The sequence below is a fragment of the Peromyscus californicus genome, unplaced genomic scaffold, assembly GCF_007827085.1.
Source record: "Peromyscus californicus insignis strain IS unplaced genomic scaffold, ASM782708v3 Scaffold_3__1_contigs__length_106647218, whole genome shotgun sequence".
NCBI classification, from domain to species: Eukaryota; Metazoa; Chordata; class Mammalia; order Rodentia; family Cricetidae; genus Peromyscus; species Peromyscus californicus.
In genome coordinates, this window is record NW_026294551.1 from 37,799,239 (window position 1) to 37,869,935 (window position 70,697).

General features: G+C 48.1%; 2 protein-coding genes across 3 annotated transcripts in view; one reads left to right on the top strand and one right to left on the bottom strand.

Annotated features, from left to right (window-relative positions):
* Usp32 (ubiquitin specific peptidase 32) overlaps positions 1-14,407 on the top strand; it is a 162,635-nt gene extending 148,228 nt beyond the window's left edge. For both annotated transcript variants that reach the window (XM_052755777.1, XM_052755776.1), the window contains 5 exons: positions 3,073-3,264; positions 6,754-7,042; positions 9,904-10,328; positions 11,254-11,346; positions 12,312-14,407. In XM_052755777.1, coding sequence (XP_052611737.1) covers positions 3,073-3,264; positions 6,754-7,042; positions 9,904-10,328; positions 11,254-11,346; positions 12,312-12,485 — 1,173 coding nt within the window. In that variant the 3' untranslated portion in view covers positions 12,486-14,407. The remainder of the gene's footprint in view (positions 1-3,072; positions 3,265-6,753; positions 7,043-9,903; positions 10,329-11,253; positions 11,347-12,311) is intronic.
* Positions 14,408-41,390: 26,983 nt separating this feature from the next.
* Ca4 (carbonic anhydrase 4) lies at positions 41,391-49,604 on the bottom strand. Its single transcript, XM_052758422.1, has 8 exons — positions 49,433-49,604; positions 45,109-45,162; positions 44,043-44,198; positions 43,290-43,435; positions 43,089-43,175; positions 42,909-42,975; positions 42,633-42,796; positions 41,391-41,881 (listed from the first exon to the last, which is right to left on the bottom strand). The coding sequence occupies exons 1-8, from the start codon at positions 49,485-49,487 to the stop codon at positions 41,687-41,689; spliced, it is 924 nt and encodes a 307-aa protein (XP_052614382.1). The 5' UTR covers positions 49,488-49,604; the 3' UTR covers positions 41,391-41,686.
* Positions 49,605-70,697: the final 21,093 nt, after the last annotated feature.

The following is a 70,697-nucleotide window of genomic DNA, read 5'->3' on the forward strand; positions in this document are numbered from 1 at the left end:
TTCCAGGACAGCCAGGGCTACACAGAGAAACCCTGTCTTGTTTTTAAAAAAAAACAAAACAAAACAAAACTAACTTTGATTGTCTAATGAACTCTAACCTTGATAGTTTATTGGCACATTTGACAGCCTGTGACTCAGCTACCTCCTTTGTAGGGAAAAAGTTTCACTTGGAAACCTGCAGTAAATGAAATAGGCTGAAATGTGCCAAGCAGTCCAGTGTTCCCAAGAGTTTCAAGTAAAGCTAATAGATAGTTCCTCAGGTGAAGATAAGCAGTTCACCTGTGGAGGAGGGGTAGCAAGTGGAGTAGTGAACACTGGGATCTTTGAAGAAGCAAGAATTGTGGGGACTGTAGTCCAGGCTCTGCCTGGAAAGAAAAATGTCAGTATTCATATATGAAGTCTCAGGTGGCCTCCATATCTCTGATAGCATGCCTTCCCTACCTTCTCATACATAGTAGAGACAGTCAAGTCTCATCTCCATGGTTATTGATTGCTTGTTGGGTTGTAGGTATGAGTATGAGATTGGGGGAGAAAATCTTTCACTATTGCTTTCTTGGCCCTTCCTTCTTTCATTCTCCTCTGACCTACTACACCCCTTCCCACTCCCTTTATGCTCTTTTTGTTTGTGCTTGGTTTTTTCTTTATGATGCTGGAGATTGAAGCCAGAGACTCAGAACACCCTAGGCAAACACTCTACTGCTGATTTACATTCGCAGCCTTTGCTCTCTCTATTCTCATCCTTAACTCCTTCTTGTTCCAACGTTTACCATACTAGTTACCTGGACCCCATTGTTTTGGCCAGAAATTAGAGATTGTATCAACAAATATATGCTCTTTTAAAGCTTGCTCTTCATTTTGTTGCCATCACAGATAGAAGTACTTCCATTTAACTGAGGCAACTCAGTGGTAGAGTACTTGCCTAGCCTGCATAAGGGATTTAATCCACTTTACCCTCCTATACCCTCCTCCAAAACACAGAGTCATGAAACATATAATGATGACATCTAGTACTCTGATAAGTCTGTTACATATGTTGATATGCAAATGAGTTACAATATTAGGGTTTAATGCCTAGCATATTGTATTCTTTTTTTAGGGGAGGAGAGGTTGAGACTGTTTCTCTGTATAGCCCTGGCTGTCCTACTCACTCTGTAGACCAGGCTGGCCTGGAACTCACAAAGATCTGCCTACCTCTGCCTCCTGAGTGCTGGGATTAAAGGTGTGCACCACCAACCCTGGGCTGTATTGTTTTCTTTTTTTTTTTGGTTTTCTTTTTTTTTTTTTTCAGGGTTTCTCTGTGTAGCTTTGCGCCTTTCCTGGGACTCACTTGGTAGCCCAGGCTGGCCTCGAACTCACAGAGATCCGCCTGGCTCTGCCTCCCGAGTGCTGGGATTAAAGGCGTGCGCCACCACCGCCCGGCTGTATTGTTTTCTTATGATGAGCTTTTCTGGATCTTTTCTTATTTCATCCACCTGTTTCCATATTATTTCTCCTAACTCTGTCATGTGCAGTATTCTAATGCTGTCTTTCTGCCTAAAGTAGAAATTACTTACTACTCTTTCGTTGAAGGCTAGTTCACATTTAAACTGTCCTAAAGATTTCAAAATTGTGAAATAGACAAGCAATTTAACTATTGTTTTTTTGTTTTGTCATTTCAAAGGATTTGGGAAAAAAAATTTAAGAGAAAGTATGGTCAGGGACTGGGGCCGCAGCTCAGTTGATAGAGTGCTCACCTGACGTGCACAGAGCCCTGGGTTCCTTCCTCAGCACAGCTTAAAGTCACGTGCGGTGGCACACGCCTGTTTTCTCCAGGGTTATACAGCACGCACCCACACCTACTCACCTCAGAAAAAGAACTCAGTACAGACCAAAGTAACAGTTACATCAGAGTCCAACTTGGTGGACCACTGGGTTTTTATTGGGGTTACTAACAGAAGTATGGGTGAGGGGTTACTCACAGAAACAAGTATTGAATTATACAGCTATATCAGGGCTAGAGAGTGAATAAGAGTGTAGCTCTTTTCCAGAGGACCCTGGTTCAGGTCCCCAGTATCCACATGGTGACTCCAGATGATCTGACTTCTCCTGACTTGTGGAGCTTGCTGCACATCTGCAGGCAGCTGGATAGGTCAAGAACTCTCAGCATTCTGCCTGGCCAGGGTCTTCTCAGACAGTTGTTTGTTGGTTGTACACAGTTTTGGAGGCTGAAGACCTTGCAGGTTTCAGCGTTATGTAAAGTTTGTTGGCCTCCTGATTGTCTTGAACCTCCTGCCCACCTCCTGGAGGAAATTGTGTGAGGAAGTTTTGCCTGCATGTATGTCTATGTGCACGTATACAATGCCTGCAGAGGCCAGAAGAGGGCTTGAGATCCCCTGGACCTAGAATTCTAGATATTTGCTGTAGATCATGTGTTACTGGAACTTGAACCCAGTTCTTCTGGAAGAGCAGCCAGTGCTCTTAAGAGCTGAGCTATCTCTTCAGCTCCATGGAGAGAATGTTTCAGTTCTGGGCAGATTTCTATTTAGTTAAACAGGAGGATCAGTTCAAGGTTATTCTTAGTTACATAGTGAATTCAAGGCCAGCCTGAACTACATGAGGCACATCTCTAAAGGGAAAATCTAGTTTGTATAAATAAACATTTAATCAAGGATGTTATTGATAGGATGTTTGTGAATGTGTGTGTGTGTGCATATGTACATTTTGTTGCTCAACGGCTCCTAGTTTGGGTTATATCCCCCCAACATATATATACTATGTAAGAACGAGTGAATGACTGATAAAATGGTACATATCTGGGCTGGAGAGATGGCTCAGAGGTTAAGAGCACTGGCTGCTCTCTACCAGAGGTCCTGAGTTCAATTCCCAGCAACCACATGGTGGCTCACAACCATCTATAATGAGACCTGGTGCCCTCTCCTGGTGTGCAAACACTGTATACATAGTAAATAAACGAATCTTTCTGAAAAAGATTTAAAAAAAGAAAGAAAGAAAGAAAAAAGATGGTACATATCCAGTGTTTATTGTAAATGCCCTCCTCACAATTCTGCTTTGTTCTATTTCCTCCTCTTGTAGGTTGTAGAGGAGCATGAAAGCGTGGAGCAGAGTCGGCGAGCACAGGCTGAGCCCATCAACCTGGACAGCTGTCTCCGTGCCTTCACAAGTGAAGAGGAACTGGGGGAAAATGAGATGTACTACTGCTCCAAGTGTAAAACTCACTGTTTGGCAACTAAGAAGCTGGACCTCTGGAGGCTTCCTCCAATTCTGGTATGTTAATAGCCTTGCCTCTATGAGAGCAGTCTAGTGTAAATGAGAGAAGTCATTAATGGGATTTGGGGGCTATTCTTTTGAGGATAAGGTACTTCTGTAGCGGTGTTTAAAACCTTTTTATACCTGGATATGGTGGCGCACACCTGTAATCCCAGAATTTAGGAGGCTGAGACAGGAAGATCACCGAAAACTTAAGGCAAACTTAGGCAGCATAGTGAGTTCAAAGCCAACCCAGACTACAAAGTAAGACCTAGACTCAAAGGAAAAAAAAAAGAGGAAAAAAAGGGGGCATTGGGAGTTGGAGAGATGGCTCAGTGGACCTCAGTTTGGTTCCCAGCCCCAGGGTGATCTAACACCTCTAGCCTCCTCAGATACCTGCACTCTTGTACACATATACACACAGAGATGCACAAACACATTAACTAAAAACAACAATCTTTTCTTTAAAAAAGAATGGATGAACTTTTCTGTGCAAGATTTTTATGTTGAACAGAGAAATTAATTGTTCTAAAAATATGTGCTACATCCTATAACTGAGCTTAGAGCCTTGAAGGAGAAAAAGTGATGCAGGCCAGTAACTACAATCTAGTGCAACATGAGAAATACTGTGAATGGATTGTAACCTGGTAAATTTGAATTCCAAAAGAGAATGAAAGCCCTTCTAGCCCTATAAAAGAGGAACGCTTAGGCTAGCCCATACTTAGACTGTAGGAAAGCAGCCAGCTCAGGAGCTTCCATGTCCAGTGAAGAGTTGAGTGGCTTTGCACACGGCTGTGTGCTATGTGTGCAAGTATACCAGGGCACAGGGCTGTACTCTCTCAGATTTGGTTGACTTTCCTGCCTCTGGTTGCCATCAGCAGAGTTTATAAAGACAGATTAACTATGAAAGCATTTATGTCTGTAATGTCAGCACTTGGGAGGCTGAGATAGGATGGTTACCATTTGTTCCAGGTCAGCATGAGCTACAGAATGAAACCCTGTCTCAGAAATAAGTAAATAAATAAAAAATAAGTGATGTGGAGATGGCTCAGTTGAGTAAAAGCACTTGCAACACAGCCTGAGAATCTTAAGTTCAGATCCCCAAAAGCTTCAGAAAGGCCAGACACAATAACTCCCCTATGAGAAGATGGGAGAATCACTGGAAACTCATGTGCCAGCTAGCCTGGTGTGTTCAGCAGTGAAAACAGGAGAGAGAGACTGTCATCTGACCTCCCCCTTCATGCATTTACAAGTACTACAGACACCCTACAGAGAAGGGAAGGAGGGAGGGAAAAGTGCACTGTTCTACCCCAGCAGTACTAGGATGTGTGTGTTTATGTGTGTGCATGTGCATGTGTGTTTGTATATGCGTGTTTGCATGCTTATGCCTGTCTTCAGGGACTCCAGCCCTGCTACACAGTGTTAAGCCTCAGGTGCTGTCCATAAACCCCTTCATGCCTTCAAAACTAGTACCACTCAGGTGACCCTTACACTTCCAAGTTTGGATGGCATCCTGAGAGGTAGCCTCAGTCCCCTCTGGACCACAGCTTCTGTATGCTGACCCTGAGAAAATACTCTCAGATTTACAATCCTCGATGATGCTGGTCTCTTTTTAAATACAGCTGATTTCTCAGCTCCAGCTAACCAGCATTGTCACTGCAGAGCAAAGATTTTACTTCAATGGTCCATAATTCAGATATCACACAAACATCCCTAATAGAATCTTTCCGTCCCTCTGAAACCTCACAAGCCAAGGCTCCCATCATCTGCACTGGCTTGCAGCATTATCTCCCATAACAGCTCATTAAACTCTGAGCACTCAATGAACCCAAGGTTCCAAAATTTTCCAGTCTTCCCCAAAACACATGGTCACAGCAATATTCCATTCTTGGTACCAGTTTACACCTTAGGATTTCTACTGCTGTGACAAAACACCATGACCAGAAGCAACTTGGGGAGGAAGGGGTTTATTTTGCTTATACTTCCATATCACAGTCCATCATCCAGGGAAGTCAGGGCAGGAACTCTGAGACTGTGGAGGAGTACTGTTTACTGGCTTGCCTATAGCCAGATTTTCTGGCAGTTTTCTCAATTGAGAATCTGTCTTTCCAAATGACTCTTAAGCTTGTATCATACTTTCATAAAACTAGCTAGCATAGCACACACGAATTACGGCATGGAGGTCAGAAGGTGACTTTGTGAAGTTGGGTCTCTCTTTTCACCTTTATTTGAGTTCTAGGAATCAAACTCAGATTATTGGGCCTTACAGCAAGTCCTTTTACCCACCAGCACGCCACCTTGTTTTTTGAAACATGGTCTCTCACCCAACGTGAAACTTATCCATTTGGCTAAGCTGGCTAGTCAGTGAGCTCAGGGATCTGCTTGTCTCCACCCTGTCACCCGCCCTGACTCCACACCATGTCCAGCTTTTTACATGGTCCTGGGGATCTGAACTTAGGCCCTCATGTTTACATAACACACATTTTAGTGACTAAGCCATCTCCACAACTCAGTGCTGGGATTCTTTTCTTTTGAGACAGGGTCTTACTATGTAACCCTGACTAGCTGAAACGTGCTATATAGACCAGGCTGGCCTCAAATTCACAGAGATCCATTTGCTCTGCCCCCCTCGTGCTGGGATCAAAGGTGTGCACCACCACACTTGGCTCCAGGATTAGGATACTTTTTTTATGTATGGGTGTTTTTGCCTGCCTGTATGTATGTGCACCACATGCATCATGTGCATGCAGTGCCCCCCAGAGGCCAGAAGAGGGTATTAGATCCTCTGAAAATGGGTTTACAGAGCTTAACTTCCATGGGGACACTGGGAACCAAACCTGGATCTTTTTCAAGAGCAGCCAGTGCTCTTAACCTCTGAGCCATCTCTCCAGCCCCGGGACTAGGATGTTCTAAACAGACTCTGGTTTATGTCATAACCCTACTATTCTGTGAAAATAAATGTAGATTTTTCTTTCCTTGAGCATAATAGCTTCCCAAGGATGGATATACAAGAAATTGATAACATTCATTCAGCTAACTCCAGAAATGAAACTGAAGGGAAAGAAGAAGTGGGCCCGGGTGGACTTGGGGATCTGGTGGGTAAGGAAGAGGGAATTTTTTTAAATGTAAGATATGATTAATATGCAGTTAAATGCATAGATTTTTGAATATCAGATTTGATGACTCTGCCAATTGCATATATGCATATAACCATCATATAAAACAAAGAATAAAAGCATTTATTTAAAGCTTACATTTGCCCAGGCATAGTGGCACTTATCTTTAATCCCAGTACTCTGCAGGTAGAAGCAGGTAGATGTCTGAGTTCGAGGCCAGCCTCATCTACAGAGTAGCCCAGGATAGCCAGGGCTACACAGAGAAACCCTATCTCGAAAACCAAAAAAAAAAAAAAAAAAAACAACTTATATTTGAGATTGTTAACAATGTGCAAATGTTACATGTTCTTCAGAACCCTTGAATGCAATTGTTCTGCCTTTTCTTCTTCAGATTATTCACCTTAAACGATTTCAGTTTGTAAATGGACGGTGGATAAAATCACAGAAAATTGTTAAGTTTCCTCGTGAAAGTTTTGACCCTAGTGCTTTTTTAGTACCAAGAGACCCAGCTCTTTGCCAGCATAAACCACTCACACCCCAGGGGGATGACAGCTCTGAGCTAAGGATTTCAGGAGGAGATGTGAAGAAAGTGGATGTCCAGAGCTCAGCAGGGGAGGAGGATGTGCTCCTGAGCAAGAGCCCATCTTCACTCAGTGCAAATATCACCAGTAGCCCAAAAGGTAAGGGAACGGGGCTTGCCCTACCTCCCTCTCCCCCTTTCCTCCTTCCTTCCTTTCTTTTTCCTTCCTTTTTTTGTCCTTCCTTTCCTCCCTCCCTCCCTCCTTTCTTCCTTCCTTCCTTTTTCTTTCTTTCTTTCTCCTTCCTTCCTTCCTTCCTTCCTTCCTTCCTTCCTTCCTTTCTTCCTTCCTTCCTTCCTTTGTCTTGGTCTTGCTTTGTAGCTCCCACGGCCTTCTATTCTGGACCAGTAATTTGTATTTCAGCTTTGTGACTTTTAGCACAAGATAATACCCTCCTTAAATCTCGATTCTCCTTTGTCATTTGTAAAATGGAGAGAATACCAAGTTAGGGCAAAAGGATTTGAAATGCCAGCAGTAGTAGTGTATAGTTAGTGGTTATATCTATCCATAGTCACGAAGCAGAGAGACATCAATGCTGGTGTGTAGCTATTTTCTTCTTCCATTTTTGTTTTAAGTTCAGGACCCCAGACAACAAGGTGGTAAAGCCTACAGTCATGGTGGATCTTTCTTCCCTAATTAGACCTTCCTGGAAATACCCTCAAGCACACTCAGAGGTGTCTCTCCTAGATGATTCTAAACCCACTCAATTCTAAGCTGACCCTGTAACCATCACAGATACCAAAAACCATGGATGTTCAAGTCCTGTACATAAAATGGTGTGATATTTGCACATAACCTATTCATATCTTCTCTGACATTTTAAATCATCTCTATATTTTTTATAGTAATACAAGAAAGAGGTGTGAGATAACACACACCTATATAATCTCAGGTCTTAGAAAACTAAGGCAGGAGAATTCTAAGTTAGGTTGTTTTTGTTTTATTTTATGTGCATTGGTATGAGGGTATTAGATACCCTGGAACTGGAGTTATAGACAGTTGTGGGCTGCCATGTGGGTGCTGGGAACTGAACCTGAATCCTCTGGAAGAGCACCCTGTGCTCTTAACTGCTGAGCCAAGCCATCTCTCCAGCTCCAGAATTCTAAGTTTTAAACCCAGCCTAGGTTACATACATTCTGTCTTCAAAAATATAAACAAGAGCCAGCAAAATGGCTCAGTGGATAAAGATGCTTAAATTCAGTCCCTAAACCCACATGGTAGGAGAGAGCTGTCCTCTGATCACACATAAACATCATGGTATGTGTACCCACAAGTATATGCACATATAAATGTAAATATACATATATGAAAATAGCTACTACACTGTTATGTAAATAGCTGTTGTTACAATATTCATGAAATCATACAAAAGAAATTTGTATGCTTCAGCACAAATGCAGGTTTTTTAGTAAGTTTGATCTGTAATTATTTGGATCTTGGGGGATCCACAGGGAAAGAACACTAAGTATATAGGATTATTTTTACCATGTTCCCACCAACTAAAGCTCCAGCCCTGTGTGTGAGCTTGACTTTTGTTCTCTGAAAAATGTACAGTGGAGTCAGGGAAAATTTCATGTAGTTAAATTAACCTTTTACCAGTGAAATAGATGGTTGAGTTGTGTAGTTTTAATTCCCAGAGTTTTTATGTATTTTCCCCCTTCATTTTGCTAGGTATTGAACACAGGATTTCACACATGCTAGACAGTGCTTTACAGATTTAATACATACATCTCTAGCCCTTTTTTTTTTTATCTTTATTTGAGGTAGCATCTCACTAAGTTTCCCATACTGAGCTTTACCTGAATGTTGCCCAGACTGGCCTTAAACTTTTTTTTTTTTTTTTTTTTTTTTTTTTGAGATAGGGTCTCACTATGTAGCTCTGGCTGTCCTGGAACTTGCTCTGTAGACCAGGCTGGCCTTGAACTCAAAACCCTTCTGCTTTAGTTTGTTGAGTAACAAGACCACACCCAGCCTGAGAATGTATTACTAAAATTCATGGTTTGGAGCTGATTATGACATAGACCACCTTCCCAGGATTCTATATCCCTGCAGTGTGCTGTTGCCTGTTTTATTAGTTGTGTGGTAGGGTTTCTCTAGAGGAGCAGAACCAACAGAATGAATACATACACACAAAATAGATGGGATTTATTCGAGTGGTGTACAGAGTGTGGTCCAGCTAGTTAGTCCACTAATGGCTGTCTACCAAGGAAAGGTCTAAGAATCAGTAGTTATCCAGTCCACTAGTCTGGATGTCTCAGCTGGTTTTCAGCATACACCAGAATCCCAGAGAAGCAGACTCTAATAACCAGTGAAGGAATGAATTTGCCACCCAGAGCAAGTGTCTGCAGGCAGAGTGATAGCTTTCTTCTTCCATGGCCTTTATATAGGCTGCCGCCAGAGGGTGTGGCCCAGATTAGGTGGATTTTACTACATCAAACTATCAGGATTTTGGGGCAGTGATGATGGTGCACACCTTTAATCCCAGCACTCAGGAGGCAGAGGCAGGCAGATCTCTGTGAGTTCGGGGCCAGCCTGGTCTACAGAGCAAGTTCCAGGATAGCCAAGGCTACACAGAGAAACCCTGTCTCTGAAAAACTTAAAAAAAAAAAGACAAAAACAAAAAAAAACTACACACACACAAAATAAAACCTTGAAAATCTGGATTAAAGGTTTATCTTCCCACCTCTCAAAAGATCCAAATTAGAAATGGGTCTTCCCACTTCAAATGACTTAATTAAGAAAAATCTTCACAGGTGTACTCAGCTGCTTGGGTTTTAGTTAATTCCAGATGTAGTCAAGTGGACAGTCAAGAATAGCCATCACAAGCTATGGAATAAGGAGTGAGAGTAGGCAGTCAGCATTTCTGTGTACATTTGGGAAGCTAGCTTCAGAGTTACCATTTGGTATCGAACTTAACTTGTGGCAGTTGAACTTAAAAATCTTTCCCTCTGTCTTTCTCACAGGTTCACCTTCTTCTTCAAGAAAGGGTGGAGCCAGCTGTCCCTCCAGCAAAAACAGTAGCCCTAACAGCAGCCCACGGACTTTGGGGAGGAGCAAAGGGAGGCTCCGGCTTCCTCAAATTGGCAGCAAAAATAAGTTGTCGAGTAGTAAGGAAAATTTGGATGCTAGCAAAGAGAATGGGGCTGGACAGACATATGAACTGGCTGACACCTTAAGCCAAGGACATGTGTTGGGAGGCAGCCAGCCTGAGCTGGTCACTCCTCTGGATCATGAGAGCACTTTGGCTAATGGATTCCTTTATGAGCATGAGGCATGTGGCAATGGTTATAGTAATGGTCAGCTTGGAAACCACAGTGAAGAGGACAGCACTGATGACCAAAGAGAAGATACTCACAGTAAACCTATTTATAATCTATATGCAATTTCGGTAAGTGACGCGCTACATAGATTTCCAAAAAATAGTCTACACTGGGCATGGTGGCGCACTCGGGAGGCAGAGGCAGGCAGATCTCTGAGTTCAAGGCCAACCTGATGTACAGAGCGAGTTCCAGGAAAAAGCTGGGACTACACAAAGAAACCTTGTCTTGGAAGGACAAAAAAGTCTTAATTTTTCAATGGTTTGTTCAGTTGTCTTCATTCATTCATCACCTAGCATTTTTTCAGAACTTACTTACTTGCTGAGCATTAAGTTTGGTAATAGACAAAGTTAACCAAGAGCTGGGCCTCCTGGATAGACTCCAAGCTCACAGTGTGATTTAGAAGATGGCCGTGTAATTAGTATAATTTGATCCAGAGGTTCAATTAGTGCTTCTCTAAGGAAATTTTGCTTTCTAAATAACTGTTACAGGGCCAGACTAGGTGGCACGTGGCTCTAATCTTAGCATTTGAGACCTAAAGCAAGAGGATCTCAAGTTTGAAGCCAACCTAAGATATGTAGCAAGACACTGTCTATCCTTTTTTTATTTTTTATTTTTTTCGAAACAGGGTTTCTCTTGGTAGCTGTGGCTGTTCTGTAATTCGCTTTGTAGACCAACCTGGCCTTGAACTCAAAGATCTGACTGGCTCTCCTTCTAGAGTGCTGGGATTAAAGGCATGTGCCACTGCCACCCGGCTGACACTGTCTTTAAACACACACATATGTGCAGTGTGTGTGTGTGTGTGTGTGTGTGTGTGTGTGTGTGTGTGTGTATGTGTGTATGTAAGATTTTGTTTTTTGAAAAAAATTAGGTGATTGCACACATTTTTTTCCCTTACTACCTATGTGATCAGTGTTCTCTTGCTCAGATCTTAGCATTGTGCCCTGGCTAAGTACTGTTAATTACTAACATACCGCCATTCTCTTCTCTCTTTAGTGCCATTCAGGAATTCTGGGTGGGGGCCATTATGTCACTTATGCCAAAAACCCAAACTGCAAGTGGTACTGTTACAATGACAGCAGCTGTAAGGTAAATGTTCTCATCCTTTAAGTGAAAGTTAGGAACAGAATGCTGACAAATTTGAAATAGCCTTTCTGCTGACCGAGAAATGATGTGTCTATATGAATCTGCATAAATGCTGTCGAGGGTTAGGAAGACAGGTGATGGGAAGACTGGAGAGGAACTGGAAATACGGATAGTGAGTAAGAAGAAGGTGCTAGTTGGTGAGGGATTCCGTCTTGGGGGTTCCAGTTGACCATGTCCTGTCCTCTGTGTGTGTCTCTCCATCCCCTCCCCACACAGAACATCAACCCCAGAGTGGCACACATATTAGGAAAGACTTATACTAAAGACCTGGCCTCTCCAATGCTGATTGTTTTGAACTATTAGAATTTGGTGGGGTTTGTTGGATATGGTGGCCACACCTTTGATGGAGGTAGAGGCAGGCTCAGGAGTTTAAGGTCATGCTCCTTCTGAAATTAGTTTAAAGCCAGTCTGGGCTACATGAGACTCTGTCCCAAAAGAAAACTCTCTCTCACCCACCAAATAATAATAATTTGATGAGGGTTTGGGCATTCATTTGCCTATGGTTAGAATACTCCCCAAAAACAAAGATTGAAAATAATGAGACTCATTTCAGTGCGGGTGTGAGGTAGTTGATTCAAGCAGTCAGAGTCAGTTCAGAGACTTAGAGAGAGTTGGTTTTCCTGGCAGGGACTAAGAGGCAACACAGCAGTGGCTTTTTTTTTTTTTTTTTTTTTTTTAATTAAAGGCTTTTCTTTTTTTTTTTTTTTTTTTTTAAAGATTTATTTATTTATTATGTATACAGCATATGTGACTGCAGGCCAGAAGAGGGCACCAGATCTCATTACAGGTGGTTGTGAGCCACCATGTGGTTGCTGGGAATTGAACTCAGGACCTCTGGAAGAGCAGTCAGTGCTCTTAACCTCTGAGCCATCTCTCCAGCCCCCTAAAGGCTTTTCTTATCCCTCTAGGAACTTCACCCTGATGAAATGGACACCGACTCTGCCTACATCCTTTTCTATGAGCAACAGGGGATAGACTGTGCACAATTTCTGCCAAAGATTGATGGCAAAAAAATGGCAGACACGAGCAGCATGGATGAAGACTTTGAATCCGATTACAAGAAGTACTGTGTGTTACAGTAAAGCTACCGCTCTAGCTGCTAGATGGGCTGGTGGTAAGGAAGGTGAATCCTTGTAGGTGACATTGGCAGAATCGTCACTGAAAAGCAGGCTAAATGTAGTTATTTTATCCTGTGACCTGAAGCACAAAATAAAAATCCTAACTAAAATAGCAGTCAACTTTAAGAATAGTAATAATTTTGTTTTGAAGTCTCTCACAAGCTGTCCAATGGAGGACTTTCAGGCAGACCCCACCATTAGCCTGTAAACAAGAGGGTTTGGCACCAATCACCTGGGACCAATTAAGAATTTAATGTGCTTGTCCAGATAATGAACAAACTTGTAGTGAGTATAGAATTTACCAATAATCATAACAGGATACTAAGGATTTCCTTGGAATCAAAGTAAAAAAAACAAAAGTTGAAATGTTGTCTGGGGACGACATGATATGCTACCTCCTTTTCCCTGAAGTTTCATTCCATTGTATTGACAAATGGAGAAAGCAAGATCATGCAGGGCTGCAGATGATTCTTACAGTGTGGACACAGAGTTTTCAATTTTTGAACCATTTTCCTGTTCTTTCTATGTCTTTTTTTGCTTTTTGTTCTTGTTGAGTTTGTGTTTGAAACAGTGATTGGTGGCAGAAGCTATGGTGGTTGGTCTGAACCCAAGTGTCCCTAAGACCACGTGCCTTTTACCCAGTCTCAGCACAGAGACCCAGGAGAAGGCCAGCCCAGGTGGCCCTCCTGTGGAGGCTTCTCTAGGATACTTGAAGTGTCCCCACTGGGGCACTGCTGGGTGTGGCAGCTGCCAGGGTTTGCACCATAGTCCCATGCATATGTTGCACAAAGAGTTTCTAGGAAGGTATGCAAAAGCCAGACGTGTTTCCTGTTAGTGGTGGGTTTTTGTTCTTTGCTTCTCGTTTTTTGCACTTTAAAAGAGAGAACACATGCAAACAATTGTGCTTGTTCTTTAATGGCTCTAAGGGCTATCTATACATGAACTCCACCAGAGTGTAAATTTCAAAACAAGACTACATCCGACATTGATAGTTTGTAGTATTGCTAACGAAGCTGCGGGGTTAGGAAGCAGCTCCAGTTGTTTGCATGTCCACTCCTCCAAAAATTACATTTCTTTGCTCACTTTTTTCTAATTATTCAAAACTGGAACAAAAGTACAAATGTCATTTATTTCTGGCAGCATTTTTCCTGTGTTATGTTTTAATATGTAGTCAAGGGAATTCTCACTTTATTTTTGGTCTTTTTTTAAAAAACCACGGAGACCCTGGAAGTTGATTCTCATTTGTTGTCAGATCCTGTTACCCTCCCTTCCCCATGACAGTAAATACCAGTGCAGTTAGTGTTTGTGTTCTGAGAACTGAGACCAGTGAGCAAGCGCCTAGTTTCAGTATACTTGAAAAAGTTGTCTAAAGCAGCTGCCTAGGCTGACATCCTTTCAGAAGAGTGAGTGTACTTAAAAGGAAGGAATGGCCTGAGAGGAGTGATGTAATGAAGTCACAAAACGCATACTTCGTAGAGTCAAGGTTTTCATGTATGAAATTGTCCACTCCTACCTGGACAAGTCCCCTGAAAAAGTGGAAGATTTTCAATAATTTCCTTACAGATGTTTTAGTTGAGCAGGTAGCACAATCTACTAATGTTGTTTGATCTGTGTTTGTTATATTGGTTGTAATTAATTTTTTAAATTCAAGAACTAGCAGAAAATTTATTAAATTAACTATTAACTACATTCACCTTGTAAATTTCTGTATAAAACTTGTTGACAATGCACTGACTTTAGGAGGACGTTGATGTACATAGAGTGTAAATAAGATAGTGTTGATGTACTGAATATGAGCTGTATAAAAAAGTATTGGTCATTGTATATGGCGTGTACCTGTTTATCTGTAACTATTACCCAAACAAATTAAATACTGCAGATGTCCACATGTGGTTTTTCCTTGTACAAGTAAACACAAAGAGCCTGTTTCTTCAGCCTTTCTCTCTGTGATCCTGTTTAATTCTTCTGTGTGCATACTACCAATCCCACTTACAGAGAGGATGTCTCACCTGTTGAGGTAGAAGGAGGCACCTGCAGTGACCAGGTAAATTTTACTTAAATATGGCTCACCTTCACAGGGTCGAGAGCTGGTATGAATTGAACATTGCTGAGAAAAGCCCAGTGATGGTTTTCCATATTGACTAGGAGATAAGATGAAGAAACTTTCCATTTATAAAATACCTTGGAATGGACCTAGTTGTGGGAACAAGGGGTGGGGGAACTACTAGGGATGTCCTGGGTTGTCTTTTTTTCCTTAAGATTTATTTTATTACCAGGCAGTGGTGGCACACACCTTTAATCCCAGCACTTGGGAGGCAGAGGCAGGCGGATCTCTGTGAGTTTGAGGCCAGGCTGGTCTACAGAGCTAGTTCTAGGATAGCCAGGGCTACACAGAGAAACTCTTTGTCTCAAACAAACAGAAATTTATTTTATTTCATTTTTGTTTTTGTGTGTCTGTTTGTGATGTCTGTCGTTGTCCAAGGAGCCAGAAAAGGTTGTTGACTTCCCTGGAGCTGGCATTTAAGAGCCCCTGACAGAAATGCTGGAAACCAAACCCCAGGTCCTCTAAAAGAATAGCAAGTGCTTTTAACCACGGTGTCATCACTCCAGCCTCGTAAGGTTTATTTTATTTTCAATTGTATGTGTATATACGAGTATGTGCATGTTTGAGTGCAGGTGCCCACAGAGTCTAGAAGAGGGCATTAGATCCCCTGAAGCTGGAGTTACAGGGGGTTGTGAGCCACCTGATGTGGATGCTGGGAACCAAATGTGAGTCCTGCAAGAGCAGCAAGGATGCTTAACCACTGAGCCATCTCTACAGCCTCCCTGCTGTCTTTCTGACAGGCCTCCAAGGATGCCGTTGCACTATTAAGAACAAATGAAGATCTAAAGCTGTCATTCACCCTATAGTAAATTTTGCTCCTACAGTAATTTTATTTACCTGTAAAATTCAAATACCTAATAATACTCAAGCTTACATGAAATGAACTGCGTAAGTTTCATGGTAGGTACTCAGTATGAAAGTCTGTCCCCATGAGATTCAGTCCTGTTTTGCAGAAAGATTTTTTTAAAAACAAACAGACCTTAACCACTGGCACTGAGAAGATTTCATGGCTCTCTGCTCACACTCTTCAGAAACAGGCACGCACATTAAACAGATACTATGAGCTGTTGTGTCAGTGGTGGTACCAGCTTGTTTAAGGAGCAAACAGGAAATGGACGCCCAGAAGCCTTAAAAACGGAGCATAGTTTCTCAAGTACCGCTGCATTCCCAGCTTTAAAGACCCTTGAAAGGGCCAGTGAGTGGAGCAAGCTTTAGTTTCTAGCTTTTGAGTGATCCTTATTTAGAGGTCCTCCAGCCTAGAGAGGTCTCTCCACCAAGGGTGGCATTGTTTCCTGTGGATTTTTGTTTTGGGTTGTTTTGTTGTTTTTTTCGAGACAGGGTTTCTCCATGTATGTTTTGTTTTGTTGGTTTTTTCGAGACAGGGTTTCTCTGTGTAGCTTTGGTGCCTGTCCTGGACCTGGCTCTGTAGACCAGGCTGGCCTTGAACTCAGAGATCCGCCTGGCTCTGCCTCCCGAGTGCTGGGACTAAAGGTATGAGCCACCACCGCCCAGCTTGTTTTTGGTTTGTTTTCTTTTCTTTTCTTCCTTGCAGCCTCCTTGAATTGCAGCAAGTTGTTGATTCCTGGCTACTTTGTTATCATTATTGTTGGTGTGGGATGTGCACATGGGGAGATCAGAGTATACTTGGCAGGAGTTGGGTTTTTTCCTTCCACCTTGTGGGTCCAAGAGGGATTGAACTCAGTAAAGCTTGGTGGCAAGTGCCTTTACTGAGCCATCTTGCCAGTCTCTACCCACTGTCTGTCCTACTCCTGGGCAGCTATTTTAAAGATTAAACATAGAGCTGGGCAGTGGTGGCACATGCCTTTAATCCCAGCACTCAGGAGGCAGAGGCAGGAGGATCTCTGTGAGTTTGAGGCCAGCCTGGTCTACAGAGTGAGTTCCAGGACATCCAGGACTACACAGAGAGGAAACCCTGTCTCAAAAAACAAACAAACCAAAAAAACAAAACAAAACATGGAAGCTCCTTGGAATGAGCCGGAATGTACACAATTTGAGAAACAGGGATCCCAGTTTTACTGTACCAGTAGGTTCCTTAATGTACAAATGGTAAGTCAAAAATGTCAGTCCTCTATGGTCAGAGACCTGTCCGTGACAAATCAACTAAAAGAAGCCATCTTTAGGTTTGCTGACCAGTGGGAGACAAGATGGCAGATGTGCAGGAGAAATAAAATCAGACCTGTAGAAGGCAGGTTGGAAATCTTTTTTTTTTTTTTCAGACAGGGTCTCTCTGTGTAGCTTTGTGCCTTTCCTGGAAATCACTTGGTAGCCCAGGATGCCTCGAACTCAGAGATCCGCCTGGCTCTGCCTCCCAAGTGCTGGGATTAAAGGCGTGCGCCACCACTGCTCGGCTCAGATTGGAAATCTTAAGAGTGGGTCCGGCCATAGGTGAGATGAAAAGCAGTGGAATTAAAATTCTGGATACACGTGTGTGACATTCCATCAGATTGTTGTTGAAGGATACGAGTCCTGGTGTTAAATCTTTCTTTCCCTAAAAAACATGAGAAATCCAGACATGAATTCAAGATACTCCATTTAAAATGAAAGGATAGGTGTGGTAGCTAGCCAGCACTTAGAAGGCAGAAGCAGGAGGATCACAAGTTTGAGGCCAACCTGGGCTACATACAGCAAGTTCCATGACAGCCTGGGCTACACAGAGAGAACCAAGTACTTGCCAGCACTTGGGAGGCCAAGGCAAGCAGAGCTCTGAGTTTAAGGCAAGTCTGGTCTACACAAGTACCAGAGCTACAAAGTGAGACCGCATCTCAAAAACTCAAAAGTAAAACTTTCAGCCGCGCGGTGGTGGCCCACACCTTTAATCCCAGCACTCTGGAGGCAGAGCCAGGCGGATCTCTGTGAGTTTGAGGCCAACCTGGGCTACAGAGCCAGTTCCACGACAGCCAGGGCTACTCTGAGAAACCCTGTCTCAAAAAAACAAATAAATAAATAAAACTTACTTGAAAACTGAGTGTGGTGACTCTAGTCTCAGTACTTGGAAAGTTGAAATGGAGAGGATCTTTTGAGCCTTGGAGTTCAAGACCCTAATCTTGAAGGTATTTTAGTGAAAGCCAGGTCCAAGCCACCAGTCCACACCTTCTGGTAATTAGAAAGGGCATCAACTTTATTCTTTTAATGGGGGTTTGATGAGATCGGGTCTCTCTACATAGCCCTGACTGTCCTGGAACTTGCTATATAGACTGGCCTCAACCTCATAAAGATCCGCCTGTTCCTGCCTCCTGAGTGCTGGGATAAAGGTGTGCACCACCACACCAGGCCAGTTTATCAACTTTAATCCAGTTAGGGAAGAGTTCCAGTTCTAGCTGTGCTGTTAGAATGCCTGTAAACTAAAACAAGTTCTTTATTATAGACTCTGGGTCAAGTGCCCATGAGAATATGACTTTAGGGCTAGAGAGATGGCTCTGGTTAAGAATGCTGTGAAATCATGAAGACCCGAGTTTAGATACAGCATCCACATAATACCTGTGACTCCACTGTAAACACAAGGAAAAACCCTTGAATAGGAGTATATGACTGGGTGAAGTATGGTGGGACATGCTTTTTTTTTTTGAGACAGGGTTTCTCTGTGTAGCTTTCCGCCTTTCCTGGAACTGGTTTTGTAGACCAGGCTGGCCTCGAACTCACAGAGATTGCCTGCCTCTGCCTCCCGAGTGCTGGGATTAAAGGCGTGCGCCACCACCGCCCGGCCGTGGGACGTGCTTTTAATCCCAGCACTTGGGAGGCAGAGGCATGCAAATCCCTGAGTTCGAGGCCACCCTAGTCTACAAAGTGAGTTCCAGGACAGTCAGGGCTACACAGAAAAATCCTGTCTTGAGAAATGACAGTAAGTATGCAACTGGTTCTTACTAATACATAAAGGGCTGGACAGAAATCCCTATTGGCTTCTGCATTTTCACAGCCCAACTTAAATACGTTTCACAGAGACAAAAATTCCAAAGTTTAGCTGTTAGGACAGTGGGGAGATTTACAATGTAAAACTGTTGTCCTAGTACAGACTAGGACTGCTCTCGCCAGCAGCTGGCACTCAGGGGCCAGGGTCATCCTGCCCACCTGGAAGAACTGAGTTCTTCCTGCTGAGAGAACTGGGACTTATTGGTGGCCGGGACCCAGTGCTGCACCACTGAACTGGGTGTTACAGAGGCATGTTCTGGTCCTTGACAGGCAATAGGCCTAATGGCCTACTGTGAACAAGGTGTTATTTCCTTTTACTGTGGGCGTGGAGCCTAATTGGTGGCAATCTTAGTGAACAGATCTTTTTTGTTGTTTTTAAGACAGGGTCTCTGTGTAGTCCTGGCTGTTTTAGAACTCACTGTCCTCTTGCCTTTGCCTCCCAGGGCTGGGATTAACAGTGTGCCCCACCATGCACAGCGTTCAGAGAGCAAATCTTAACAGAAACACATTATCAACAAACCTAGACCTTTAAGTTAGAGACAGATTTCCCCTGCCTATGGTTTCTTTCTTTTTTTTAATATATTTTATTTATTTTTATTTTATGTGCACATTTGTCTGTGTGAGGGTGCCAGATCCCCTGGAGCTGGAGTTACAGACAGTTGTGAGCTGCCATGTGGGTTCTTGGACTTGAATCTGCCTCCTCTGGAAGATCAGCCAGTGCTCTTAACTAACGAGCCATCTCTCTAACCCACTGCCCATGGTTTCTAACAAGTCTGGCTAGTATACTAACTCATCCTGGAGTGCTCCTTTAAATTCTACTTTGTGTAACTGTTTCCTAAGCAAGTTTAGTAGATCCTCTATAATATCAATTTATTAGTCCCACTTTATTATATCACAGTCATATAGAAACATATACACATGTGCTGTGGGATGTTCTGTATTGCAATGTGTTGCTCTGATTGGTTGGTAAATAAATCACTGATTGGCCCGTGGCCAGGCAGGAAGTATAGGCGGGACAAGGAGGAGAATAAAGCTGGGAAGTGAAAAGCTGAGTCAGAGAGACACTGCCAGCCACCACGATGAGAAACAGCATGTGAAGATGCCGGTAAGCCACGTGCCACGTGGCAAGGTATAGATTAATGGAAATGGATTAATTTAAGCTGTAAGAACAGTTAGCAAGAAGCCTGCCACGGCCTTACAGTTTGTAACCAATATAAGTCTCTGTGTTTACTTGGTCAGGTCTGAGTGGCTGTGGGACTGGCAGGTGAGAGAGTTTGTCCTGACTGTGGGCCAGGCAGGAAAACTCTAGCAACACACATGTAAATAAAATTATTTTTTAAGAATCACTTCATTTATAAAAGTTTATTGAAAAGAATAAATCATGTTTAAACAGAACAAATATATCCTTCACCCACTTAGGGAAACAACACTGGCATCATGTGATAGTTGTCAAGTTTATCACCAATTGGGAGGCACGTGCTAGACAACATGTGAGTACCTATTTATAGAGCTTGGTGCTGGGTTCATGGGGTACAGAGGTTCCCAGTCTGCCAATGCGTCAGCATCATGAGAGTCAACTAGGAGCTTGTTAAATCCACTGACCCAAGTCCCCATCCACCACTGTCACATCCCTTCAGTGTTCAGGGCATCTTTACACACAACCTTACAAGGATCTGTACCTTAAATACACTCTCCAGGGGGAGAATCTTTTGCAACCAGTTTGCAACAGTCTACAAATCGGTCATTTATGGAAACCACTGCCCCGGGAAATGAGTCATTACTTCCAGTATACCTTGGGAAAGATGACAGATAGTACAGGTGCATACGTAAGGAGGGTTGACAGTAACTAACCAAGACAAAATAGCTGTAATGAAATATTGACTCAGAACAGCAGACTGTTGACAGTGTGTGGGAGCCCAGCTCCCACCTTTTGAAGGGTTCTTAGGTGGAGGAGAGAGGAAATATCAGATAGAAAGATAGACCTAGATGACAAGGAGAAAGACAGAGACACAGTATAGCTTTGGGAGGGCCTGGGTCAATACCCAACCACCCGGAGCTTTATTCAAAATGGCTTTTTATAATATGCCAAGGGGAGAGGCAAAAGACCTCCCCCTTGCAAGATCAAAGCACACCATACAGCCAAGTGTAGACCCTTCCAAACACCTGGTAAACACGCCTGTGGTCAAATCATCCCATAATGTAGCCCTGCTGGATAAAGCAAGCCAGATTCTCTGACCCTGAGTAAGTTCTCTATGGGTCTCCACAACAGTGTACTTAGGGGACAACTAAGTGGAAAAGAAAAGCAAGCTGTACTGTGAGGGAGGGTCAGGATTATGTTGTCGGGATTACAGAGAGCACTTCAGGCAGTGGTGAGACAGTTGGAGTGCAGTGGAGGCTGTTGGAGCTGAGTTGACGGTACCTGAGTGTAAATCACTAGGCAGGGGCTCTGATCTGAAGGCCTTTAAGGGTTAGACCTGTTGTGGGATATTTTTACACCGTGTGAAGATGTGTCACTGTGATTGGTTTAATAAAGAGGTGAATGGTCCATAGCTAGGCAGGAGAGTTAAGTGGGATTTCCGAGGAGAGAGAGGAAGAGGAGTCCAAGGCTCGGGACATGGAGGGAGTCAGACATACAGAATGAAGGGAAGGTAAAAAGCCACATGGTAAAGTGTAGATTAATAGAAGTAGGTTAATTTAAGTTATAAGATCTAGTGGGACAAGCCTACGCTAAGGCCAAGCTTTCATAATTAATAAGTCTCCATGTTTATTTGTGAGCTGGTGGTCCCAAGAAAAATCTCACTACACAGACCAGTTCAAATGAAGGTGATTCATGTTGCTGAGTATTTTGGTGTGGCCAGGACATATTTTCGTATTTCATATAATTTGCATAATGTCAGGCTACTTGGTTATAAATTTTGTTTGCTGTAGTTTTCTTTCTCATGTACAGTCTGCTTTTGCTGGTTTCTCTCTGTCTGTCCGTCCCTGCCTCTGTCTCTATCTCTCCCTTTCTCTCCCTCCTTCCCTCCTCCTCCGTCCTGTACTGGAACTGGAACCCGAGGCTTCGCACATGCTACACAAGCGCTCTAACCACTAAGCCACACCTCCAGCCTTAGAAATTTCTCTCGATAATGAGCTTTTCATCTTCCTACAAGACCAAGAGGAACTCGTGACTGAACACCAGGCTTGCAGTACTCCAAGAAAGTCTGGAGTAAGTAAAGGCAAAAGGAAAGTGGGTCACACAAGAGGAAGGAAGAGCTGGAAAGGGTGAAGGTATGTCAAGGAGAGGAGCCTGAGCACAGCAAGTGTGGCCCAGAAGAAGGGTGTCTGGCTAGTGGGAGTGTCCATGCTTCTCACTGTCCGTCTGTGATGGCTCTTCCAGTGCCGGTCATTAGGTCTCCGTAGTAGTGGCCCTTGCTGGATTGCTAAACTGCTGGGTCCACTAAAATTGCAAATTAGGCAAGGAGAAGAGGACTCTCATATTGGAGATCGGCAAAGGAGCTTTCTGGAATGGAGTAGGAAATACACTTGTCCTCAGAGGCTGCTGAAGCCCCAGGTTCAGTACTGACTTCTGTGAAAAGCAGTGGTATAGAACTCCAGGCCATGCTCTGCACCTTAGGGAACTGTATGAGAGGCACAGGCCACTTCCCTCTGCAGCTCGTATCCCCTTGTGAATAATGATGGTGTTGTCATAGGTCTCCCATCTTTCATTTTGAAACAGTGTCAGGGTTGGCTCCTTCTCTTCCGTATCATAACAGCTAAGGCAGATGAAGTTGGAATTGTTCAGGCTGTTGTGCAAGTGGGAAGTAGGCCCTGCCCGAGCACAAGATCAAACGCCATTAAAGCACCCTTCACCCCCTGGGCGGGAACGCAGGTGCAGGGCTCCGGAAGCCCCCAAGGAGCTGGCTCCCAGAGCTAGACTGACCCCCAGCAAGACAACTCGGGCAGCTCTCAAAATAGGCCTGGTAAACACCTCGGCAATGCAGTGGCCTTTGCAGAAGCCATTTTGCTACTCCAATTAGTTGTGGGTGAGAGAGGAAGAAAGCCGAGCAACCAGGATGAAACCATGGCTGCATGTGGTAATACAAGGTCCTTTGCAACTAGCCACAGTTGTGCAAATGCATAAAGCTTTTGCTTCAGGTCAGGCAAATCCCTCACTACGCCGATGCAGGTAGTGCCTGGAGCAGCCAGCCTGGGGATTGGGCACCTGTAACCAGCCCATCGCCTATGACCTTTAACTGTACCAGCTGGAGAAAGGCCCTACTGCCACTCCTTGTTTGCAGAGCTCTCTGTAGCTGGGAGCTGCAAATAAACATCGCCTCATCTTTTTAAGAGATAGGGAAAGGACTGTAGCTGAGCTTATCACTCATTCATCAAATGTTTATTGGGTACCTACTTTGGACTTTAAAGGTAGTCCTGAGCCTAGAACTGGGAGGAAGTGCGGGTTAGTTTTTTGTCAGCTTGACACTAGCTAGAATCATCTGGGAAGAGGAAAACTCGGGTGAGAACATGCCTCTGTCAGACTAGCTTGAGGCAAGTCTAATGTTGGCGTAGAAGGACCCAGTCCACTGCGAGCAGTGCCAACTCCTGGGCAGATGGTCCTGGGTTATACAAAAGCAAAATGTGTGAGCCTTGGAAAGCAAGCCAGTGAGCCATAGTCCTCCGTGATCTAGAGTTCCTGCCCTGACTTCCTTTGGTGACGGACTGACTCTACAGTGTAGGCTGAAATAAACCCTTTCTTCCCCCCATGCTGGTTTCAGTTAGCGTTGTATCACAACAGAGACTAAGACAGGAACAAAAGATGGAAGGGCACTGAGACGTCAAATGATATTTTTGTTGTTGTTTGTTTGTTTGTTTGTTTTGAGATCAAGTCACCTGTATCCCAAGGCGCCTTCAAACTAGCTATGTAGCCAAGGATATCCTTGAACTCCTGATCTTTCTGCCTCCACCTGAGGATGGTTGCGATTACAAGCTGGTACCACCATGTCTGGCTTATGCAGTGCAGAAGGTCAACCCCAGGGCTCCTGCATGCTAGGTGGCGCTCTACCCACTGAGTGACATCCCCAGGCCGTATTTAGAAGTTCTGTTTGCCTGTGACCTCTGTTCATTACTAAACAGCACTCGCCATGAGGGATGAGCCTCATCCATTTTTCTCATTGAACTTGAAACTAGGTGAGATTAAATCACCTGCCCAGGTTGTTGGTGTCCCATGAATGGAGTATTTCTGAGCTGGATTCAAACCAAGACTGGGGGAAGGGACAGAGTGGACTCAAACCCATTTGTTGCTTTACCACCCCATTCCTGGAAGAATGGTTAACCCACCCTGAGTCTTGGTGACTTCCTCTTTGACAAGGTCATCATGACCCTGACTACTTCACGCTGGAGTGGGGAGTGGTAACACTGAACATGAGCAACCTTTATAATTGTGACACTTGTGTACGTGCAGCATTTTGGCATCAGGAGAGGAAGTGTGGGTTTTCTCTCTCTCTCTCTCTCTCTCTCTTGGTTTTTCAAGACAGAGTTTCTCTATGTAACATCCCTAGCTGTCCTGGAACTCACTCTGTAGACCAGTCTGGCCTTGAACTCACAGATATCCACCTGCCTCTGCCTCCCAAATGCTGGGATTAAAGGCGTGCACCACAACCACCCAGCATAAGAAGTGGATATCTTAGTAGCTGTGCCTCCCCCGGTTCCTGGACAATGATGAGGCCTCAGACCCAGGGAGTCTGCAGTGGCTCCTGAGGGACACTGACATCCTCGGTTTGTTCCTTGCCTGTGGTGGCCCAGGGCCCTCAGGAGGTAACTGGAAGAAGAAAGTGGGGAATACATGGGGAGGGACCTGGAGGACCGGTGGCTGGGGTAAAGGTCACTCGTTCCCTGTGGCACTCTAGAACACCTGATAGTATCTTATCAAAGATTTACAGCAGTCTCAGAGGCAGCTGGGGAAAGACAGAGGTTGGAGTGAACCTTGAGGGATAGCTTAGTGCCTATGAAAGCATCCTCACTGGCCCCCGGCAGCCAGGCTACCTGGTGATACTTTTCCCAGGAGACAATAGCTTCTCCTCCAACTGGGGCCCTTTCCTTCCTGGCCCTTCCTGAGAAGGGAGGGAGAACAATTGAGTTGGACCCCTTGTCCCCAGATGTTTGATCCCCAACAGCTTTAACACAAATACCATATGTCCATCCGGCTATCGCGGCAGGCCAGCATACACCAGGCTAATTCCCCAGCTGCCTGCATGGATTCAGTGTTAACTACTGAGTTCCCGAGTTAACTGCTGCGATGCCACATGGTTATTGAACCCAACTTTGACTTTCTCCTCTTTCCCACTTTTTTTGGTTTTGGTTTTTGGTTTTTGGTTTTTTGAGAGACAGGGTTTCTCTGTGTAGCCCTGGCTATCCTGGAACTCACTATGTAGACCAGGCTGGCTTTGAACTCACAGAGATCCACCTGTCTCTGCCTCCCAAGTGCCGGGATTAAAGGACTGCGCTACCGCACCTGGCCCTTGCCTTTCCCTCTTGATGATGGTAGAAATGGTAGACCTCAATCCAAAACTGACCCCTATCAGGAGACAAAGCAGATAGATGGGCTGGAAAGATGGCTCAGCTGTTAAGAGTACTGGTTGTTCTTGAAGAAAACCCAAGTTTGGTTCTCAGGACAGGAGTCATATGGTGGTTCACAACCATCTGCAACTCCAGTTCCAGGGGGTTCTTTTTGTTTGTTTGTTTGTTTGTTTGAAACAGGGTTTCTCTGTGTAACAGCTCTGGCTGTCCTGAAACTCGATTTGTAGACCAGGCTGGCTTTGAACTCATAGAGATCTGCCTGCCTCTGCCTCCCAAGTGCTGGGATCAAAGGCATATGCCACTGCCACCCGGCTAGAATCTTTTTTTTTTTAATTGTTATTATTTAAAACAGAAAATGACCAATCATATCTAATTTGGTCTCTAGGGAAGTAGCCAGTGTCAATTTGAAGAAAAATCCAAACTCCTTCTGTGACTTGGGAAGAAACGTTAGCGTTCAGGGCCTGCTGCACTGCAGGACCAGCATCCCTAGCCCCCTCTAGAAGGGCAGCACGGGCTTTGTGCCTGCAGAGGCCTGAGGCATCTCATCTACAGTTTGGTTTGTACTGATGATGTGCTCATCTGGAGCACTCCCACTCCCTAAAGTCTCCCCAAACTCCAAACATTTGGCATTGCTCTGACTCTCCCTCTCGGCTGCAGATTTCATTCCAGCCTCCGTGAATCCCACCCACGTCCTCTGCAAACTCCCCTCTGTAGTTGGACTTGCTTTGGACCACCAGCTGCCAGATAATGACATGGAGACTTCTTATTAATTGAAAGCTTAACCTTAGCTTAGGCTCGTTCCCAAATAGCTCTTAAAACTTAAATTAACCCACTTATATTAATCTATGTTCTGCCCCATGGCTCTCCTCAATTCTCTATGTCTCACTTCCTCCATAACTCATTGGCGAATCCCCTGCACCTCTGTTTCTTCCCAGAGTTCCTATCTCTGCCAGGAACTTCCTCCTATCCTCTCCTGCTTAGCTATTGACCATTCAGCTCTTTATTAAACCAATCAGAAGGTGCCTTAGGCAGGCAAGGAAGAACAGGGACACATCTTCACACAGTGTGTTCAATATTCCCCAACACTCCTCTAAGCATTGATGCCCTAAGGAGTATCTCAAACACATTATTTTTTTAAATACTTATTTTTATTATTTTATGTGTATGAGTGTTTTGCGTGCATGTATACCTGTATGCCACATGTGTGCCTTGTGCCCAAGTGGGTGCTTGGAATTGAACCTGGGTCCTTTGCAAGAACAACAAGGGCTCTTAACCTCTGAGCCATCTCTCCAGCCCCTCAAACACTCTTAAAGTAGTTCTATCAGCAGCCTCGTGGCATCCACTGCACAGGACTACTTGATCTTCAGGGTGCTCCCGACCCAACAGCACCATTGCTGCCCCCTCGCTGCCTCACAGACTGGGAACCTCCTACTCCCTTGCGCTGTCCCCAAAGCAAAGCTGCTGTTCTCATGTTGTTGTCTTAGGGAAGTCCCTGTTTGACTCTTGCTACTGTAATGAAATGCCTGAGTCAAATTACATGAAAAAGAAGGAGTTTGCTGGGCGGTGGTGGTGCACGTCTTTAATCCCAGCACTAGGGAGGCAGAGGCAGGTGCATCTCTGTGAGTTTGAGGCCAGCCTGGGCTACACAGAGAAACCCTGTCTCAAAAACAACAAACAAAAACAAAAAACAAAAGAAGAGGTTTATTTAGACTAGTGATTCTGGAGAGACAAGGTTGAAGGGATGTACCTGGTGATGGCAGAGCTTCAAGGTATGTATACGCGCGCGCGCACGTGTGTGTGTGTGTGTGTGTGTGTGTGTGTGTGTGTGTGTGTGTGTGTGTACATGTTTGTGTGTGTTCTGGTCTTGGATTCCCTCTTTTCTCTTACAAATCTCTCAGTATTTAGTCATTGGGAGGTTTTACTCTATGACCTTATCTAATACTAATCATCTTCCAAAAGTCCCAGTTTTTAAATATGTGTTGTGTGTGTTTTGAGAGGGTGCATGTGGATACACATAAATATGTGTACATGGGGAAACCAAAGGATAACCTCAGCTGTCTGTTGTTGTTTTTATTTATTTATTTTTCTGTTTTTGGTCTTTCAAGACATGTGCCACCACCGCAGAACCTAGGTGTCATTTTAACATACAGGGGCTCTCATTGACCTGGAGCTCACCAATTAGATTAGAATAGCTGGCCAATGAGCCTCAGGGATCCTCCTGTCCCCACCTCCCAGACCCAGGATTACAGAAGCACATCACTGTGACTGGCATTTATTATGCCGGTTCTGGGGATTGAACTCAGGTCCTCACGCTAGCATGGTGATCCCTATACTAACTGAACGGTCTTTCCAGTCCCCCCGAAGCTCTACTTCATACTTAATTTTTTAGCAGGTGAGGGAGGGACTACACACCACAGCCTACGTGTGGAGGGGAGGGGATGGCTTTCAGGGTTCAGTTCTCACCTCTGTCCTGTTGATGTGGGGCATCTCTTGGTCTGTCTGCTGCTTCACAGAACACCATTCTGTCTCTACTTCTGATTTCACCACAGGGCCCTGGGGTTAGAGATGCATGCCACTGCATCCAGCCTTTTACATGAGTTCCGGGGATTGAACTCAGGTTGTCAGGCTAGCACAGCACCCCGATACCTCCTCAACCCCAAAAGCCCCACTTCTCAACACAGAGCCAGACTAGATTCCTGTGTGCTGTGGGAGGTCCTGGAGGCTGTGACTATATGTTGCTATGATTGATTGACAAATAAAACGCTGACTGGCCAGTAGCCAGGCAGGAAGGATAGTGTAGGCAGGATGAGGAGAGAGGAGAATGCTGGGTGGAAGAAGGCTGAGTGAGGAGAAGCATGATGTAAGATACAGGTAAGCCACGAGCCATGTGGCAACTTATAGATTCATAAAAATGGGTTAATTTAATATATAAGAACAGATAGCAAGAAGCCTGCCATGGCCATACAGTTTACAAGTAATGTAAGTCTCTGTGTGTTTACTTGGGGGATGTGAGTGGGAGAGATGTGTCCCAACAGCCCACAGGCCGGGACACAGAAAAACTTCAGATCCACCTGTGCTCTTGGTCCCTCTCTCTTTCTTTTCTTTTTGGTCTTTTGAGACAGGGTGTTGCTGTGGGATGTTCTGTATGTCAAATGTGTTGCTGATTAGTCAATAATTAAAACACTGATTGGCCATTGGCTAGGCAGGAAGTGTGGGCGGGACAAGGAGAAGAATAAAGCTGGAAGTGGAAGGCTGAGTCAGAGAGACACTGCCAGCCGCCACCAGGACAAGCAGCATGTGAAGATGCCGGTAAGCCACGAGCCATGTGGCAAGGTATAGATTTATAAAAATGGATTAATTTAAGCTGAAAGAACAGTTAGCAAGAAGCCTGCCATGGCCATACAGTTTGAAAACAATACAAGTCTCTGTGTTTACTTGGTCGGGTGTGATGGCTGTGGGACTGGCAGGTGAGAGAGATTTGCCCTGACTGTGGGCCAGGCAGGAAAACTTCAGCTACAGGGTGTGGTGTTTTGAAAGGAAATAATGGCCCCCAGAGGGAGTGGCACTATTAGGGGGCGTGGCCTTGTTAGAGTAGGTATAATCTTGTTGGAGGAGTTGTGTCACTGTGGCTTTGAGGCAGGCTTTGAGGTCTTATATGTGCTCAAGCCATGCCCAGTAAGACAGTTCACTTGCTGTTGCCTATGCAAGATGTAGAACTCAAGTATCTCTCCAGTACCATGTCTGCCTGCATGACGCCATGTCCTATCATGATGATAATGGACTGAACCTCTGAACTATAAGCCACCCAATTAAATGCTTTCTTTTATAAGAGTTGCTATGCTCATGGTGTCTCTGCACAGCAATAGAAACCCTAAGACATAAGTTGGTACCAGGAGTGGGGTAATGTGATAGGCCTGACCATGCTTTTGTTTGGAGGATTTGGACTTTGGTACTTTGGGTTAGGAAAGCAGTGGAATGTTTTAAGCACTGCTTAATGGGCCACACTAGTAGGATCATGGAAGAGAACGGTGCTGAGAATGATTTGAATTGTGAGAGTCTGGCTCAAGAGGTTTCAAAGAAAAACTTTAGTATGTTGCCTAGAGATCATTCTTGTGATATTTTGGTAAAGAAGTGGCTGCTTTTTTGTTTTTGTCTGAATAGTCTGCCTGAAGCTAAAGTGAAGAGATTTGGATTAATTCTATTGGCAAAGGAATTCTCAAAGTGACCTAGTATAGATTCTGTTGTGTGGTGACTAGTGTTTATGCTTATAAGATTCATAATGAAAAGGAGCAAGTTGAGGAGAAAAAGAGCACCAGGAAGTGGAATGGAGCTAAATCCTGTGTGTAAGGAGATAAAGAGATTAAGAAATGGACTAACTTTAATCCCAGCATTGGGGAGGCAGAAGCAGGCAGGTCTCTGTGAGTTCGAGGCCAGCCTGATCTACAAAGCAAGTTCCAGGACAGCCAAAGCTACATAGTGAAACCCTGTCTCAAAAAAAAAAAAAAGAAAGAAAGAAAGAAAGAAAAGAAGGAAAGAAAGAGAAAGAAAGAAGGAAATGGACTAAAGGGAGTGGTGACCTCAGGGCAAGATCCCACCCAGCTAATTTTCCAATTTGTGAAAAGGAATTAAAGAAAAGCTTAGAATTAGGTGTGGTGGTGCATGCCTTTAATCCCAGCACTCAGAAGGCAGAGGCTGGTAGATCTCTGAGTTTGAGGCCAGCCTGGTCTACAAAGTAAGTTCAAAGACAGTTAAGCTTAGGCAGCGAAGGTAGCCATCAAAAACAGAAAGCTGGAGAAGATGTAATTGAACAAGGGGGCCATGTTCCATTCTCAGAAAGCAGGAGAACTTGGCAGCTTTGGTGGCATGGTTCTGGTTTTAGAGTTAAGGATAGAATAAAGGGGCATGGAATCTGCCTCCGTGACTAAGGAAAGCCGCTGAGTCCAGGCACGTGTCAGGGATGTGCCTGAACGGAGGCCCAGAGAGGTCATTGTGTGAAGCTGTGAAGGTAAAGCCTGGATTGCCTTGGAGCCCCCAAGATGTTGGAGATGCCAGAGCCGTGGGATACCTGCCGCCAAGGAGAGCTGCTAACAGGGAGTGGAACCAGCTCAAGAGAAAGAAGTGTGTTGCAGTCAACAAACCTGAAAGGATTTGGAGATCTGAAGAGCGTTTTGATATCAGACATAAAGATTTGGAGTTTGCAGAGCTGGTGTTCAATCTTACTTTGGTCCGGTATTTCCTCACTGTGCTCCCTTCCCTACATTTTGGAATGGTAATGTATATCCTGTGCCTTTTTTGTTGGAAGTATGTGATCTGCTTTTTGATTTTGATTTTATGGGGGATTACAGTTAAGAGATTACATGAATCTCAGAAGAGACTTTGAACTTTACTTTTAAATAAGTTTGAGACTGTTATAGACTATGGGACTTTTGAAGTTGGACTGAATGCATTTTTGCATTATGATATGCTGTGGGTGTCTTTCTGTACACTGTGAATATGTGTTGCTCTGATTGGTTGATAAATAAAGCTGTTTGGACTATGGCAAGTCAGGTTAGATCTAGGCGGGAAATTGAAGAGAGAAGAAGAATGGAGAGGGGAGGGAGACCCCAGCACCTCCAGGAGAAGCAAGATGTGAAAGTACTGGTAAACCACGGCCACATGGCAACTTCTAAATAAATAGAAATGGGTTAAGTTGTAAGAGCTAGCTGGTGAGAAGCCTGAGCCATTAGGCCATACAGTTTGTAAGTAATATACGCCTCTGTGTGTTTACTTGGGTCTGAGCAGCTGTGAGACCGGGCAGGACACAAGAAAATTTCCGACTACAATGATAAGCCTTTAGGGACCAGGGAGTGGAATGTGGTGGTTTGAAATAAAATGACCCCCAAAGGGGATGACACTATTAGGAGGTGTGGCCTTGTTAGAGTAGGTATAATCTTGTTGGAGGAGTTGTGTCACTGTGGCTTTGAGGTTTCATGTGTGCTCAAGCCATGCCCAGCAAGACAGTTCCCTTGCTGTTGCCTATGCAATGTAGAACTCAAGTATCTCTCCAGCACCTGTCTGCCTGCATGCCGCCATGTGCCACCATGGACTGAACCTCTGAACTATAAGCCACCCAATTAAATGTTTTCCTTTATAAGAGTTGCTCTGATCATATTGTCTCTTCACAGCAACAGAAACCCCAACTAAGCCTGCATGGGACCTAACTAAGACCTCTACATGTGGGCGACAGCTTTGTAGCCTAGTCTGTTTGTGGGACCCCCTGGCAGTGGGACCAGGATCTATCTCAGGTGCATGAGCTGGCTTTGAAGCCCATTCCATATGGTGGGATGCCTTGCTCAGCCTTGAAGCTGGGGGCATGGGGAGGGTTGGCCCCATCTCAACTGAACATGCCAGGCCTTGTTGGCTCCCCATGGTCTTATCTTTTCTGAGGAGTGGATGGGGGTGGGTGAGGGGAGGGGAGGGGTGGGGAGTGGGAGAAGGGGAAGGAGGGGGAACTGTGGTTGGTATGTAAAATGAATGGAAAAATAATAAAATAAATAAATAAATGAACCCTAAGACACAGAGTTTCTCTGTGTAACAGCTCTGGCTGTCCTGAAACTCACTTTGTAGACCAGGATGACCTTGAACTCACAGAGATCCACCTGCCTCTACCTCCTGAGTGGTGCTGGATTAAAGGCATGTGCCACTATGCCCAATAGGTTCCTTATCTCTCTCTCTCTCTCTCTCTCTCTCTCTCTCTCTCTCTCTCTCTCTCTCTCTTTCTCTCTTTGGTTTTTTGGGACAGGGTTTCTCTGTTTCTCTGTGTAGTTTTGGTGCCTGTCCTGGATCTCACTCTGTAGACCAGGCTGGCCTTGAACTCACAGAGATCCGCCTGCCTCAGCCTCCCAAGTGCTGGGATTAAACGCGTGTGCCACGACTGCCTGGCACTTCCTGCTCTCTTACTGCCTCACAATGGGAATTAAACTCACAGGAACCCTTACAGGACACACTATCCAAACCCCAGCCTTCCATGCTATTTCTGTTTGCCTTAGAACTCCAGTGTGAATCGAAGAGACAACAGGACTCCACACCTCCCCTCTGCAGTTCTGAAGCTTGCCTCAGACTCCACTGTCACATCCAAACCAATCCTTCAGGAGAGTGTCCCAGCAGGCCAGAAGCAGTCTCAAGCAAGTCCATCTTAGCCCACACCGGTCCTCATGCCAGATGTAGAGGATCAGCTTAAGCTACACTGAAATTCCAGTTTGACCTGCAGCCAAACAAGGAACACAGAACACAGTACCAAAGCCTCCTGGGGCACAAGGATCACCTAGCAGATTCCCTGAGGACACACAGAGGGGAGGCACTGAGGAGCAAACACCTCCTATGCCCAGGCCCCACATGTGGAAACAGGTGTTCAAACTGCAGTCCGACCAGGTCCATTGTCTTCACCACTGACGGCAAGACGGCATAAACAGAGATGAGAAAGCCAGGCTTACCCCAGGCTTTATGATGAGTAAGGTCAATATTTGGTCCCAGCCCCAGAAAGATGCCTGGTAATCCTATTCCCTGCTATCATTTTCCCCTCTTATTCATTCATCCTACAAACCTCTGCCATGCCGGCCCTGCTCTGTGTGCCAGGTGTTGGCCTGGGCAGTGATAAGAGTATCATCGATGATGGTTGAGAGTGATCCTCGAGCTGGGAGGAGCAGAGAACAGAAGGCATCAGGAAATGGAGCTTATGCTGGGTCTGGGCTGGTGTGCAGCCCTGACTGCTAGAATCACAACACAGGAGAGGGACAGGGTAGAGCGGTCATCTCAGAGTAGGGTGGGGGCACCACACACTGACCTGTGTCCGGGCCTGCTGGTTCCTACGTCCCAGCTTCTCGCTAAGTGGGGACTCCCAGGAGGAACTTTCAGGTCAGCAGCAGTTTGAAGGAAGCAGCAGAGACTGTGCTCTTTGCAGATCTCTGCTGAGCTACCATTATTCATCATCCAGCAAAGGAGATGTCCTTTGCTTCTCCAAGAGTATGCTTCCTCTGAATAGTAGCAAAGCAGCTACAGCTCAGGTCTGCAGCATCTCCCACAGGCTCAGGTCGTGAATGATCAATCCCCAGCTTGCAGGAGTAGATCAGGGCTCCAGGAGCCTTTCAGAGGTGGGGCATGGCTGGTAGAAGCCAGCCACTGGGAGCCCAGTCTTTGAAGGCTATACTCAACCCTGGTTCCAAGTAGCTCTTGGTTCCCAGTCAGTCCCACCCACGACCACGCAGAGAAGCTGCTGTGGACAGAACCTCTGGCCACATCTCTGAATTTATGATGTGTTGTAGAATATTAATTTAAGATGTGTTAATTTGTTTATGCTGTGGAACATTTGTTTAATGATGCAAAGATATGTTACATTCTTTTATGTTGCATTTGTTTAACTCTGTGAAGCTGTGTTACTGTGCCTGTCTAAAACACCTGATGGTCTAATAAAGAGCTGAATGGTCAATAGCTGGGCAGGAGAAGGGTCGGTGGGGCTGACAGACAGAATAAATAGGAGGAGAAATCTGGAGAAGGAGAAGAAGAGGATCTAGGAGCAAGAAAAGGAGGAGAGGAAGACATTGGGGGCAGCCACCCAGCTACACAGCCAGCAACGGAGTAAGAAAGAAAGAGATACAGAAACAGAAAAGGTGAAAAGCCCAGAGGCAAAAGGTAGACGGGATAATTTAAGTTTAAAAAAGCTGGCTAGAAATAAGCCAAGCTAAGGCCCGGCATTCATAAGAGAGAATAAGACTCCGTGTGGTTTATTTGGGAGCTGAGTGGCAGGCCCCCCAAAGAGTAAAGAGCCCAAAGAGTAAAAACCACCACCAACACTGTAAGCCAAATAGACCTTTCTCCCGGACATTGTCTCTGTCCAGTGTTGCCGTCACAGTGACACAGAGGTAACCAACACACCTGGTGACTGGAGAAAGCACACTTGGAGCACACACAGACCTTCCTGGGCACTTGTGGCTATGTGCGCTGCGCATCTATCACCTCCACTGACAATGAGGAAGGCAAGGCCCAGCCCTCCACTGTTGTGCTTAGGCTGCGGCACAAGCACCTTTCATGGGAGCACTTACTAGCTGCTGTTACCGGCTCCCCAACTTTCTTCCGGGCCCCTGTATTTTTAGAACCTGCCATGTGTTTTGTGTTATTCTGGGACAACTGGGCCACGGCTGCTGGGGCATTTATTAGGGAGTGCCTCTTGGACTCATGTCTGTGGAAGGGAAGGGAGAAAGTGGAACTAGGAAGGGGTGAGATTGACACGTCGGGCCGACTGTGACCTTGACTGCCCCGTGGAGAGCTCCAGGGCTGCAATGGGCCTTTGGAATCATCTTGAATCAAGCCACACATCCATCAGATGTCGGCCACCCCAGAGTGAAGGTGATCTTGAGCAAAGAGGCTGGAGTTTAACGGCATCTGCACCCTGATGCCACTCATAGCAACTGGGACCATCCCTCCCTCAAGGGGACTGCAGGTCACAGTGCCCACCATGAGTGGTAAGCGTGGGGTGGGTGACACCTGCCTTGGGAAGAGGCTGTTCAGGAAGTCTCTGCTCTAAAGGTTGCTGTCCAGCTCAGTCCGATAACAGCTAAGAAGTACCTTGCAAAGGGCCCAGCGTAAGATAGTGGATGTATAATAGTGATAGCCCGAGGCAATAAACTTGATTAAGATTACAAGGTGAAAGGTGTTGGAAGTAGAACTTTGAATTTGGACAGGAGGTGCTCAGCTCCCTCCTGGTGCCTTGATGACATCCTTCCTGGATGTGATGTGAACACACAGCTGAGTGTCTCTTTGCTTTGTAAATGAACCCCTGGCATGAAGCCCCTCCTCATGCTACCCAGGAGGGCAGCTAGGTGCCACCTGAAAGCTCTATTACACAAGAGGACCGCCGTGAGGATGGGCGCTGGGCCGCCAGAAGGCGCCCGGGAAGCCTCAGCACAGCCAGGCTGGAGTCAGGCCAAGGCCAAAGGCTAAGAAAGAGATTCCCCTGGTCCTGCCCCTCCCCAGTTACTAGGAAACTACAGGAGGAAATCCACAGGCCGGTGGACCTGCTCCTGTGCCCTGTGCAACATAGCCAGCTGCCCTCTCCACAGGGAGTCTCCTTCTAGAACTGCTCTGGAGGGAAAAACCCTTGGGCCCAGCTGCCCTCCGCCTGCTCCTGAAGGCTTGGCAGTCAGAAGCCGCCTGGACAGGAGGCGGTGGGAGGGGTCTCAGCTGGTGCTGCCGCCGCTGCCCTCTTCTCCATATCTCAGCTTCCCTGGGGTAGGTAGAAACGGGGGTGGGACCCCCAGACCTAAAATATCAAAGTGACTATAAAGGAGTCATCACAGCCACCCTCTTGTGTAATAGAATTCCCAGGTAGCACCTCCTGGGTAGGGTGAGGGGGGGGGGGGGGTTGATGCCTGGGGTTCATTTACAAACCAAAGAGACACTCAGCTGTGTGTTCACATCACAGCCTGGAGTCCAGGAAGGACGTCATCCAGGCAGCAGGAGGGGGCTTCTGGAGAGATGGCCCAATTGTTATGAGGACTTAACCGCTCTTCAGAGAACCAGAGCGTGGTTCCAGCACCCACGGTAGGCAGCTCACAGTCCCCTGTAATTCCAGTTCTGGGAGATCCAACACCCTCTTCTGGCCTCCAAGGTCACCCATACGCAGATGGCATACAGGCACACAGACAAACATACATACACATTCATAAAAATAAATAAATATTTATTTATTTATCCCTAGTCGAAGTTAAATCTCAGATAAACAAGAAACAATGTTTTGGTGTAAGTATTTCCTTTGCTCTATTGAGGGATACACTGAAACAATTCTTAGTTGTTTCTCCGAGATTCAAAGGCAACGGGGCTTCCTTTGTTTACATAGATGGACCCAGGCCTGGGCTGCCAGGCTGAGCCGCAGACGGTGTAGGAGACAGCGCCAGGATGGAGAGGAGGCTATGCCGAGAGAGGCCCCTGTGGCTCCTCAAGAAGGCAGAAAGGAAGAGGGAAGTGAGCCTCAGTCTGGCCAATCCCACAGCAAGAAAACAGGTTGGGCCCCAGGTAGGGAATGCTTTCCTTTGTAGGCTCAGTCATACTCCATCCCTGACCCCCACCCGAAAATTGAGGGACTCCCTGGGCCTCCATGGGGCCCCACCTCTCCCCAATGCACGGGGTGAACTCTGTGCTGAGACACTTGCTTGTCCCTGGCTTGAGTGGAGAGTAGCTTCACAAGGGCCTTGTTGTATCCCCCCATGAATGGGAGCAGAGTACCAGCCAGCAACCACCTGCTGCTTCCTGTCACTCCCCAGAAGCCCAGGCTGTAGGTGCTGCCTACCCTTCAGCAGGCTCTCTAGAAAGAATGGTAATAATTGTCAATACTGAACACGTTCTCTTGCTCAGGTATTATGTTCTATCTTTGCAGCAAACTCTAAGGTAAATGCAGTCAGAATTCCACTAGTGTATATATATGGGGAGCTAAGCGTGGTGGTGACGCCTTGGCTTGTTTGTTTTGTTGTTTTGTTTTTCAAGACAGGGTTTCTCTGTGTAGCCCTGGCTGTCCTGGAACTCGCCCACTCTGTAGAACAGCTGGCCTCAAACTCAGAGATCCACCTGTCTCTGCCCCCCACCGCTGGGATTAAAGGCACCTGTGAGTTAAAGGCCAGCCTGGTCTGCATAGTGACTCACTATATATTTAGTGAGGCCCTGCCAATGAATTTTTTAGAATATGAGATTGGGGATCTAGCTTAATGGCCCACTGCTTTGAAGAAAATAAAGACAAAAATTGTGTGGGTATATGCATATTTGTGTGTATGCACATGTGCTTACACATGGGGGTGCTGAGTGTACATGTGGTACATGTGAGGGAGTGCACAGGTGTTGTGAATGTGTCTGTGGAAGCCAGAGATCAAATGGTCATCTGCCTTGCTGGGTTTTTTGTTTGGGTTTGGTTTGGTTTGGTTTTTTTGTTTGTTTGTTTGTTTGGTTTTTTTTGGTTTTTCGAGACAGGGTTTCTCTGTGTAGCTTTGCGCCTTTCCTGGAACTCACTTGGTAGCCCAGGCTGGCCTCGAACTCACAGAGATCTGCCTGGCTCTGCCTCCCGAGTGCTGGGATTAAAGGCGCCCGGCGGTTTTTTTTTTTGTTTTGTTTTGTTTTTTTTTTTTTTTAGGCAGAATTTGAGACAGCTTTCCTGGAGCTCGCTCTGTAGACCAGGCTGGCCTCGAACTCAGAGATCTACCTTCCTCTGCCTTCCCAGCACTGGGATTAAAGGCATGTGCCACCACCCCTCAGTGTCCACCTTACTTTTTTTGAGAGGGTTTTCACACTGAACCTGGAGCCGCCACCGACTAGACTAGGCTGGGCTAGGCCAGCCAACAAGCTCCAGGGATCTCCAGCCTCTGTCTCCCCAGCACTGGGATCACAGGGACACCCTGCTGTGCCTGGCCTTGTATTGGGTGCTAGAGATTGCACTCAGCAACCCAACTGAGCCACCTCACGAGCCCCCACCTTCTTTTAGAGGGCTCTTCTGATTAGGAGAGGCTGGCTCTCTGCCTCCCCAGCTCTGGGATTACAAGTGAAGGTTAGCACAGCCTGGCTTTTTGACGTGGGTGCTAAGGATCTCATCAGGTCTTCACGCATGTACAGCAGGCACCGTACTATCTCCATGGCTCCCTTCACCCCCATTTTACAGACAAGGAAGCTGAGATTCTGAGGACCTAAATTACCTGGCTAGTTTTCAGTAGATAAGGATTCTACCCCAGGTCCGTGTGTCTCTGAGCCTAGACTCCAGGGTATCTACAACCTGTTCCCGGCCTATTCCCATCCCTGGCACCGCCGTCTTCACGGCGGCTGGCCTATGGCTGGGAAGCTTGCAGGAACAGCCTGGGCTGGGCGCCTCCTGCCTGGTTCCTCGGTCTCTAGCATGAAAGATATAGTAGTGTTTATGGGAAGATTAAATCTTGTTGAAAGTAGACTGTTCCAATATCTACTCAATAACCCTTCCTGTGTGCTGTGTCTCCAAACAACGGGCCAAGCCAGCATCAGGGGAAGGAACCAGCTTGTGACATGCCTGTCCTTCGGCTCTCTTCCAGAGGAAGCCCCTCCCAGGGCCTGCCTAGGCACCACCCCGACATCTCCTTCATCCCAGGAGGTCAAGTCTTTGTCCCCGTTCAGATAAACAAACAAAGGGGCTGAGACGTGTGTGAAGCAGAAGGTCCGGGAGCCATGCTCCTCTCACAGAGACAGGCTTGGCCTTCTTCCCAGGGCCAGCAGCAGAAGCCCCGGAACAGTGAGGTCAGACGGACAGGAGGGCCACGCTCAGTCCCCGTCTGCGAATGGATAACTCAAGGCCGCGAGGGTGAGCCCGGAGCCCCGCCAGCTGGGCCACGAACTCCTTTGCCTCCTCCCAGCCAGGGCACATGTAGGCTTGGCACCGAGGGGTTGCCCCACGCCTCCACCGTTCACAGTGATGTCTCCCTACGGGGTCTCCCCTGACAGCCTCATCAGTCCGCGCTCACACGGAACTCTTCCACTACCCACCCTGTGACCCTGGGCTCTGCAGACCCTCTGCTCCTACCTTCCTCTCCCCTCCCACACAGTCAGATCAGAGCCACAGGAAGCAGGGCCTGCGAGTGTGCAAAGTGAGAGCCAAGATGGGGAAGTTTATTCTCCAAGAATCGTCTAAACACATGGGAGAGTATTTTTAGCCCAGGGCTCCTACCGGGATGCCAGACCTAAACACAGGGAAGGAGAGGTGGCCCCTTGGGAACAGAAGCAGCCACTGGAAATAGGGTGGGACCCTATTTCCCCACCCTGTCCCTCAGAGTGGCCTGTCTTCCTGGATGGCTCCGGTGAAGAAAGTTGGCTACGGGAACTTAAGGAGGCACAGAGTGACCCCAGGCTGTGACCCCGGGCAGTGACCCCACGGTCAGACAGGCCTCTTGCCCCTGCTGAACCACAGCGTCCTTATCAATGCAATGGAAGAAGTCCTCACTCTCAAAATGGTAGAGAGGCCCACAGTCAGCACATAGTAGCTGTTCAATAAGCGTGCTTCGTAGTCTGAGCTAGGAACCTTCCAGAAAAGGGCCCGTGGAGCTCAGAGAAGTCTGGTTGTGGTCTTTGTGCTTTCCCCAGGCTTGGTATCTGCAGGGAAGCACGCCTGTGCAAATGTCTGTGAGTGTGCACACCGAATGCAGTCACCTAAGGAGATGAATGACAGAGGAAGAAGGTAGGCTGGGGACACAGAACAGGCCTTCCCCCCCACCACTCCACACCATGCCCTTGGAGGGAAGTGCCTTCTGAGCCAGGCAGGCTGGGTACAAGTCACTGAGGCCACCTTCTCCAGGTGGGGGTCAACAGAGCCAGTGAATTCACTCAGAAGAGGCCATTCTTCAGTGACACACGCTGATGGGAAGAAAGGCCCCTCAGCTTCCTTGTGTGGGGCCAAGGCCAGGGGAGCAAGCTGCATACTCGTGACTGCCCACTGAGTGACTTTGCTGGGAGTGCCCCCAGAACAGGCAGGGATGGTCTGACGCCTGTGGGAGCACAGCCCCACTATGAATGATTCCACTAGCCAGGCAGGTTTATTATAGCGCCAGCCAGGCAGGAGAAGGTCCTGTACCTTCCACCAAGGGTGGAAAAGCCAGACCTCCTCTGGTCCCTCGCAGAGAGCTAGAACTTCCTGGTTCTGCTGCTACATTATTCAGTGAAGGCCAGGTGGAGGGCGGGGGTGTGGGGAGGGAGGTGGGGGGAGGGGTGTGAGGGACAGAAAGGGAGTGGGGGAGGGGGAGGTTATCCAGAGCAGAAATGGCTGTTCTGACCTCAGAGCCCCAGAGACTCGGGAGGAGGCCAGTGGAGATCCCTGCAGGCTTCCTGGGAACTAAAGGAGAAAACACTTGGTCCACACACCCCCTGCTGACACAGGCTGCCAGCTGTTGCCATGACTACACAATACCACTACCACCACCACCACCATCCCAGCTGTGTGGTCATTGGTGAAGCAGGAGGAAGGTACTTATTATTGGCCACAAATAGAAAAGGGAGAGTAGAGGGTAGTTTGGGGGTGGGGGGTGGGTATGGCCACTCATCTTGCACCAGGGTTAGCTAGTTGGGACTGATGGGATCATTACCCTCTCCCACTAGACACATTCCCTGGGTTACCAACAGCAGGGTCTTCTAGGCCTCAGGCGTCCCAGTGGTTTGCACCTTCCCATGGGGACACACACCTCTCCTCAGCCCCAGGGAGAGCAGCCTGGCTCTGGCCTGGCTCCAGCTCTATTTGCTCAAGGCCCGTGACCTCATCCTCACTTCTCATAGTTCAAAGCTCCAACACTGCCATGGATGGTGCGTACCTTCTTTCCTTCTCTGTCTCTCCACACACACACACTCCCTGCTGTCCGTCCTTGGGAAAAATCCACTAGAGACATAGTGGGAGAGGACGTCTGACTCTTTTCCTGTCACCTCTATTGCTGACCCATGAGCAGATCCCGCCCTGGACATGAGCCTGGGAACCTAGGAACTTGGTCCGCCTTGTCCTTCCCTCTGCAACCCTGGGCCACAGAAGGGCTACATCCTGGCCTTGGGCACAACCCCGCTGGTGGTCCAGGATCTATAGTACCCAGAGACTGCCTATCCCCGCCCCTCTGGCTGCTGCTCTGTTCTTCCTCTCTCCTCCCTCCCTGCTGCTTGCTGATGGGCATCCTGCCTGCTGCTCCCTGCCGGAGCACTGTTGAATCCAGATGGCTCCTTCCCTTGCAGGTGCCCCTGGCCCTGGTCACCCATGGAAACGGCAGCTGCGCTTCCTATGTCACTGCCTTCTGACCTCTTGGACAGTGGGCGTCTTCTGTCCCTGCCCTGGACTGAACCCCAGGCATCTGTTTTTGTTCCTGTCACCTGCCCAGTTATCTGCCGATATCATTGCTGGAGCAAATGAATGATTCCCTGTTCCCCACCCCGTGACGGGTGGACACCCAGCACCGCAAGTTGCCTCCACTCTGGCTCCAATATGTGGCCGTCATCTAGCCTCTGTTCTTAGGCCTCTGCTTTCCCCACTGTAAATGAAGAGCCTGGGTCAGAAGTCCTCCGGCTTTTTTCTTGTTGGTGCTCTAAGGTACCTTCAACATCTTCCTGAAGTTGAGATGTGAGGCAATGTGTGTGGCTAAGGCATTCATATACACAGACAGGGTGAGGGTCATACCTGCTTGGAAGAAATCTCCCTGCCCTGTCAAGACTTGGGTGAAGGGAACAAGATGATTTTAGAGAGTTAAAAAAAAAAAAGAAAGAAAAAGACTTGTAAGGGGTTTCTCCAAAAATATAACCATATTTTATTTTTGTTCAATTGTGGGGAGGGGGTGGATGGAAGTCAGGGTTTCCCTTTGTAAACCTGGATAGCCTAGAACTCTCCATGGAGAGCAGGCTGGCCTCAATCTCAGAGATCCACCTGTCTGCCCTCGCCAGTGCTGGGATTAAAGGTGTGCACCTCCGCAGCCAGCTACCCGTATTTTAATAGTCCCCAAAGTCCAACCTGCAAAGTCAGAGAGCAAAGCCATATCCTCTAAGGGCTGAAGTCAGAGGTCACATATCCAGAAGTGGTCCATCACTGGAGGAAGCTGGCCACCAGGCAGGTGAGCGTAGGGACCAACAGGGTGGGCAGGGGCAAGGACAGCAGCTGTCCTGGGGCATGGGACTTGAACACCTGGCGGTTTCCCAGCTGCTGCAGGGGCCTCACATTGTCCTTCATATTCAGCTTCTGTTCTTTGTCATAGTAGAGCTTCCTTGAGAATTCCAGGAACTGTGGAAGAGACCGGGCTCAGCAGGCGGAGCCATGCTCCTTGCTGTGTGACCTCAGACCAGACACGTCACCTCTCGAGCCACATCAGAAAGGAAGAGAGGGGCGCAGAATGACTACCAAGAGTATCGAATGTGGCGTTGATGGGGAGCTGAGTGCCACTGCCTTCCCTTTCCTCTGCTGATACCTTTCCGGGCCTGTCATCGTCACTGTTGATGAACAGTGGCTCTAGAAGATGAAGGAGCTTAGGGGACCCCAGATGCCTGGACCCCAGAATATCTGATTCAATAGCTAGGGAGTGAGCCTAAAAAATGGGCATCTCTAGAAAATTCTCACTGGTGAAGATGTTGATGTCACACGTTGAGAATCCCTGCTATAAGCCCGAGGGGTTTTGGTCCTTTGGGCTTCCTGCTGTCTTCCCAGGGGCTATTGTAGACTCAAGCGGTGTTTGTTGAAAGGTTCCTGACAGCACTTAGGAAAGCCAACCTGAGCTCCCCTTGAAATGCTGGTTGCCCACACTAACCAGTCAACTCCCCCACTTTTCTGGAAGCCTGTTCTGAGCACCCTTTCCATGGCTTCTCACAGGGCCCTCTACTCAGGAAAGTGGCAGACAGCTTTCTTTCTTGCCTGTCTCGGCCAGTGGAGACCCGAGGACTGATGCAGTGATTCTCATCTCCCCACCCGAGACCTGTGGGAGGGCTTTAAGGAACGAGGCTCCGCATGGGAGACTGCACCTTGCCCCAGGCCTGAGTACCTGGTCCTCGTGGAGCTTAATGGGTTCCTTGAACACAGTCCAGACGACCGTCTCGTCACAGTTCGGTGTGGTCAGGGAGCCCAGGTAACGGAAGTAGTGAACCAGTTTCTCCTCCTTAGGAAGCATGTCCTGCAGTCTGCTCTCCTTCATTGTGGTGTTTGTGTCTGGGGTGGAAAACCAAGTCCCTAACACATGGCACTCTTGAGAGCCGCCACCCCAGCACCTCTGCCCCTTCCAATGTGGGACGAAGCCATGCCCTCCCCGGTCCTGACTCACTGGGTTTGGAGATACTGGACAGTGCCTCCACCAGCGGCTGGAGGCCCTCATTCATCTCATCTCCCACCTGGAATGGAAGGGAAGGGAGCTAGAGAGAGGTCCTGGGGAGCTGCTGGGGACAAGCAGCTCTTTCAGGAGGAAGACGGGCAACCTCCAGGATTGAGGGGATGGGAGTCCCACCTCAACCATGAACGCCAGCACTGCATTCTTGTCCTTGGAGTCCTGCACCTCATTGCTCGATGTCCTCTTCTCATGGACGACGTGCATCTAGGGAGTGTGTGTGTGTGGATGGATGACTTACGGGGAGCTGGACCACGCATCCTGCCCAAGGTGGGTACACACCCGGAACCCAGCCCAGGTACCAGCTCAAAGGCTCCTCACCTCCATGGCAAAGTGTTTCCCATCAATGCTGTGTTCTGAGCCCCTGTCCACATCCTGTGACCAGTGAAGGTGCAACTGTACAGCTTGGTACTGTGTAGGCAGGTCTCCTCCAGCAATGAAGACTCCGTCCCCCAGCATCATTTTCACTGGGGTACACCAGAGTGGGTGGTCCTCACACTGGCCTCCCCGTCCCCAGCCCAGCACCCCAGCTCCCACCTTCACTGTTTGAGGCCTGGGCCCTGAGGGGTTTGGTGTGGGACACGGCCTGCACTCTTCCTGGCTGCCTCCCCCTCTCTCTCCCTGCTCACCTTGTCCTCTCCTATACCCATCCCAAAATGTAGCCCTGTCCTGGGCCTGCCTCTGCTTTGACTCCCTCCGTGGTATCCTGGCATCCCCGAGATAACATCCAAACTCCTCAGCCCTGGGGACCTGTTCTGGGCCTTGGTCAGCTCCTCCTAGCTTCCCTCTATGGCCTCCTTCCACACACACAGCTGCTCCCATGCACAGCTGCCCACCCAAACACCCAAGCAGTTTCACGCCTCTGTGCTTTTGCAAAGGTCGGGTCCCTCCTTCCAGGAATAGTCCCTCCCCTCACCCCTACTGTTCTGATGAAATGACTAAAAACATAACTAGCTGGTGTACCCTCTCTAGAAGCTTCCCTGATGGCTCCTCCCACCTCCATGCCCGAGCGACTCACCATCCCAGCACAGTTAACCCTGCCTGGGGATTCCACCCAGCCCACCCAAGACCCACCTGAGTGTCCATCATTCTTAACTATCCACTTCTTCTTCTGGTTATAGCCAGTGAAGGTGAAGGGCTTCAGCTTGGGGTTCTCCTTCGCCTCAGTGGTGATGATGTTGATGGGAGACTGGTGGGTCTTTTGACAGTCCCCAGTCCAGTCAGCAGGTCCTGAGCAGGGAAGAAAGGGCTGAGGGTCAAGGGCGCATTGACCCAGCCATATGAGTCAAGGTCTCAGGATACTGGCGCAATCCTGTAGCAGGGCATGAGTCTCAGAATTCTGCCCTCCTCCGACATGCTGGCATAGGCAGGTGAGTGGGTCTCTGATGTGGCTGAGGGTTGGGGCGTTGGAGAGAGAAATGGAGTGAGAAGCAGGCTTGCCATGGATGACTAAGAGCTCCGAGACTGGAGTAACCTCAGGGTGCTGAGCTCTGGCTTTCTCGGTGGGAACCTGGGCCCCGAAGGCACTTCCAGGGAATGTTGGGAAGACTAAAAGTTGCTGAGTGGTTGACACCTCTTCAGCTTTGGAAATTGTGGAGGAGGACTCCGTGATAGAGCTGTGATGGGAGGAAGCTGGACCTGACAAGGCATTATCTACGGAATGAGAGGGAGGAAGAAGAGCCGGGGAGGAAGAGCCAAGCAGGCAACTCCAACTTTCAGCTAGGTAGAGGCAAGAGATTGGCAGTCCTTCAACACAGCAGGCTACAGGGAAATTGGTCAGTATTAGGATAAGTGCCAAGGAGGCAGTGTGTGTGTGTGTGTGTGTGTGTGTGTGTGTGTGTGTGTGTGTGTGTGTGTGTCTCCGTGGTAAAATGTTTCTCGTCTAGCATGTGCAAGACCCTGGATGCCTCAGCACTCCGACAACAAACAGCCTACCAAGAACCACCTCCCACTTCCACCTCAAAGGGCTTGACCAGACGCAAGCCTCCATTGTGTTGGGAAAAAAATAGCAAATATGTTACTAATTTAGTTTCCAGTGTCAACCTCAGTGACAGTCATTGTCTCCTAGTCACTGAGTGCTGGACATGTGTGCAAGCGTGCCCGTGTTGGAAGGAGCTGATGACTGACTGGTAGTACTCACTCTGGCAGTGGCTGTTGGGCTCCTTGGCTTGAATCTCATAGCACCAGTCTGCGCCTGGAACAGAGAGAGACGGGAAGAATGTGGGTCCCGGGTGTGCACATGAATTGCTCACACAGCCCTGTGGACCCGAGCCTGGGAAAAAACTTTGGTGTTAAAGCCGTCTCTTGGGTTGGGATGGAAGGTTTCTAGAGTGTGGGACTGAAGTCTCCAGGGAAGCAAACTTAATGATCAAAGGAATGGCCTTGTGGTGGTGGTGCACGCCTTTAGTCCCAGAGCACGGAATGGGGCGGGGTGGATGGGGTAGGCAAGGGAATCAATCTCTTGAGTTCTAGACCAGCCTGATTTACAAAGCAAGTTCCAGGACAGTCAGGGCTACACAGAGAAAGCCTGTTTGAAAAAACCAAATGAAATAAAGTAAAACAATCATAGGAATGTCAGTAACACTGAGCGCTCAGCATGCTTAGGATGCTAATCTTCAGAGGCCTCTCTAAGGCTGCTCAGCTCTGTCCCTGGGTAATCAACTTCTCTTCCCTCCTGCATCCTGCCTGTAACCTAAAAGGAGGTTCAGTTGAGAGTGAAGGCTTAGGACAATCCTCCTTCCTGGAACAATGGGGTGGGTTCCAGCCTTCCAGCCAGGCTGCCTTAGGGATTGGGGAAGAGGGTGCTGATCCAGGCAGATGTCCCTTTTGCTTTGTCAAGGTCCACTCTGAATTGTCACAACTCTGAAGACAGAAGAACCAGTATTACTGAAGAAAGCAGCACCACAAATGTGACGTAGCAGTGTTATCTACTGACGAGGGAACCCGTGAGGGGCATGGCACATACGGGCGCTCTGCTCCATTTCTCCCATAAAATTAAATCTGCTCTAAAAATAAGGTCTACAGGAGAAAGAGACACAGACACACACACACACACACACACACACACACACACACACACACACACAGAATGCTTTTTCACCAACAGGGTGAATGAAGCCCCTCCTCCAAAGTTAGAATTCTGACTGAGCCACTTAGGAGCCCTGTGTTTGAGGATGGTCCCTTACGCTTTGGTTTTATCATCTGTAAAATGGAGCCAACACGCCCACCCGTTAGACTGTGGGGAGGATGAAATGAGAGATGGTATGGACTCCTCCAGGCAGCCTGCACTCAATAAAGTTCACAGACAGCTCTGCCCCTCCTCCCTGGCCTCCTGTCAGTGAGCAGATGGCCAAAACTAAGCCAAGGCAGGAGAGGGAAAGACATGGAGGGAGCTGGAAAGAATTCATGGATGAGGACATTGCTAAGAAAAGTGCTGTGCTGGGCTCGGCTAAGAGTCCTCACCCTACATCACCAGCCCCTCCCTTCTGGGAGCGCTGTGGGGGTTTGTCTTGTTTTGTTTTTCTTCCCGTGGAAGGAATCAAACCCAGGGCCTTGCACATGCCAGGCCAGTGCTCTACCACTGAGCTACAGACTCAGTCCTTGTTTGTTTGTTTGGTTTGTTTTTTTAAGACAACATCTCCCTTAGATAGCTCAGGCTTGGACTACAGGTGTGCACCCTAGACTATCTGAGCTGTGCATCTCCAAGGCCCATCTCCTCCTGAGTCTGGGCAGGGGAGCTGTCCCTGGAATGGAGACAGGGTGGAGAGGGAAGTACAAAACCAGGCTCTTTGTAGCCAGGAGGAGCAAGGTTCTAGGCTAGAAGAGTGAGTCCACTCAGGAAACTGACCTCCAAGGGCCTCTTTGGATTTTCTAGTTTCCTAGTTCGAGGTCAGAGTTCATTCCTGCTGCCCATCTAGCCTAGCCTTGTTTAGAGACACGGGTTTTCCCCGTGGTGATCTCCTCTCTGGGAGCTGCTGCACTCGGGATGGTATGCATGAGTCCATTCTGAAAAGGGCAGTGACCATCCCACTCTAGGTGGGTCGAGAGAGAGCCTCTGAGACTGGAGTCTGCTCCCTTTCCTTCCAGGCCCTGCTCTGCCTCTACCCCAAACTCACAGACCAGATGAAGGACTGGTCAGTCACACTGAGGAGAGGAGCTGTTCTGTCTCCCTGAGTCAATCTCCCTCAGAGGACCTGGAAGTAGAATGAGCTATCACGAAGAGTCGTGGGAGACTCACACACACACACACACACACACACACACCAGCACTTGGGGCCCAAGGGGAAGCTATTCCTGGAGAAAGCCAGTGCTGGAGGGCAGAACCCTCAGGCCTGCCCCACGGGGAGATCATCTGGGCATTTCTCAGGAATCTTCCCTTCCCTGGCTCTGGCCCCAGCTCCCTGCATAGTGTGACCTCTGATCCACTGTCTTAATCATAGAGACTTTTGACCTGCTTGGCTGAACACTCTTGTAACTACCCTCTCTTCAGGAGGTGGTGGCCAGAAAAACAAAGTGCTGATGAGGCAGAGGCCAGGAGTCAGGTTGTCATCTTACAGTCAGGTGGCAGGGCACCCGTCAGCTCAGGCTCTCACACTCGCTTCTGAGGGGCAACCATTGCAAAGAATAAGTAGCTCACTGCGTCTGGCCATGCCCAAGATAAAGGGTCTGGGAAGGATAGAGGCTCCCAGCTCTGTGTCCTACCTAATGCCGGACCAGAGATGGGTTTAGAGACAAAACCTTGCCCCTCATCCAGCCACTGTTCTCCATCCCTGGTCACAAGCCTCCCCTCCCCCTCCCCTTTTTAAGGCAGGAAGGGTTTATTTTGGCCCCTGGTTCAGAGGCCTTTTAGAGAGGACTGAAGTCATTTTAATGGACCTTGCTCACCCCACCCTCACTCTGAGGGGAGGGAGAAGATACCCTGCAACCAGCTCAGCAGAACCCACGTGTGTTCTGGGCAAAGTCTCAGCCCGGCTGGGCTCGGGGTCTGGGACCCTGGAGGGATGGAATATTCCCCTCCTCCCTCTAAGGATTGTCCCGTGCGACCCACGCACTTTCCAATCCCTGCAGGATGACGCCTGAAGGAAGGTGGTCCTGGAACTAAACCGGGAACATTTGTGTGAAGAGGTCAGCAGAGATGGATTCCTGCCTACATGGCCCCAGGCTGAGCCTCATGACCATCTTATAGAGTACTTCTGCCCAGAGCTGGCAGGTGCTGTCTAAATTCTCATATGGATTACCCTTAAAACAGCACCCAGGAGCAGAGTTCCTATACCTGCTTTGTAAGCGACAAAACATGTTACGTGACTTACCCAAGGTAAATGGCTAGGAGACACCTGCTAATTTAAAAACATTTTCCTTTCTACTAAGTCGTTTCAAATATCCAACCCAACCTTTTCTTCAATCAGTTTCTCTCTCTCTCTCTCTCTCTCTCTGTGTGTGTGTGTGTCTCTCTCTCTCTCTTTCTCTGTCTCTCTCTCTCTCTGTGTGTGTGTGTGTGTGTGTGTGTGTGTGTGTGTGTCTCTTTCTCTGTCTCTCTCTCTCTCTCTGTCTCTCTCTCTCTCATTGTGTTAGTTGCTCTTTTCCCTGCCCCTAGGAAAGAGCTTTGGAGTTGTAGGATGCCTTACATCCTCCAAGCTAAGTCCCTCTTGCATCGGGGAGCGTTCTCTTTCCTCCTCTGCGGCCGAGAGCTCCCTCAACCCCCGCTCCATTCCAAGGGCAGAACACCTTAACTCAGGAAGCTATCCCGTTGGAGGAGATAGCTTGCCTGCGGACTAAGAGATGAGGTCTTTGTGAAGAGCTATGGGGTAGCGGAGAAGGTGCCAGCCGCTAGAACCGCCTTTAGCTCCTTATCAAATATTAACACGCCTCTACCGCTACCTCCCACCTAGAAGAATAATTAAGAGCTCGATCTCACCATTAATCTTTAAACGAAAATCACCTTGTCCGGAAAGACCGGCTTGGCCAGGGACTTGGGTCTTGGGATGCCCCCCGCTAGGTTCCCAATCCAGCGCTGGGGGCTGGGAAGAAGGGAGCTTGCAGCTCAGAGGCCAGGAACCCAAGGTGGGGAGAGGGGAACGCTAGGACCCCCAAACATCCAACCTGCTGCGCTTGTTCTGGCAGGGCAAGAGCTACCGGCTCAGAGTCCCTGCAGGTCAGACGGCCGGCCACTCGCCACCCAGGGGCAGCCCCGGGAGAACCACGGCGAGGAAAGGAGCGTGCATCCAGGCGGGTTGGAGAAGCATCCTCGCTACAGATCACACGCGCGTCCGCCACGCGGACACCCCGCGGCCGCGCACATGCGGGCACACGCTCTCCCGCAGCTGCCCGCGGACACGTGTAGACGCCCGCGCGATCGCATAGCCAGGTCCGGGGCACCCTCACGGTTCCCCGAAGGAAACGTGCGCAGCGGGAGCGCGCTGGCAAGGGGAGCGGGGCTGGGGGCGCAGAGGGTCACCCGAGGGTACCTGCGGTAAAGCTGACTGCGTAAGCCAGCGCCAACAGAGCAAGAAGCAGCTGCATGGTGCTTGAGGGCAAAGCCGCTGCCCAGCACGGGGTCAGGCACCAGGGAAGCCACCGGAGGCGTCGCGATCATGCCGGTGGAGGCTTTATAGCAGAGCCACGACCGGAGGGAGCCCCGACAGCAGGACGTGGGAGGCGGCTCCTCCTCCTGGCGGAGCCTCCCCCGGCCTCGTCCAGTCTCAGGTCTGAAAGAATCCTCTCCCCGCCTACCCTGCTACCTTAATCCGCGGTGAAGGGACCCCTCACCTACTCCGCATGGGCAGGGTTTGGAAATGTCTTCTCACTCTGCCCCCCATCCTGTTCCTCGTCACTGATCGGCAACAGAGATGGGCTATCCTGAGGTACCTGACCCTCAGGGGTGTCTTCCCAGATTCGTACCTTCCATCATGTTACCACCCACCACTGTGCTGGGTCTCCTAGTGCGTCTTTGGAATGAACTTGATTTGGGGCAGGGTGGATGTAAATGACCCGAGAATCAGGAGGGTTGAAAGCTTTGCAATGCTGTTCGTTGAAGAGATGCCCGGTGAGAAACTCTTTCAGATAGCGGTAGCTGTTTCTCGAGTCTCATCATTTTCCTCTGAGGCTGATCCAAACTTGATTTTGTTTTGAGTTTTCTTTCTCGGTACTGGAGATCCTTCCCCCTCCCCCCCCCCTTCCTTTTCTTTCCCTATTTCTCATGCTAGGCAAGCACTCCACCACTGAAATACATCCAAACTAAATTCTAAGGAAACCGTGACCCTTCTTCCAGCCGTGAACCAGGCTCCCTAAACGGCTTTTACTAGTGTTTCCCGTGCTGAGCCAAGATGAGGAGGAGTGAAGAGTTGGAGAGCTGGAAAGGGCATGGAATTTGGGGGATGATGGGAAGGTGGTGTGTGTGTGTGTGTGTGTGTGTGTATAAGACACAATAGAAAGTGGGTTTGTAAAATGGCTTACTAGGAAACCCCATAGGGGAAAGGGCGGGTTGCTATTGAGATCCCTTGACCTTGGGAAGAGAAAAAAAATCAAGGGTCTAAGTGTACCCAAAGTTCTCCCGTCAGTCAGGAAGAGTTTTCGGCAAAGAAAGATTCCTTGAGGAAACCGTCTCCTATTTCCAGAGAAATGGATCTGGCCTCGCTTCCAGGCAAGCGGTTCTTGACATCGGTCTCTGCCGTGGACCCCTGAATCTCATGGGGAATCTGGGGCGGGGTTGGGGAGATGGACAGGGAATCAAGCAGTACACCTGGACTCCTCCATCAACAGGAAGCCCCGATTTCTGGTCCAGCTACTTCCCCATCCGTTGCCAAATTCTCATCACGCTCTCCCTGCCTCGAGACCAGCCTTTGAACCCCTCAAGAGGAATGGCTTCATCAGGACAATCGGAGCAAAGGGGCTTCCTCCTTTGTTACAGACCGGCCTGCTCTCTCTGGCCTAGGATCACACAGCCTACCCAGGCAGCTTTGATCCTAAAGAGAGGCAGGGTGGGGGAGGGGTGTCCCCATCAGGCTCAGGGTCTTATTGTCTGCTCCGCTCTGGAATTTAACCTCTAACCTGGGAGCGTTACCTTCCACTCTCTTTGAGCCTTATTTGGAGAGTGGATTTGTGTTTGTGGGGCTGAAAATGTCTCTTTTAGGAATGAAGGGGGAGGATTTAAGGATTCAGGATGTCCCTGGAACCCCTGACAAACAGGGGAGAGATTCGATAGCCTGAACAGGCTACTATTGATTGGTGACTTCTGTATTCATTTTAAAAAGACAGTGCGGTGGGGCCCCTGGCCAGGAGGGGGGGGGGGCGGTATATGTTCCAGCCAGGCTGCAGGGCAGGCCCTCTGAGGACACACGCTAGTTATGAATAGGGCGCTTGAGGTGGTCACCTGATGTTTCTCTCTGACATTCCTGACTCCATGGCTTTCCAAGTGCCCTGGCTATCACATCCTATCTCCAAGTCCACCTCCAGCTTCCCTGTTGTTTCCAGCCCTAATTCCAGTCCTGGCCTGGCCTGCCATAAACCAGTTACCTGTCACATTGTCCAGATATCTGGAGCCTGGCCTCCCTCAGAAGGAACCAAGCCTGATTTGGGGTGATTAGAAGAGAGATGGGCACTATCATGTCCCAGGAACTTGAAGGACCATAAAGCTGCCAGCCCAAGCAACCGGGATGGGAAAGCCCTGCCCAGTGCCCGAGCCCTGAAGCAGTTTCTTCCTCTTACTCAGCCCAAAACACCCACACCCACCCTCATGCCCCAGCCAAAAACTCAAGGTTCCGAGTTCAAGTCTTTGCTCTCTTCCTCTGACTCAGGGATGGCCTTGGGCAATTTTCCTCTCCCTCTGATTGCTACTTCCTCCTCTATAAAGGGGGGTGGGAGGAAGATGGCAGTGATAATCTTGCCCCCATGACCTCCACCAATAAACAGTTACCGGGAACCAACTCGGTCCAGCTTTCACGACTAAGTTTGCTGGGGCCTGGGTGTGACCGCTGGCCCACGGGTGTTCAGAGATGAGTCACAGTCCTTGTCCACAGGCTTTCACTTGTGTGGCCCTGTCTGCAACAGGGAAGGCTTGATCTGAGGACAAAGTGAAGCAGAAGAAAAAGACAGGACAAATTACAGGGACATGAGAAGGGAAAGGAACCCCTTAGCCTGGGTCTGGTTGAAGCCTCTCCCCAGATTCAAGAATTCCAACACAATTGACATTTGCCTTTCCCTCTGTGTGTAAACCTACAGTTTAGGAATCCCCCTCTAAAGAATAAAAGGATTTCTCTGTGCCACCAAGTGGTTCCTGGTTTTACCTTATCAGATGTCATCTCTAGAGACACCCTATAATCTCCCTTATCAAAGAGAGATAGAAAGGCCAGTAATGGCCTGTGGGTAAAAACACACAAACCTGCCGGGCGGTGGTGGCGCACGCCTTTAATCCCAGCACTCGGGAGGCAGAGCCAGGCGGATCTCTGTGAGTTCGAGGCCAGCCTGGACTACCAAGTGAGTTCCAGGAAAGGCGCAAAGCTACACAGAGAAACCCTGTCTCGAAAAACCAAAAAAAAAAAAAAAAAAAAAAAAACACACAAACCTGACGGCCTGAAGTCCATCCATCCCCAGGACCCTCATGCTGGAAGGAGAGAACCAGCTCTTGCAAGGGTCCTCTGACCTCCACACACACACTAAATAAATGCATTTTAAAAAATGAGGAGAGAGAAGGGGGAAATAAAGGTTTCTTAGTAACCCTTGAGATAGCAGATAATGCTAAGACAGTCTCCCTAGGGAGACCCACACCCACACTTGGGTATGTCATGTTCTTATCCAGAGTGTTTCTCTTTCTCTTGACACCCTTCCATGGTTTAAAGTGGCTCTCCTTTGAGAAGCCCACAGCCATGCTTTGGGGTGTATTTTTATTCTTCGCTTGGGTGCATTTCTTTGTATTTTTAGTAAATGCCTGACTCTGCTTCATACCGGCTATTTATGAAATTCTCTTTTGTGTCAAAGACACAAATCCTAGGTTCACCTGAATCCAGCTTTTTAAAGATTAAGGGAACTTTTCTGGTTGCCTTGGGTGACAGTGCAGAGCTCTGCCTGGGTCCCTGTCACCACTGACATCTTCGGGGGATTTGTCTGGGTTCCATCTCAAGTATTGTTGATGAGATTCCCTGACCACTGCTTAGCTGGACTGACTTAGTTGCAGCTTAAATGTTTCCTTGGTTTCTTTCCTTTGGTTCGGTTTCCTGGTGATAAATCCATATAGTGTTTATTTTATTTTTGTACTGTTTCTAAGCATTATGTTTATTTGTGTGAATGGATGTACATGGCAGGGTTGCATGCATAGAAACCTATGTTATACAATATGGACATGGAGGTCAGTGACAGTTTTCAGGAGTTAGTTCTCTCTTCCAACCACCTCATCCCTGGGATCAAAACTCAGATCATCAGGCTTAGCAGCAAGCACCTTTACCCACTGAACCACCTCACCGGCCCCCATGTAGTGTTCAAAGAGTCCCACTAGCGCCAAAGACAGAAGCCACACTCAAGTGCTGGGTCAGATGGAAGAGTTCACATTTGTCTCAGAGGACATCACCCTGGAGATTGAGCCACTGATGTCCTAGGCTGCTCTCTTGCCTCCAGGAGAGCATCCCACGATGCCTTGAGAGAGATACTCCCACATGCTGGATCCAAACACATTGAGGATGGCCACTTCTGGGGAGCTGAGGGATGGCTTGCACTGACTGCTCTTCCCTTCTGGAGGACCCAGGTTTGATTCTTAGCACCCACGTGATGCCTTAGAACCCTAGTATCTCTAGTCCCAGGGGATCTGACTCCCTCTTCTGGCCTCAAGGCATGCTTGTGGTACTCAGACATACATGCAGATAAAAAAAACCCACACACACATAAAATGATAATTATAGAAGAATGGCTACTTCCATAATCTCTTGATTCTGAAATATTTTGTGTGTAGTGGTATGCATGGTTCTGTGTGTGCAGGCGTGTGTGTGTGTGTGTGTGTGTGTGTGTGTGTGTGTGTGTGTGTGATGCACACCACAGCACATACATGTGGAGGTCAGAGGACAGCTTTCAGGAGTCTTCCACAGTAGGTTCTGGGGATTGAACTCACCTACTTAAGTTGAGTGGAAGGACAGGCTCACAGTCCCCCACTTTATTTCCAGAGATAAAATCTCTCATTGAGACCTGTCACCAGCCTGGCCCTGCCTTCCCAGCACAGGGGCGATAAGAGCTTGTCACCATGCCCATCCTTTTACATGCTGGGTGCCAAACTCCGATCAGATCCGATCTGCAAGCCTGTGTGGCAGTATTTTACCAACTGGACTATTCCCCCAGCCCTCTTGACCCTGGTCTTAAGGGCACTCTCTAGTCTTACCTGCCTTCCAAAGGTGCTTCACTGAGGCGTTTTTTTTTTAGAAAGTTTGTAAAGTTAACAGCCTTAGGCAAAGAGAACTTGGCCTCCTGGAGGCAGTTTTTTCTGTTTGTTTTATGACCTCAATTAAGGGGAAGTCTGTGGGCCTTTGCAGTCCTCTATTGGCAGCCGGATTTTCTCCTTGGGAGACTCTAATTTCCCATCTTTATTTCTAGATTCTCACTAAATGGTGTTTTGAGGAAGAGGACTCTATAACTCTAAAGGGCAAACAAATGAATCTGAACATCACCCGTTCTCATACCCCGCCCCCCCAACCCTCCATCGCTGCTCTGTGTACCCCCGTGTCTGTGAACTATTGTAAATAGTAATCTAGATAACACAATAATGTATACTCAGAAGGCTCAGGGCTCTCTGGAGGGAAAACCAGACCCCAGAGCTGCAAGGCTGTCCAGTGTCAGGGAAATGGCTGTAAGAGACAGGCCAGTGATGTTTGAGCCAGGTCAGGGACTCAGCACATGTGGCCCTAGGCCCCTTTTATCTGCCTCCTTTAGAAACAAAACAAAACAGAACTTTCTTTTAGACACACAAGCAAGCATGGGAAGCATGTCTTAACCTCTCTGTAGAGTGAAGAGACCTTGGGCCTAAGCAATGTTGAGGGAAAGAAATTCCGTCTCCCAGGACAGCTCCTTTTCTGCTGTTGGCTCCCAAAGAGCTTCCTGTTTTGACCTTTGTGTTTTACTGAACCTCTACTGGGATCTTGAGCTTTCCCAATAAGCAAGGTTAGGCTTTGGTCTTTAAGATGTAAAATTTCAGGGGCCAGGGACTTCAGAGATGATCCTGCTGGAAAGGTGCGTGCCGTACAAGCTGAGGACCTGCGTTTGGATCCCTAGTCCCCAGGTAAAAAGATAGGTGCAACTCATGTACTTGCAACTTTAGCCCTGGGAAAGCTGAGATGGAGGTAACCCTGGGGCCTGCTGGCCAGCCCGTCTAGATGAATCCATCAGTGAGTACAGGTTTAGGGAATCTCAAATGCATGGACCACAATGTGATTTGAATTTCCTTCTGGGGCAATGACATGGAGTACAAGGTAGCTAAGACCCTTGACTTCTGGGGTTCCTAGCTGAAGAGAGGCCAAATACAAGTAACTAACCAAAAAACCATCAAACCCTATGTTCAGGGATGGGGCTGGGACTTCATCGCCCTGGGCTACATCCAGTCCCACCAGGTACCCAAACTCACCTCTCTCAGACTCAGATCTGACTGTCACGTGGGTATGGTTTGAGAACCCAACTAGATGATTCTAGGAATGGCCTGATAAGAGTTCTGGGCACTCAGTAAAGGCTAAGGGCTTAGGAAACTTCAGCTTGTGACACAAAGTTGGACTTCACATCCTGTGACTTAGCAGATAAAGTTAGAACTAATATCCTGTGACTAACAGGTAGAAATCTTTTGCAATGTTAACACACTGTAGCTCCACCAACCAAAGGGCTGAGCGCTCGGGATCTCAGGCCCGTAGCAGAGCTCTCCTCCCCGCTGGGCTGTATAGAGCCTCTCTGGGGCTTCCACCGGTGGGTCTGAAAAGTGTCTTGATTTATGACTTTCTTTGTTCTGTTGCCATAAAACTTTCCTAAAACAGTTTCCACAATGGAACATGGGACTGGAGGCAACCTAAATCTGAGTTTCCGGGCCACGGTAACTCATATCCCGCTTCAGAATAAACTCCCTCTTCTCCCCTTTGAGGTGAGAGCTGTGTTTTTGCTCGGACAGTCAACGGTGTTTCAGGAATGAGCCACTTTTGACAGGAGAAGGCACTTGAATGGAAACAGGGTACCCTCTGGGTCCAAGCCACCTGGCCTCCTCCTCAGCTGGAGTGTGAGAGAACTTCCTGGCCCTCTGGGATCTCGCTTGGTTGGTAGATGCCTCTGCGTCTCTGGTTTGCTTTCGAAGTATTTGGTTTAAGGTGTCTGTTTTGTTTGCATGCTTTGAAAGCATTTTTTTGGTTTCCACGGTCAGTTTGGCTCTGTTTTCAGGTTCTGAAAGCATTATGGACTCGGACTGTTTTTCAGACTTGCCAGCCATCTTGTTTCTCCTTTTCTTTTCTCTGGACACTTCTCCTATATCTAATGTAAAGAGTGGGGAAATGTTTGAAGAAAAACAAATACTTTGTACTCCAGATGGTTTTGTGTTTGACTGGGATGTTAATTCAACTTATGAGTGTTTAAAAAAAATAGACTAACTAAAGGTAAGAGTCCCCTCAGTGGGGAGCATTTACTACTTCCAAATTGGCTTATTTTTGCATAGTGAACCAGAAGTCCTCGGCCATAAAGTTTAAAGGGAAAAAAAAAATCACAAATGGGCAGCCTGCTTTAATTGGAATGTAAAATGATCTAGAAGAGAAATGATAAAGTTGGTCATTTACAATAATTAAGAAGACTCGAAAACGACATAAGAGTTGAAAAGAGACACGAAAAATAAACAAACACTGGATTTTACCGGCTAACCCTCACACCCATAGTTAACCCGTAGTCTTTGTTTACGCGCAGCTGTGTGGCGGTACCTTTATTAGCATGGCGGCACGTTCATCTCCTGCTCCCTCTGCCTGTGACTGGCGACCTTCTGACTCCGCCCTTCCTCATCCCACCATTCTGTTTGGCTTTCCTGCCTAACTTTATCCTGCTCAGCTATTGGCCAGTCAGCTTGTTTATTAAACCAATCATAGCGACATATATTTACACAGTGTCCAGAGAATTAATCCGTAGTTATATCAATGATTATGGCCTGTTTTAAGATAAAAGCTAAAAAAAAAAAAAAGGAGGTGGGTATATACCTTTAATCCCAGCATTTGGGAGGCAGAGATAGAAGCAGGTGGATTTCTGTTAGTTCCAGGCCAGCGGAGGCTACTTAGAGACCCTGCCTCGAAACAAACAACAAACAAACAAACAAACAAACAAACCCATTTATAAAGGCCACTTCCCTCTGGGAAGCCATCCTCACACTTGGACATGTCTTATATTTTTCCTTGAATCTCAGTGTAGCTTGAGTTGGGGTCCTTCAAGCTTAGGGGAATTGCTTGGGCCACTGAGGATGGCCATGTGGAGCTCTGTCTGCTCACTGCTAACGTTTCTGAAGGCTTGCGTTGAGATCCCTCTTGAAGCACTGTTGACACGTGTCCCTGTCCCCTGGCGGACTTTCCCTGCTAAGCGTGGCTTGCATGTTACCTTGGGTTCTTTTGTTTCTGTTTTTCTGACCAGAGGTTCACTTGGTGTACTTTAAGTGCCACTGGCACCAAAAAGGGAAATCCATCCTCTGTCCCCGGGTCAGACAGAATAGTGGACGACTTTTCTGAGGGAACATCATAAGAACTGACACCCCAGCTATCCTCAGCCTGTCACTCCCAGGAGAGCAGCCCAAGACACAGCATGGAGAAGCCGCTTCCGTAAAGCGGCGCTACATTAGGAATCACTCTTTTTAGGCTTTCTCTTAATCTGAAATCGTTATTTGTTCATTTTTGAGGCAAGGTCTCGCAGATATAGCCCTCACTGTCCAGGCTGGCCTCAAACTCACAGAGATCTGCCTGCCTCTGCCTCCTGAGTGGCTTGCAGGCATGCACCACCACGCTCGGCTCAAAACAGGTGAATTGGAACCCCATTTGTTCTCACTTTAAAAGGGTTTGTTGTTGTTGTTGTTTTAAAGAAGTCACCTGAGCATTCATGATGACCAAGTGCTGTGCAAATGACTTTGTAGGACAATCCTGTGTTGCTTAATCTAAGATAAGAAGAAGCAGGCGACCCTACCATATCTGAGAAGGCCACCATATCCCAGATTGACACTGGGCCAGCAGCAAATGCCTGATGCGAAAATCTATGCTCCTTTGATTTCTTTCCTTTCCTTTTTTTTTCAGATACATACACAAGTTTGGCCTAAAGTAATACCTAGAAGTCCATTTTCATCACTAACGGCGTCTCCTCCCACCTGTCTAACTCTGAAAAGAGGAAACATGACTGACTTCACCTTTTGATCTTTTTACACTACCAAGCCTTTCTCACACTTAAAGACAAAGACAGAGGTATCTGTCAGCCCTTTTGGAATGTAGTAACAGACTCTGGTGCTGCCAATCAAAAGGCACCCTCAGACGCATCTTAGGCCCGTAGAAGAGTTCTCCCTAGTCAGCTGTAAAGTGCCTCTCTGGTGCTACCACCAGTGGATTTGAAAAGTGTCTTGATTTATGACTTTCTTTGTTCTGCTCCTATAAAAATTTCATGAAACAGCTCCCACAATGGAACATGGAATTTGGGGCAACCTAAATCTGAGTTTCTGGGCCATAGTCACTCATCTCTGGCCTCAGAATAAACTATCTATTCTTATCCCCCTTTGAAGTGAGACCTCTATTTTTATATTGACATGTTATAGTTAATAGCTGATGTACAATGTGCCTGTGTGTATGTATGTGTGTGGTGTGTACATGTGCACATGTGTGTGCACATAGGTGGAAACCAGAGGTCAATATCGGGTGTCCTCTTCATTCACTCTCCAGACAGTGTGTCTCACTGAACCTGGAGCTCACCAGTTTGGGTAGATCCCCAGCACTGAAGTCACAGATGCACACCACCATGCCTGGCTTTTATGTGGGTGGTGGGGATCAGAACTCAGGTCCTCACACTTGAGAGGCAGGTACCTTACTGACCAAGCCCCTCCCCGACCCCCTTAATTTAACAGCTGTTAAGGCTAATTGTAGCGAAAATATTCCAGGAACCCAGAGAAGAGTCACCTAAAGTAGCCAGTGGGTGGGAGACTAGGGAAGTGTCCTGGGCTTGAGACCTGAACTGAGTCTTTAAAGTAGATCTGGGGTGTGGCTCAGCAGTAGGGTGCCCACTTATTAGCTAGGCATCATGGTGCACATCTGTAATCCCAGCCCTCACTGGAGGTTGGAGGACTATGGCCAGACATCATCTAGAAAAAAAAGGAGAAAAAAAAAAAAAGGAAGGGAGAACTGATATTTTCTAGGCCAGCACACAGCCCTGGAGGGGAACAGGATTCCTAAATGACTTCTTTGACTCACAAGAAAGGAAGCCGAGGCTCAGAAAGGACAATGACGTGCCTCAATCGTCCAACTAGGAAAGAGCGGAGGTGAGATCTGCACCCCATCTCCTCCCCTCTTCCCAGGCCTCCATGCTGTCTCCCCTCCCCCAGCTCGCTCACTTCCTTCCCACTGGGACCTCACTTCCATCTGGCCTTGTTGTCTGCACCCCCCAGAGTTAATTAGCTGAGGATCCAGGGAAGGTTCACAGAGATTCCAGCTTTTGTATTCCTGGATGTTGAGATTAAATCCGCAGGCCCAGCAAGGTTTAATCAATAGCCTGGCTTCACCACTCCCCAACCTGGAACGCCGCCACGTTCCGTCCGTCCGTTCCGACCGAGCCAATCCGTTCCGACCGAGCCAAGAGCGCTCGCTTTTGCCAGCTCTGTGCAGGCGGCAGCGCTTCCCACCCGCCCTGTTTTTCTAACTGTGGAAGAGAAACCTGGAAGGTAGAGAGAGAAGGGGGCCAGAGAAAGGATCACACTCTGCTGGGCTTCCCTTGAGAAACCGGCAGAACCTTCTGCCCCCAAAACATTTTGAAATAACAGCAGCAGGATGTGTGGAAAAATCCAGCAACGGGAACCACATATGTTCTGTTCTTGCCCTACAAAAAGTTTAGGAGAAAACCAGCGATGGTCCTTGTCCCCACCTCTCTTAGTTCCACCTCAGAAGGCAGGCTCAGGGCTAGCAGGAGGTAGGGGTTGGAGTGTCATTGGATTTTTCCAACTGTATTCATTGACATTCAGACTTTGCTATGGAAGGATCCCTAAAAAAGGGGTGGCGGGGAAGGCTGAGCCATACGGGCAGCCTGGGTAGGGAAAAGGGAAATTAAGAGAACAGACTATTAGCCAGGCATGGTGGTGCATGTCTTTAACACCAGCACTCCCAGGAGTCAAAGGCAGGCCTAGCTCTGAGTTTGAGGTCAGCCTGGTCTAAAGAGTGAATTCCAGGACAGATAGGGCTACACAGAGAAACCCTGTTTCAGAAAAAAAAAAAAAAACAAAAACAGACTATGGGCTGGAACTGTTGGGAGAGTGTTTGCTGGCACACCCAGGCCGGGGATTGACCCCCAGCACCACATAAAGCAGATGTGGTGGTGCATGCCTGTACTGGGAAGTGGAGGCAAGAAGCCTGGAAGTTCAGGGCTGTCCTCAGCTACATAATGACTTTGAGGCCAACCTGGACTACATGAGGCCCTGTCTCAAAAGAAATAAACAAGGAAGGAAGAGCTGGGCACGGTGACACACTCCTTTAATTCCAGGACTCTGGGAGGCAGAGGCAGGTAGATCTCTGATAGTGTTTGTTCCTTTGTTTGAAGCAGGGTTTCTCTGTGTAGCTCTGGCTGTCCTGTTCTGTAGACCAGGCTGGCCTCGAACTCAGAAACCCACCTGCTTCTGCCTCCTGAGTGCTAAAAGCGTGCACCACCACCACCACCACCACCACCACCACCACCACCAGACCTGATCTCTGAGAGTTTGAAGCCAGCCTGGTCTACACAGTTCCAGGACAGACAGGGCTATAAAGTGAGACATTGTCTTAAAAAAAAAAAATAAGAAAGAAGGTTCCTGTGGTGATGTCTGTGTGTTTGTGTGGAATATTCTCAAGTTATTCGAATAATATATGTTCATTGTAGGGCATTTCGAAGGGAGAAATCACTAGTAGCTTTATTTCCCAGATAGTTCCATTTTATAAACTGATAAATATGCAAATCTTTTCATTTAGAAGGACACTTCCTGTTTAATTTTCTTTGCTTTTTTTTTCCTTCCTTTTTTTTCCACTTTTTTTTTTTTTCTTTTTTCAAGACAGAGTTTCTCTGTGTAGCTTTGCGCCTTTCCTGGAACTCACTCTGTAGCCCAGGCTGGCCTTGAACTCACAGATCCTTCTGCCTCTACCTCCCGAGTCACGGGATTAGGCGTGCGCCACCACCATGCCCGGCTCTTGTTTAATTTTCAATGTTCGCTTTTAGTCCTTAGCTATATATGTAGCTCCTGTTGACAGAGTGAACAACAATGTTCTGCTTTTCAGCCTTCACAATTGCGGTAAATGGAGTTCGCATTGCAGGTTAACCTCCACAGTGTGCCCAGGTATGCCCTCAGCTCACTTTCCACTATAAAACCTGCACCAAGCATCTGTACAGTAGAAGGGTGAGGCCACAGTGTCTACACAGTTCTGGGCTGAACAATTTCTCATTGAATAGAGGGCCTAAATTCATGAAAATAGTTGGAGGTGAGACATTTAAGGTGAAACCTTTATGAGGGTCCCTCAGAGGCCAGCCAGAGTGTGTGTGTGTGTGTGTGTGTGTGTGTGTGTGTGTGTGTGTGTGTGTGTGTGTGGTGTGTGACAGTGTGGTGAGGCTTTTGTGGTTATAGTTTTGGGGTGACCGGGGCACTTTGTAGGTGCCTCTTCTGAGTGAGTCTGCACACGGGCGCCCTCTGCTGCCCCTAATCTTCCAACAGCTGCCCCTAATCTTCCAACAGCTGCCCCAATCTTCCAACAGCCCAAGGCCTTTCACAGCTCAGAAAGTATCCCATCTACCTGTTGTTTCCTCCTCCTTGGCGTCTTTCCTCTTCCCTCTCTTTCCCTCCACCCCTCTCTTCCTTCTGTAGTGCTGATTGAAGGGATGGAAGCATTCATGACAGTCGCAGGAAGGAGCTGAGGCACAGGCAGACAGCTGAGGAGTTCACCCGTGTGTTGGAGGGGGGCCCTGCGTGAGAACGTGAGAACGTGCAAGCTGGCCAGATGGACTGACCTTACCTCCTTCCTTATTATGGCCACTGAGGAAGAGACTCTTTCATAACAAGTAACGGGGAAGTTCCCAGAAGTGTAGTTAAAGTTTAATGACACCTACCTGGGATGGGTGGGAGCAGGCTGGCTTCATTGGTATAGGCTTTGTGCAGCGGCAGAAGGCTGGGTGTAAGTGGAATCTGCATGTGTTTAATGCTCTGCTGTTTCCTTCCTTGAAATGTTTGGTTTTTGAACAACAGGCTCCATGTTTTCACTGGGAATTATTTATCACAGTGGGGTTAGGGACAAGGGCAGATAAGGCATGTCTGCCTTCTGGCTGCAGCTTGACCTGCCAAGGACTATCAAAGGGCATCTGGACAAATGGGAACAACAGTCCCCCACTCGGCACACCTGCTTTCTCACTGAAAATGCTTGGGTGCTTATTGCTTTGCATCCACCACACTTAGTGGCCCCAGGGCTGCACCCCTAAAAGCCTGGCTTTCAAAGTCTGTCGCCCTGCAAGTGACCTCGGCCACACTGTCATCTGCTGCAGAGCCCCAGGGTGATCATTGTGGGTGCTGGCTGCAGGCTGGGCTTTGGAGTGTGGAGGATGGCGCCTGACTTGGCTTGCCGTATCTAGATCTGATATCACAGGATGATCAGGGCTGCTGGGGACAAGGTTAGAGGAGGCCATGGGAGGTGGGGCAGGGAACACACCGGGGACCAGGTTGGAGTGAGGACAGGCTCCAACCTTCCCTGTCCGGCTGAGCACAAGCAAGGCCTTTTGGATCCCCTTCCTCAAGTGGTTTCTTCTCAAATGGCATTTATGTCACTAAAGTCATGCTAGGCAGCCTTCTTATCTGCATCCCACTCCAGGGCAAAAACCTGCCCTAGAGGTTACACGACCTCTCCTCGGAATTGCTGAACTTCATTCTCAGACCCGAAGGAGCTGGGAGGTAAAGGGCAGTTCATTAAGATGTACAGAGGTCATTTCTAAAAGATCTATGGGAGAGCCTGATGTGGTGGCTCCTTCCTGTAATTCCAGCACTTGAGAGACTGAGGCAGGAGGTTCGTTCTGTGGGTTTGAGGAAAGTCTAGATGATGTAGTGAATCCCAGAATAGTCAGAACTACAGAGTGAGATCTTGACTCAACCATCCCCCCACCGCAAAAAAAGAAGGAAGGGGCCGGGCGGTGGTGGCACACATGCCTTTAATCCCAGCACTCGGGAGGCAGAGGCAGGCGGATCTCTGTGAGTTCGAGACCAGCCTGGTCTACAGAGTGAGTTCCAGGAAAGGCTCCAAAGCTACACAGAGAAACCCTGTCTCGAAAAACCAAAACAAAAAGGAAGAAAAAGGGGAAGGGATAGATGAATGGATACAGGGAGGGGTAAGGGAGGGGGCCCCAGGACTCTTCCCTTCTGCCTGGCAGATAGCTGTGACTGCCCAGCTTGGATGCCACAAGAATGGTGGCATCTGTCTGGAAACTGAGGACTGCCTTCCGCAGGACTAGGTGGGAGAGGCAGGAACCATGTCCCCAAAGAGCAACCCTGGGACAGAACACTATGCTCAGAAGCTACATATGCTTGCATGCTCAGGAGTCCCATGCAAGTTATGCATTCTGCTTGGCCTTCCTCAGTCAAACTTTTTATCTACCGACTCCAGTTCAGACCAAAGGCTTATTGTACCCGTAATGATGCGTTCTGAACTCCCTGTGGGGAGCTGAGCAACTCCTGGCAAGTCGTAGAGGGGGGGGCAGAGGCGGTTCAGCACCACAGGGTGGACAGCACCCCTGCAGCTTCTGGGGAAGCCTTCTGGGGCAGTGGCAGCCGGGCTCCTGCTCCTCCCAACCCCGCTTTCACCCGGATCTTCATACAGATTTATTCCTGCGGAGAGATGGTCTCCGCGGCAGAGCTATCACACAGGTCTCAGGACCAGAGGTTGTGTGTGTCCCAGGACTGTGCTTAGAGCATCAGGGATAGAGCAACAAGTGGGAAGAGCAGGTGCTTGGCTCCCAAAGCCCCGGAGGGTGGGGGAGTGGTGGGGAGGAGGGAGAGGAGCTGCTGACGAAATGCCAGTTAAGCCCCTGCAGCGGCCAACTGATTCTCTTCAAATTACAATGGAGACACCGTGGACCCTCGGGCTCCTGCAAGTCCAGGCCAGCAAACTCAACTGTAACCTCTGGCTCTAGGTTGAGAAGTCACAGGAAGCACCTGCAAGGAAAATAGGACCGCAGAAGGAAGGCTGTTTGAGTTGATCAAGGCAGAGCAGATCGGCTAGCTGGCCCAGCTCCCTGGGAGCCCTGCAAAAAGGTCCTCTGCCGGGTTCCGATGGCAGTCCTCCCTCCAGACAATCTCCTCTGAGAATCACAACAGCTGGGAGATGGAGGCCTGCAGCCCACAGCAGCCCACAGGGTGGGTGGCCAACAGCTTCGAGTCCGACAGCCAGAGAAGCTAGGAGCAGGATGGAATCCAGAGCTCTGAATCTGCCACTTGTCCTCCAGGCCTGCCTCCCCAGGATCCGCGGTGCCTGCCGCCCTAGCAGTGTGTCAGACATCTAAGAAGTCTACAGCGACATCACAGTGTGGCCCTGAGGTCCTGAGCCTGGGTGGTCAAAGACGGTTACTTGGGCATAGTGGCAGGCAATTTATGCCATTCAAGTTTCCTGAGTCTGACTCTTAGAGTTGGGAAGGGACTTGGCCAAAGTCAGATGTTGGGCACAGGCTCCTGGACTTCTTCCAAAGTTTGTTTATGCAACTTGAGGAAGTTTTTCCTTCAAGGACAAGTCACACCCAGGACTCTCTTTTGGACTTCAGCCTGGGCAAGAGGCAAGGTGAGACCCTGTTATCCCTGGAGAGTGGGCAGGGGCAGGCCAAGCTGCCTGGGGCTGGTAGGATACATCCTAGAGGGCCCCAGTCCTCTGGATGACCAGTGGGGACTACATTCCCCTCCTACTGTTGGGTCAAAAGGGGTGTGCAAAATAATGGGGTGCAAACACACTCTAAAACCAGAAGCAAAACTTAATTCCAAAAAAATCACCGCAGAGCACACAAAGTTTATCCGCTAGCTGAGACCACAGCCAGAGTTCAGGATTCTGTAACTGTGGTGATTGGAAGTGGGGGGGGGTTATGATCCCCTTTTTATAGGAAGGGGAAAGCATTAGGCATGGACAAAGGAATGTTTTACAATTCTGAAGTTAAACTTTTGGAGACTGCTTTTTAGGATTTACAGTTTTCCATTAACGAGGTTTTAGAGGGGTCCAGCTAATTGATATTTGTACATTCCTGCAGTCTTTCCTGATACAGCTCATTGATGTTTGCCCCAAACCTGCAACCCTTCCTGACACAGCTGGGTTCTCACAGCAGGGGGAGTAAGAAACATTGCAAAGCAGGTTGTCTTGGAGAACTCATTAAAAGTTATCTTTGGTTTCGGCACTGAGTGGTAGGGGGTTATCAGAGAAGAGCCAACCCCAGGGCCACAGAGGGCAATCTTTAGTAAAAAACTAACATTTGGGGTGCTGACAGAGCTGCCCATCATAAATCAAGTTAGGGCCCAGTTAAAGGTTAATCCCTATTTGCTGGCAAAGTTGATGGCTGTCAGCTTCTATCTCTTAAGCTTACAACCTGTTTCCCCTATATTCCTTTCTTATTTCTATATTTCTACCTTATTCCTATATTCCTGGACCCTTCACGACAGTGGTAGATAGACGTTTCCTTCCTGGGAGAACCTAGTATTGATTCCCATTGATTGTTAGAATGTATGTTCTCTTGCCAGGAAGAGAGCAGACAGCCCAGAGCCTGGAGGCAAGGCTTGTGCGGTCCCCCACTCTGTGCGGTGCAGGAAACAGACGGGAAGAGATTGCTAGGGGAGCCCTAGGGTGTTCAGCTCTTGTTAAAATGGTCACCGGAGGTTCACATGTCCTGGGAGCAGTGAGGCTTAAGAGACACCAGCTGCCTCTTGCCCTGAGAGTCTCAGCGATGTGGGGAGGAGCAAATCCTTCAGGGCAGACCTCAGCGGGTGGCTTTGTTGGCTTCATCACATTTCATCATTGTTTTGCTTTTTGAGACTGTCTCAGGTAACCCAGGCTAGCCTCAAACTCACTATGCACCCAAGGAGAGCCTTGAACTTCTGATCCTTCTTCTGCCTCCCATGTTCCCACAGGGATACACTACCATGCTTACTTTTCTGTAGTGTTGGGGATCCAATTCAGGGTTTCATATGTGCTAGGCAAGCAGTCTACCAACTGAGCGGCATCCTCAGCCCCCCTGCATTTCATTTTAAACATCCCACCCTCCCTGCATTCCATCCGCAAGTCCTCCTTGTACATATTGCAGGGATATTCTGCTCTTGGGGCTGCAGCCCAAGGCCTGAGGCCCAGGCCACCCTCCTGGCTTTCTCCTGCCCCTCACATCTGCACGCTCCTTCAGTTATGCAGTTGGGCCTCATCTTTTTTTTTTTTTTTTTAAAGATTTATTTATTTATTATGTATACAGTGTTCTGTCTGCATGTTTTGCCTGCAGGCTAGAAGAGGGCATCAGATCTCATTATAGATGGTTGTGAGCCACCATGTGGTTGCTGGGAATTGAACTCAGGACCTTTGGAAGAACAGCCAGTGCTCTTAACTGCTGAGCCATCTCTCCAGCCCCCGGGCCTCATCTTTTGAGTCAGGAATATGGACATCTCTGAGAGTCAGTTGCTCAACTGTGACCCGAGGAGCAGAAGAGGAGGGTCAGAAACAAGAGAGGACATAGTGTGGGCATCTTCTTGTCAGGAGTTGAAGTCCAACCTACTGAACATGACACCATGCTAGGAAAAGAACAGTTTCCAGTCATTGGCCAAGTACTCAACTGCTGTGGGATGGTCTGTATGTCAAATGCTCTGATTGGTCAATAAATAAAACGCTGATTGGCCAGTGGCCAGGCAGGAAGTATAGGCGGGACTAACAGAGAGGAGAAAAGAGAGAACAGGAAGGTGGAAGGAGTCATTGCCAGCCGCCACCATGACAAGCAGCATGTGAAGATGCCGGTAAGCCACAAGCCACGTGGCAAGGTATAGATTTATGGAAATGGATTAATTTAAGCTGTAAGAACTAGATAGCAAGAAGCCTGCCACGGCCATACAGTTTGTAAATAATATAAGTCTCTGTGTTTACTTGGTTGGGTCTGAGCGGCTGTGGGACTGGCGGGTGACAAAGATTTGTCCTGACTGTGGGCCAGGCAGGAAAACTCTAGTTACACTCCATGTCTCTGCCAGATAAAACACAGGGTTGCATGAGCCGTTCCACTGAACTCTTCTTGTAATCTGTGACATATGTATGTCACAGGCACAGCTGGTGGAAGTGGAGTCACTCAGCTCATAGTCAAGAAAGCAAAAGCCAGAATTGATGCCATGCTCTCTGACCTCAGCTGCCTCTTGGATGCTCTCCTGGCCTTGCAGACATTTGTCTTGGTGGAGCCTTGATAGCCAAAATGGCCTGGACCCTCTGGCCAAGACAAACCTCTGAAAAAGGATGCACAGAGCGGCAGGCCAAGGGGAATCGGGTCCAGAGGGTTGGGGAGAGCCTTATGGTTAGTTAAGAATGCTAAGAGGGGAGGACCTCCCCCAAACTTCCAAAGTCCTCTCCAGATAGGACACTCGGGAGAAGGTGGCTTCCTCAGGCTGTTCAGGTCTCTTGTCTTGTCCATATGGATCTTATAAGAGAGAGCCAGTGGCTGAGCTGGGAGTCTAGTCCAAAGGAAACCCATGCAGATACAGGCCTGGGGTTGTTGGTGAGATGTAGGAACAGAAGGCACCATCAGTTCTCACAACAAACAGTGTGGGCATTGCAAAAGCAAGCTCTTAACTGGGAGAGCAAGGACCGGGCCTGTTTCACCCAGTGCCAGCCCAGTGCTGAACAACAGAAGCACAGGAAATTTCCCCCAATGAACAGGCCCATGTTTTCTTTTTTCTAATGCTTCAGTTTCCATAGTGATGGCATCCAGGCTGGGGGAGAGCCTGGCTGGAATGCGTGTTCCTATCTGCAAAGCTTCAGAACATATGGCCAGAATAAGACACTGACATCAGATGGAAGAGGCGGGGGTTGATCCTGGGCGTGCAGGCCTGGTACACCTAAGAGACTGGGAGAGATGATTTTATTTTATTTGAGGGGTTTTGAGACAGAGTCTCACTATGTAGCTATGGCTATCCTGGGACTCTCTCTGTAGACCAGGCTGGCCTCAGACTCACAGAGATCCACCTGCCTCTGCCCCCTAAGTGCTGGGATTAAAGGCGTGCGCCACCACCTCCCGGCGATTTTATTTTCCTGTTCGTTTAGCTCTTGTTTTTGATACAGGAACTGGATATGTCACCCAGGTTGGCCTTAAACCCCACATTCCTTTGCTTGAACCTCTAAGTGCTGGGGATACAAGTGTGTCCCACACACTGGCTCCTCTCATTCATTTTATGTGTAGAGTTGAGGCAGAATAGAAAGGAGAAATGTTGGGGACCCTGGAGGAGAAGCATGAAAATGGAGGTCTGACTTACCTATCTGTTGATCGGTCAGAAAGCATCGAGCACCGCTCACTGATAAGTCCAAGTTGTGTTCCCTTGTTTTCTTTTCTTTTCTTTTTCTTTCTTTCTTTCTTTTTTTTTTTTTTTTTTGAGACAGGGTTTCTCTGTGCAGCTTTGCACCTTTCCTGGAACTCGCTTTGGAGACCAGGCTGGCCTCAAACTCACAGAGATCCTCCTGCCTCTGCCTCCCGAGTGCTGGGATTAAAGGCATGTACCACCACCCCCGGCCCCTTGTTTTCTTTAAACAAAGGCAAACAACAACAACAACAACAAAATGGGGCTGGAGAGGTGACTCAGAGGTTAAGAACACTGGCTGCAGCCGGGTGGTGGTGGCGCACGCCTTTAATCCCAGCACTCGGGAGGCAGAGCCAGGCGGATCTCTGTGAGTTCGAGGCCAGCCTGGACTACCAAGTGAGTTCCAGGAAAGGCGCAAAGCTACACAGAGAAACCCTGTCTCGAAAAACCAAAAAAAAAAAAAAAAAAAAAAAAGAACACTGGCTGCTCTTACAGAGGACCCAAGTTCAGTCCCCAGCACCCACATGTCAGCTCACTACAATCTGTAAATGCAGTTCCAGCGGATCCAACCCTCTCTTTTGGAAACCATGCATGCCTGTGGTCCACATACATTCATACAGGCAAAACACTCATATACATAAAATAAATCTAAATTTGTAAAATTATCGTGTGACAGGGTCTCATGTAGCCCAGGCTGGACTTCCAACTCAGTATGTAGCCAGAATGATGTTGAATTTATTCTCCTGCCTCCACCTCCCAAGCCCTGGGATTGCAGGCATACTGTACTATGTTTAGAATCAACCTTGAAAAAAGATTTAGTTTAAAATTTTTTTTATTTATGTATATGTATATGAGTTTGTGTGTGCACATATCTGAGTTTGGGTGCTCATGGAGACCAAGAGGGTGTTGGATGCCCTGGAGCTGGAGTTACATGTGGGGACTGGAAACTGAGCTTGGTCCTTTGGAAGAGCAGAGAACATCCCCCCTCTGCTTCCTATCCTCCTTTGAGACAGGGTCTCACTATGCAGTCCTAGCTGGCCTAGAACTCAGAGGCCTCTGCCTTGCAGCTGGAGGGATCGAAGCCATGTGTCACTACACCTGGTTTAGAAAGCTCTTTAATCCTGAAGCCCTCTCTCCAGCCCAGGAAGTCAACCTTTCAGATGGTCCTTGTGTGTGGTCCCTGCTCAGTGTCCTCCCCTGGAAGCCCCACTGTCTTCGTTTCTAACACTCCTTACTGCCCCTCCAGTCTTGGCTTTGAAGCAATGATTTTCGACACCTACGCCTTTGAAAAAGAATCTTTTGGGCTGGAGAGATGGCTCAGCAGTTAAGATCACTGGCTGCTCACCCAGAGGTCCTGAGTTCAATTCCCAGCAACCACATGGTGGCTCACAACCATCTGTAATGAGATCTGGTGCCTTCTTCTGACATAAAGGTGTACATGCAGATAGAGCACTCATACACAAAATAAATACATCTCTCCCCCCAAATAAATCCACCCCCCAGCTGAGGACCAAACCCAGGGCCTTGCTCTTGCTAGGCAAGCACTCTACCACTGAGCTAAATCCCCAACCCTAAATCTTTAAAAAAGAAAAAAGAAAAGGAATCTATTGCAAGTGATCTGGGTTCCCAACATCTCTGTATTCACAGCTCCATTCCACAGACCTGTGAAACAACACCTTAGAGAAACCAGGCAACTAGGAGTCCCCCTTCACTAAGTAGGCTCTGCTTTTGCCAGGGTGAGGTTTCTGGATACACAAATCTGGCCAAACCACCCCCCTGGCTCACTGGTACCCTGCACGGTGGCCCCTGGCCCCAGTATTTCCCTCACTGAGTGGAGAAAGGTTGATTTTTCTTGCTGATTTTATCTCTAGCCTTCCTCTTTATCAATGCCTATCCCACCCACATCCCTTACCTTGGTACTGGTTTGGGTGGGGGTTCAAATAACAATGTCACTGAAATTAAGGTGCTTCTGGGCATGGTGGCACAGCCTTTTGTGAACTGAGGTTCCCAGAACA

Coding starts and splice junctions, on each gene's coding strand:
- Ca4 (XM_052758422.1), bottom strand. CDS start 49,487: ATGCAGCTGCTTCTTGCTCTGTTGGCGCTGGCTTACGCAGTCAGCTTT. Junction 43,176..43,289: donor GGAAACACTTTGCCATGGAG/GTGAGGAGCCTT, acceptor CACACTCCCTAG/ATGCACGTCGTCCATGAGAA. Junction 42,797..42,908: donor GTCCAGTATCTCCAAACCCA/GTGAGTCAGGAC, acceptor TTTCCACCCCAG/ACACAAACACCACAATGAAG.